The 72,089-nt window shown below is 37.7% G+C and overlaps 4 protein-coding genes and 2 pseudogenes across 4 annotated transcripts; 5 read left to right on the top strand and 1 right to left on the bottom strand.

Moving 5' to 3' along the window:
• The first annotated feature begins 8,828 nt into the window (after positions 1 to 8,828).
• LOC150018324 (olfactory receptor 51B6-like) lies at positions 8,829 to 9,721 on the top strand (annotated as a pseudogene).
• Positions 9,722 to 26,005: 16,284 nt separating this feature from the next.
• Positions 26,006 to 26,959, top strand: LOC150018323 (olfactory receptor 51L1-like). The gene is given in 1 exon segment (XM_090267715.1): positions 26,006 to 26,959. A coding segment is annotated over 1 exon segment (954 nt).
• A 14,639-nt stretch (positions 26,960 to 41,598) lies between these two features.
• Positions 41,599 to 42,549, top strand: LOC150018322 (olfactory receptor 51J1-like). Its single transcript, XM_090267714.1, has one exon. The coding sequence runs from the start codon at positions 41,599 to 41,601 to the stop codon at positions 42,547 to 42,549; it is 951 nt and encodes a 316-aa protein (XP_090123840.1).
• A 9,991-nt stretch (positions 42,550 to 52,540) lies between these two features.
• Positions 52,541 to 53,488, top strand: LOC150018321 (olfactory receptor 51Q1-like). The gene has a single exon (XM_090267713.1). The coding sequence runs from the start codon at positions 52,541 to 52,543 to the stop codon at positions 53,486 to 53,488; it is 948 nt and encodes a 315-aa protein (XP_090123839.1).
• Positions 53,489 to 62,351: 8,863 nt separating this feature from the next.
• Positions 62,352 to 63,302, bottom strand: LOC150018320 (olfactory receptor 51I2-like). The gene has a single exon (XM_090267712.1). It carries the CDS (start codon positions 63,300 to 63,302, stop codon positions 62,352 to 62,354), a length of 951 nt encoding a protein of 316 aa, XP_090123838.1.
• A 4,168-nt stretch (positions 63,303 to 67,470) lies between these two features.
• Positions 67,471 to 68,089, top strand: LOC150018319 (nascent polypeptide-associated complex subunit alpha pseudogene; annotated as a pseudogene).
• Positions 68,090 to 72,089: the final 4,000 nt, after the last annotated feature.

Raw genomic sequence — 72,089 nt, 5'->3', positions numbered from 1 at the left:
CAAGAAGAAGGAATGAAATCATCAAGATCAGAGCAGAACTAAATGACATAGAGACTAAACAAACAATCCAAAAGATCAACGAAACTAGGAGCTGGTTCTTCGAAAAAATCAACAAAATCGACAAGCCTCTAGCCAGTCTAATCAAGAAAAAAAGAGAGAAGACACAAATAATCAAAATCAGAAATGAAAGAGGAGAAATCATGACTGATACCTCAGAAATACAAATGATAGTTATAAATTACTTCAGACAACTGTATGACAAGAAATTTGACAATCTAGAAGAAATGGACAAATTTCTAGAAACATACAACCTTCCAAAACTGAATCAAGAAGAAGTGGAAAGTCTCAACAGACCAATAACAAAGAAGGAAATTGAAACAGTAATCCAAAATCTCCCGGCACACAAAAGCCCTGGACCGGATGGCTTCACAGGCGAATTCTACAAAACATTCAGGGAAGAACTAACTCCTATCCTCCTCAAACTGTTCCAAAAAATCCAAGAAGAAGGGAAAATCCCAAACTCTTTCTATGAAGCCAGTATTATCCTAATCCCCAAACCAGGTCAAGACACAACAAAGAAAGAAAACTACAGGCCAATATCACTGATGAACATCGATGCTAAAATCCTCAATAAAATATTGGCAAACAGGATCCAGCAACACATCAAAAAGATCATACATCATGATCAAGTGGGCTTCATTCCAGGGATGCAAGGATGGTTTAATATTCGCAAATCAATAAATATAATACATCACCTAAACAGAATGAAAGACAAAAATCACATGATCATATCAATAGATGCAGAAAAAGCATTTGATAAAGTTCAACACCCATTTATGATGAAAACACTCAGCAAAATGGGAATAAAGGGAGCATATCTTAACATAATTAAGGCTATATATGAGAAGCCTGAGGCCAACATCATACTCAATGGACAAAAACTGAAAGCATTCCCCCTGAACTCAGGAACGAGACAAGGTTGTCCACTCTCTCCACTCCTTTTCAACATAGTGTTGGAAGTCCTAGCCACAGCAATCAGACAAGAAAAAGAAATAAAAGGAATCCAAATTGGGAAAGAGGAAGTGAAACTTTCATTATATGCAGATGATATGATAGTATACCTAGAAAATCCTATAAACTCCACTAAAAGACTACTCAATATAATAAGTGAATTTGGCAAAATCGCAGGGTACAAAATAAATATACAGAAATCCAAGGCATTTCTGTACACCAACAATAAAATAGCAAAGACAGAGACAAAAAAGAAAATACCATTTACTATAGCAACAAGAAAAATAAAGTACCTAGGAGTAAACTTAACCAAAGAGATAAAAGACCTGTACTCTGAAAATTACAAAACATTGAAGAAAGAAATTAAGGAAGAAACAAATAAATGGAAGCAAATACCATGTTCTTGGATGGGAAGAATCAACATCATCAAAATGGCCATACTACCCAAAGCAATTTACAAATTCAATGCAATCCCTATTAAAATACCAATGACATATTTCACAGACCTAGAACAAATACTCCATAAATTCATATGGAACCAAAAAAGACCCCGAATAGCAAAAGCAATCTTGAGACAGAAGAACACAGCAGGAGGAATCACAACACCAGATATCAAACAATACTACAAAGCCACTGTAATCAAAACAGTATGGTACTGGCATAAGAACAGACATATAGATCAGTGGAACAGAATAGAGAGTCCAGAAATAAACCCAGGCCTCTATGGTCAACTAATCTTTGATAAAGGAGGAAGGAACATAAAATGGAGTGAGAAGAGCCTCTTTAACAAATGGTGCTGGGAGAACTGGATAGGGACCTGCAAAAAAATGAAACTAGACCACCAACTTACACCACACACGAGAATAAACTCAAGATGGATCAAAGACTTAAATGTAAGCCGTGACACCATAAAAGTCCTAGAGGAAAACATAGGCAAGAAAATATCAGATATCTCACGTAACAATCTCTTCACGGATACATCTCCTAAAGCAAGAGAAATAAAGGAAAAAATAAATAAATGGGATTACATCAAACTGAAGAGTTTCTGCTCAGCAAAAGAAAACAACAGCAAATTGAAAAGGAAACCAACCATATGGGAAAACATATTTGCCAATGACATCACAGACAGGGGACTGATTTCCAAAATATATAAAGAGCTGATACGACTCAACATCAAGAAAACAAACAACCCAATTAAAAAATGGGCAAGGGACCTGAACAAACACTTCTCCGAAGAGGACATACAGAAGGTCCATAGACACATGAAAAAATGCTCAACATCATTAGCCATCAGGGAGATGCAAATAAAAACCACAATGAGATACCACCTTACACCAGTCAGAATGGCCATCATCAACAAATCAACAAGCAACAAGTGCTGGCGAGGATGTGGAGAAACGGGAACCCTACTGCACTGTTGGTGGGAATGCAGACTGGTGCAGCCACTATGGAGAACAGTATGGAATTACCTCAAAAGATTAAAAATGGAACTGCCTTTTGAACCAGCGACTCCACTACTAGGATTATACCCGAAGAATCTTGAAACACCAATTCAAAAGAACTTATGCACCCCTATGTTCATAGCAGCACTGTTTACAATAGCTAAGTGCTGGAAACAACCTAAGTGCCCATCTGTAGATGAGTGGATCAAAAAACTGTGGTACATTTACACAATGGAATACTATGTAGCAGAAAGAAAGAAGGAACTCCTACCATTTGCAACAACATGGATGGAACTAGAGAGAATTATGCTTAGTGAAATAAGCCAGGCAAAGAAAGAAAAATACCATATGATATCACCTAATACAGGAAACTAAAGAACAACACAAACAAAGGAACTAAATAGAACAAAGAGCAGAATAGCAGTCAATAGGGGGGAGGGGAGAGGGAGAGAAGGGGGATAAGTAAGGGAAGGGTTTAATTAAAGAGCCTGTATAAAAGACTCATGGACATAGACAACAGGGAGGGATATGATTGCGGGAGAGGGGGTGGGCTGGGTGGGGGAGAGAAATTGGGGGAAAAGGGGACAACTGTAATTGAAAAACCAAAATAAAAAAAAATATATATGTTTTAAAAAAAAAAAAAAAGAAAATAAATGTAAAAATCCTGTAAACTAAAGGCAGAGGAGAAATTCCTTATTCACTCCCTCCCATGTTGAAGTGTAGGCTCTGCAGATTTCGAGAATCTCAAATCCCACACAGATAGGGAGTGATAGCAGACCTAGTGGTGGGGTGGGGCGGGTCACTGATGCTTTGGATAGGACATCCACAATAGGTATTCATGGAAAGTTCAGAAATTTAGTGTATCTGTATAGGTAAGATGATCAGTTCATGTTTTTAAAAAGTATAAACATTACATACTGAGCCTCATAATGAGAATCTGGTGATTAAACCATGTCTACTGAATACCACGTATCAGAATAGATAGCGTTATTTATTAATTACACAGCCAGACAACAGAGATTAGGTTAGAACAGATAAAGAAAAAAATGTACAAGGTAGACAGGGATTGGAGAAACTCAAGGAAAAGAAGACCAAAAAAAAAAAAAAAAAAGGAAATGTAAGTTGGTTAAGTAAATATTAAATTATGGTTCCTCCATGAGAAGACACCTAAGGGAAAAGAGGTCCAGAGTATCTTCTTGATGCCTCCAGATTTCTGAAACAGAATAATTCACTTGGGAAAATAGTTTTTTCTTCAATATGAGATCTCAAGGGCTCCCTAGGGATGGACCCACCTTATGCATTGATGGATATAATTTTTAAGGTCATGAGGCAACAGTCTTAGAATTATGAGTCTTTGTAATGTTAATAACAAAGATTAAAGAAGACAATTTAAGTAACACAAACTTTATTTAATACTTCAAGGAGTGGAAAGTCTCTAATTGGAGAACTAGAAAATGGAGCAGAAAGCAGGAAACTTTTATGAGATAAACAATAAAGAACAAGGAAGAGAAAAATTGAAAATATCTGATTGGCTGAGGTCACATTGTCCATTTTATTTGGGGTGAGAACACCCAGAGTTGGCTTGGTGTTTGGGGCTTGGCTGACTAGATAGACCATGTTTCTGGTCAAGCAGAGCTTTTGCAGGGACACAAAACTTGTCTAAATTTTGGTTTGCTGAAGAGGCTTCTCAGTATCAGTTATTGATATGGGGAAAGTAGAATGTTTATGAGCATTCTATTAAAAAATAGGAAGCATATCCAACATATCCAGGCCATGTTTTGTATATAATAGGAAACAATTATAGTCTTCTAGTTCTGCTGTCCCTCTCCGGCCCCCCTGCCTCAGCATGGCATAAAAAAATAACACAGACTAAAGCTGTGAAAATAGGCAACCCAGACTCATCCTTGTCAAAAAAAAATAAAAGTTTCCTTTTTTGGTTGTTTTATTTTATTATTTTTACATTAGCCTCCTCCTTTTCTGAACTCTGCCAAGGTAAAGTATGCCTAACTTCACCCCCAAAAGTAGCCCAGTGCCTCAGGAATCAATTGGTCTGGTATATACTTAACAAACTGTTACACCTCTTTTTTCATCCCTCCACACCACACACACCAGTAACCTTTCACTAGATCCTAGCTATTCATTTCAGTCATCTTCCTTGAAAGCCTTCTTAAAACACCATTATTCTCTACCTCTTCTCTGAATACTTTGAACAAATTGGAATGACTCAGCATATCTGAGTGTGAATGATACTAGTTTGCCTCTGCCAAACACAGTTAGAATGGTCCTTTATAATAAATGGAAGAACAACAAAAAACAACCTTGCTATGCATAGTATCTAACCACTTACAATCCACTCGCAAGTGATACTGCACTTAGTCCTCACAGGGCAAGGCAAAGCTAACTAATCTCATTTACTTCTATTTTTTTTAATGTATTTTATTGATTATATTGTTACAGTAGTTCCAATTTTCTCCCCTTTACTCCCCTCCACCCAGGATCTCCCTCCCCCAGCAATCCCCTCCCCAAGTCCATACCCCTGGTTCATAAAAAATAACTATCCTCCTTCTCAGATATTAAGACCCTTTATAATCATGTAAAGGACAATGGGCGAAGGTCTCAAGCTCCTCTAGCTGCTCCAAGCTGGACATGGTCATCGTCCTACCTACCCTTGGGTCCAGAAAACCTTAATAAGAGTGGGGGTGTGGAGGGGAGGGTGGCCTTCCCACATGGGGAAAGATCGTGCAGACTCCAGGTCAATTGGCTGTCCCCGGACAACGACGTGATTGGTTTAACAGGCTGGTATCCTTGTTGTGTTCTGGGGGCAACAGATTTGGTGAAAAGGGTTAAAAGACATCATTCAACCCATAACTACTAGATGACAAGAGGCAGGGATTAATTTTTCAATGTTCCATATTAGGAGAAAGAAAAAAAAAAGAAAAAAAGGGCTTCTTTGGAGGAAGGTGTGCTAGGCACATCTCACCTGTCCAAAACCCTTTTGCCCATTATACTTAGTTTGGGCTGAGGGAAATAGTTTAGGTTTCCCCCCTCTCAGACCTCTGGGCCCTTTCTGTCCAAGCCATTAGGATAGAAAAGAGAAACCAGTTTTAAAGTGAAGCCCACAGACCACCCCATTCTTCACCAACCCAGCCATTTAGTTCAGCCAAACCATTGAGTCTCAGGAGGCAGCGCTGCAGAGAGGATTAAGTGAGGCTTATGCGTACAGACAATCACTCAGGTAATGCGATCATGGCTTATGTCCTTTGAAAACAGAAAACACATGTTAATTTATGTAACATAACCCACAAACAAGTCTCTAAATCTGTAAGACTGTCTTATTGGGAAGACATCCAGTTGCAAGGCACTTGACATTCTACTTGTCTGCAACTTGAATATCTTTGATGATATCATAGACATGGTTTAATTTTCAAGTGAAACCATATTTTAAATGAGAAGAAACTTTTAAGATGGTTAGTTGCCCTATTTTATAGTCTACTACTGATCATTGTGATTTTCCTCGACTAATGATTTTTCTCCCTAAGATTACCCTCCTTGTCATTATAGGGACTACATTAAGTCCTTTTTTAATTTATCCTGTTCATTTGCATAAACACAACAAGAGCAGCAAATGGTCACTTATGATCTTTAGTTCTGCTTTGCTAGAACTTACCCAAGGAATATTTAGGGTGACCCTCAGTCTGTTTTTCAGGGCACAGAAGCTGAGCCACATATCTGGCATTCATCCTTGCCTGTACACAACTGTTTTTTCCAAGTCTTTCTGGTTTTTCATTGCGCCTTAAGGTCCCTTCTAGCCATCTTTCAGGAAAACAACCTTCGTTCCTTCCCTGGAAAGATTGCTGTGGACCGCACAACCAACCATGGTAGCAGGCCTTTTATCTCGTGGGCTTTTATTACCTTTGAAAGTCATTCCCCTTCCCTCAGGGCTTTTTGGTAACAACCTGAGCCCAAGTATGTCTCCTTTAGGCTTGACATTCCAGTCAAAGACTTGGTCAAAAAAAAAAAGGGAAAAAAAGGAACCTCTATTGACAACTGGTCTTATTAGTTCTATGCAAAGAAACTTATGTCATTACTTACTTATTTAGAATGCCAAACTCTGGAGGGATCAAATAGGGAGAAAAATATACAACATGAAGGAAAATCTTTGTCCTAATATTCACTGAACTGGCATTTCCATTACAGTTGTCTCACTTTTTCCCCCCTCTTGCTTCCCTGCACCCTGTCCCTCCCCTCTCCCACAGTCAGTCCCCACCCAGTTGTCCATGTCCATGGATCATTTATACGTGTTTTTTGACTTGACCCTTCCTCTTCTTACCCCCTTCTCTCCCTCCCCCCTCCCCCCTTGTTACTGTTAGTCTACTTCTTGTTTACATAGCTCTGGTTCAATTTTGCTCATTTGTTTGTGTTGTTCATTAGTTTCCTGTAATAGGTGACAGCATGAGGTATTTTTCTTTCGTTGCCTGGCTTACTTCGCTAAGCATAATTCTCTCTAGTTCCATCCATGTTGTTGCAAATGGTAGAAGTTCCTTCTTTCTTTCTGCTACATAGAACTCCATTGTGTAAATGTACCACAGTTTTTTGATCCACTCATCTACAGATGGACATTTAGGTTGTTTCCAGCACTTGGCTATTGTAAATAGTGCTGCTATGAACCTTGGAGTGCATAGGTTCTTTTGAATTGGTATTTCAGGATTTTTTGGATATAATCCTAGCAATGGAATTGCTGGTTCAAAAGGCAGTTCCATTTTTAGTTTTTGAGGAAATTCCAAACTGTTTTCCATAGTGGCTGCACCAGTCTGCATTCCCACCAGCAATGCACCAGGGTTCCCGTTTCTCCCCATCCTCTCCAGCACAAGTTGTTTGTTGATTTGTTAATGATGGTCATTCTGACTGGTGTGAGGTCGTATCTCATTGTGGTTTTTATTTGCATTTCTCTGATGGCTAGTGATGTTGAGCATACTTTCATATGACTATGGGCCCTCTGTATGTCTTCTTTGGAGCAGTGTTTGTTCAGGTCCTTTGCCCATTTTTTAATTGGGTTGTCTGTCTTCTTGGTGTTGAGTCGTATGAGTTCTTTATATATTTTGGAGATCAATCCCTTGTCTAAGATGTCATTGGCGAATATATTTTCCCATATGGTTGGTTTCCTTTTCATCTTTCTGATGTTTTCTTTAGCTGAGCAGAAACTTTTTAGTTTGATGTAGTCCCATTTGTTTATTCTTTCCTTTATTTCCCTTGCCTTAGGAGATATATCAGTGAAAAAGTTGCTACGTGGGATATCTGAAATTTTCCTGCCTATTTTTTCCTCTAGGACTTTTATGGTATCATGGCTTACATTTAAGTCTTTGATCCATTTTGAGTTTATTCTGGAGTATGGTGTAAGTTGGTGGTCTAGTTTCATTTTTTTGCATGTCCCTGTCCAATTCTCCTAACACCATTTGTTGATCATTTACTTTTAGATGAGGCTCATAGGCTGAGAAAGTCAAAAGGATTTGCCTAAAATTACGTGGTTAAAAATTGGAGGAGCTGCAACTTCAACTAAAAAGTTGTCTAAAGTGAAAGTCTAGAGGTTCTGGAGGATTTGTAGAATATTCTTCTTAATGTCCGTGGTGATATACTGATATTTCTCCACATCCTAATATCTCCATGTCCTATCCAACACAGATAGAGTTATTTATAAAACATAGATATTTAAATGTTTTTTGCAACTTCCCTGTGGTAAGACAGCTACCATGCTAGTCCTCTTGCATAATTTTTTGAATGACTAGAACTTCTACAAACTAATAATTTGTCACTGTCTTCTAGATTTCTCTAACCACATTGAGCATCAATTATTTCTTCAAACCCATTCTTGCCTTAGGAATTTCTCCTCTCCTCTTCCCTCAAAACAAAAATTTCCCTCCCTTATACTTCCATGATCCCACACATCTGTTAGATACTGCATACTCTGGGAAGTTTTCTTTGGCCATGCCCATATCTTGCCAGATTTAATGAAATCAGTCACTTATATGCTCCCATAGAAGCCTTCAAATCCTGTACCATATTTGTAAATATCAGTGGTATTCCTCTTTCATTCTCTAAATATATTTTACATCTTAAGTTCCAGTAGAACAAGAACCAACTCTACCTTGAACACATACTTCTACATACTGATCATTCAGTACATTGCCTGGCACATATATTAGGCACTGAAATTTAAGTTGTTTATATATTTTCCCAAATCTAAGGTTCTTCTAAGAATAAAAGCTATATTTCTTTGGTATCACTGACATTCAGGGGAGATCTACACTAAGTAAAAAAAGCAGAGCCACTAAAGGAGAATTTCCTTAAGAGAAGCTTTACTCTATTGTCAAGTCCATCATGGAACTCAACACCAGTTCCAGACCCTTTCTTCTGACTGGATTTTTGGGCCTGTAAAAGGCGCACCACCGGTTCTTCATTCCTTTATCTGCAGTCTACGCCTCCATACTTCTAGGCAATGGAATTCTCATATTTCTCATTAGGGGTGACCATAACCTCCATGAGCCCATGTACTATTTCTCAGCTATGCTGGCAACCACAGATCCGGGGATGACTCTAGTTACAATGCCTTCAGTGCTGTGTGTGCTGTGGATGAATCACAGAGAAATCAGCCATGGTGCCTGCTTTCTCCAAGCCTACTTCATTCATAGTCTCTGTCACTGAGTCCAGAATATCTGTAACCCACTGAGATATATACCAACACCCTGGTGATAAATATTGGAATGGGAGTTTTTATGAGGGGATTTGCTCTCATCTTGCCCCCAATATTGTCTCTCTATTGATTCTCTTATTGTAGATCCCATGTACTCTCTCATGCATTCTGCCTCCGTCAATATATTATCAAACTAGCCAGTGCTGACATCACCTTCAATTGCCTGTATTCTGTTGTAGTGATGTTTTCTGTGGTCTTATTGGACTGCCTGATAATCTTTTGCTCCTATATTTTGACTTTTAAGACTTTCATGAGCATTGTTTCTGGAGAAAATAGGTCCAAGCCCCTCAGCATTTGTGTCTCCCATATCTGCTGCATATCAGTCTTTTATGTCACTGTCATTGCTTTGACATTTATCCATTAATTTAGGAGGAATGTTCCCCACCTCGTACACATCACAATGAATTAAAACTATTTTCTTTTCCCTCCTTTTATGTAGCCTGTCATCTACAGCATTAAAACTAAGCAGATTCTCAGTAGTATGCACCAATTATTCTCCTTGCCCCCATCAAAAACATAACATTTACTTTCTCCTATCTGGGAAAGGGCTAAGAGATTATAAACATGATAATTTGACTGGCATAATTTCAAAAAAACGCCTTAAAATAAATGGACAAATGTCAGAAAGAAATGTCTTTGAGATACAACTGTTTCTTGTGTCACTCTCTTTTCGCATGACATTTAATAAGCCACGTAGAACACTAAACACAGTGCAAGGTGCTTAGCATGCACTCAGTTGATATTCCTTGTGTATTCAAATATGCTCCTACTACTAAAAGCATCTGTGGCATGATTCTGAGTTCTGTGGCATGACCCAACAAATTTAAGACAGATTCCATTCCTGGTTACTGGTTACTGGTTTTGTTTTGTTTTGTTTTGTTTTATATTGACTGAACATCCCTGAGGCCAATGACTTTAACTTGTTCTATCCCCTGTGTAAAACTAGTGAAGATTGTCATCAGTGAAGCAGAGAGCATGCTGAGCTAATTCCAAATGATTACTTGTGAGGACAAGGCACATATAAGGTGACTATACATCTAAAATATTAGATGTAAATTAAAATAAGAAAGTAAATTAATTTCTAGTCCAGAGGAAGAAATTTTGATATAAATCATAATGAAAGGATGCTACTCAGAAATTAGGTACAATCAGTACAAATTGGTAGTTATAAAATAATCACAGGGACATAAAATACAATGTAGGGAATATAATCAATAATACTGTAATAACTATGTATGGTCCTAAGTTAGTACTGAAAATATCAGGGGAACACTTTGTAACATATATGATTGTCTAACCACTATGCTGTACACCTCTATTCCCACTTTGCTGAGAGTTTTTATCATAAATGAGTGTTAGATTTTATCAAATGCTTTTTTTTTGCATCTATTGATATGATCATGTAATTTTTACCCTTCATTTTGTTTATGTTGTGTATCATGTTTATTGATTTGTGGATATTGTACCAACCTTGCATCCCTGCAATAGATCCCACTTGATCATGATGTATGATCTGGTTTGTTAATAAAGTAAACTGTGAGCGAATGATGTTCCTGTCAGTTTCTCATATTCGAGCATATATATGAAGAGAGAGAGAGAATTTATCCTTGGGACATTCCTCAAGCTATTTGCTTGCCATTATGTGACAGAAGACTTCTCAAAGTAAATGGCAAAATCCCTGGTATACAGGGTCTGCCCATTCCTGCCTGAGCACATATTCTGAGTATGTAGAAGCCATATTCACATGACATCTTTTTCAGCTTTACTAATTTTCCATTGGTGAATTTTTATGTTAATGTGGTTATATGAAATGTTAATTTTTAGTGAATGATTTCAATCATTGTGGTCTCCATGGTTTTCCAACTGCGGCTGGATACCCAAGAAGGCAAAAAGAGAAAGAGAGAGAGAGAGAGAAAAGATACAGAACAAGAGATGACAAGGGGGTGTCTCAGGCTGTTGCTGCTGTTGCTCTCCTTCCCACAGCAGCCCACTCAATGTGGGGCAAACAAGAGACGCTCAATAAGACCAAGTGTGCCAATATTAACTTTGAATTTAAGTTGTGGTTTAGCATAGCTGCTGAAGAACATTACTTTTTTGTCTAGTGAGGTGTTCTGTTGATATATAGACCAGTAGGGCTATAAACTTGGCCAGATATTTAAATAAGGTCTTTATTGTATCATAAGTTCATGGAAGTATCTAGTGAACCTGAAAGACTGATGGTCACTCAACAAAGGTTCAGTGCCTTGAGAACAGTTTTATGAGAGTCCCATTGGTGTTTGACAGTTAGAAACCACAGGGTTAAGTATAGTGTGATGCCACAGAAAAAGCATGGATCCAGCCTGGCAATATCTAATCAGAGTTACATGGTAAAAAATATTGCGATGAGATATACTTTGATAGAGATAGACTAGCAAACAGCCTTATGTAGTCTGACCAGTCAGGCAGCAACCATCTTCTTTTTTGTGCATAGGACTGAATAGGATTTTAGTACCATAAAGAAGTCCTCCCATAAAGCACATTGATACATTAAAACATTAATGAGATGCACATGTCTCAGGGCTCTGGGTGTGACCCTGCTCCTGGCTTCCTGCCATTCTAGGTACACTGAGGTACTAATGAAACTTAACATTGCAATAAAACACACCTTATTGAACTGAACACAAGCTGATATTTAAATTATACAGTAACTTTTAAAAAATTTAGCTATGACTTTAAAGGACAGTTGTTATGGTCCAGGCATCACCTTCACAGGAATCAACATATTCTGTAACATCATAGATGCTCAATACATGCTGGCTTAATGGCAGGATAAACTATATGTCCCTGACTATACTTTCAGGGCTTCTGCCTGCCTCTCTGGGGCCCTGAGGGCTCTGGTTGTGGCCACAGAGGCATGACTGCTAGCTGAAGAGAAAAGGCCCCGCATCACCATCAGCACTGTGAACCACAGAGTTGAAATACCGCTAGGTGTTATCATAGGGAGACAGAATCAATCAAGTACCTGTGGAGAAGCCAGGTGATCAGTGTGTTTGTGATTCACAGGGTAACAGAAGAGTGCCTAAAAGCTGTGCATTGCTTGTCAAACTTCCTGTTAAAGATTAGGTGACTTAGAGATCAGCCCAAGTGGTCAAAATAAGAAACAGTGAGTGAAGAGCACAGAACAAGCCTTATGTGGAAAGTTAAAGGTCAGTGAAATATAGGGAAGGAAAACGAGTGAAGGAAGTATAGGAGACAAAGGAAGGAGAGCCAAAGAGACAGGAGTGAGGATCAAGAAAAGAGCCCAAGAGAAGCTCTCTCTGTGGGTAACATATTAAAGGAAGAAGAGAAAGCAAGGTGTACCGTTGGGATCCAATGTCTCTGGGATACAATTTTAAGTTCAGGGAAATGATTCTTTATCACTAACTAAGGCATAGGAGTTCCTCTGCATGCAGGGCTGAGAGGGCTATGGGGGGCTGCTATCTTAGCCATGAGACAACAGGCCCAAATTTTCCACCCCTCCCAGGTCCTGATGTCTTATCTTTTGGGCACAGCCTTATGGTCTCCAACCATTTCCCTCCCAGACCTTGCCACCCTCTCTGCAGTGAATGATCCTGGATAAAGCACTTCTGGAACGGGCCAGAGGACAGTCTATCAAGGGTAAACATGGTTCAGATGGAAAAGAAGCTCTGACCCACATGCATGTGACCTTGCAATGTCATTAAACCACTGAGTTTATGTTATTTCATTGTTAACTGAAATAAAAACATTTTTAACATAGGTTTTTGAAGTTAAAATGAAAAAAAATGATGTTTCTGATGTGCTGGTGAATTAGAAGGGAAACACTAACTTGATATATGCATTTAACAGTATGCTTTTAATTATGTGTTCTGCCTAAATCTATCTTTATGGTCCAGTGTCCTACGGCCAAATTGCAACCAAGACTAATCATTTCCTGGACCTTATGCAGCAGTTAGTAAGAAGTCAGAAATTCTTCAAAGTTTTTCTTCTACCAGGGCAGAGCTACCCTTCTTCCAACTGTACCTCACAAGTAAACCAGACTTCACTTGGTTTTTTGCTCCTATGGAGTCCCAGCTTACAAAGAGTTGTTATATCTTCAACCAATACCTTAATGACCCAGCACAGGTAATCCAGCTATGACCTCTCTAGTTTTCTAAAGGCTCATTGTGACAGGCTCTCACTACACAATCTAGTGCAGTAGTTATTTAGAAGGCCAGCTTCCACTCACTAGCTATACTCTTTGGCAAATTGTGTAGTCTTCCTGTATATTTGTTCTGCTCAACTTCAAATGGGGATACTAATGATATCTGCATTATTTAATTCTTTTAATAATTAAATGTTAATACATGAAATATACATAATAGTTCCTGGCCCATGGTAAATATTATAAAATTTTTAGTCATTGGTGTTGTTGTTAGACATGTTGTAAAAATGAGATCATTTGGCATTCAGGATAGAAGGATCTGGCTTGCCAAAGAAAGTGAGGATTCTGTAAAAACTTACAAGCACAATGCTTAATAGTATACAAGATATTATAATGGAAAGACTTGGGTTCTCTTCTCACATGGACTTGGTGAAAAAGCACAAAATTGTGGAGGTTTTAGTTTTACTTTTCAAAGAAGATTTTGAGGTTATCAGAGACAGTGATTTAAGGTTAGCAACTAGAGGAACCAAATACATACAGCTGGTAGTGCCTTTCTTCTGTAGGCCAAAGTGTTGTTGGGAGTAAAAGGTTGAATTCATACAATCTCAGGATTTAGAGTGAGTTTCTTATTAAGGTGTTTGAAGCCTCTACTCAGAAACTTTTCCCTTCCTCAGGACCCTCACAAATATGGCACAGACCGCCAAAAAAGCATAACTTCTGTGTCAGTGCTGTGGGCCAGATGTTTTTGGAATTCTTCTGAAAGTTGACATTAATTCACCAACATTTATTGAGTCTCTTTGAAGCAGAATTTGTACTAGAGTTTTCAGCTATTAAAATACATATGGCCATATGACTAGGACCTAAGGTTAGACATAGGGAGGACAAAATCTTTTAAAGTAGGTATTCATTGATTCACATGTTAGCAAGAGGACAGCATGATAGAAGATGATGTGTATGTGCACGTGTACAGGAAGGCAGACCCAAAATGATGGTCTAACAAATACTAATTGAAATTATTCTTAACAGTTAGTAGAAATCAATTAGTAGTATTTTAACAGCAACTATATGCTAGATACAGCTCTGTTAGAAAATTTAGATCCATTATACCTCAGTGAAACTCTATGAAACAGATTTTTATATCTTTTTACTAACAAAAATAAAATCTGATAATGTGAGAACATTTTCAAGATCATGTAACTAGTAAATAATTAAGTTCAAATTTTTTCCATAAAATATTTTAAATGTTTCTGTGATACAAATTTAAAATATTAAACATATTTTATATTTTAAATATAAAGTGAAAAAACTACTCAGCCTTACCTTCCTATCTTCCTTAGAGATAATCCCTTTTTATAATCTAGTGTGCATACCGTTGCACCTTTTTTTAGACATTTACATACATATATTTGAAAATATTTAAGTATATATTCTTACTGGTTGGTGACAGGGGATGTATGTGGCATTGCTATTTCATGCTACACTAAGAACAGTACTGACTTATGCACATTATTGAGTCAGAGTAAATATGGACTAAGAATCCAAGTAAGCCAATGGTTTTTAAATGATGACCTTGCTGGCTTTACTGTTCACAATAGAGAGAAAAAGAAAGACATTCCTCAGCAACCCACTTGTAAAGGAGGTGGTGATAAGGTCTTGGTTCCTGCCTCCAACCCCTCTTGTATAGCTTCAACAAGTTCTCTCTACAAAGCTTCCTCTGGTGGCCCCAGCTGAGTCAATTGTTCCAGAAACCATTCCTATCTGGTGGCTGGTACTGCATGCATCTACAGGCTCTTCCTAGAGAAAGACAGAGAAAATGATTATAAAAAAAAATGCTAGGGGCTACTAAATAGTGAATTAAAAAGTAATCATGATGACGATGATTATTAATGTACTTATTAGTTATTATTCCTATCATTGAGAGTCTCAGTCCTTTACAGTGGATACTAAAGTTCCAATAGGTGAAAGAGATATCTATCTTATACTGACTGCCCCAGGCTGTAACCACTGTAGTAAAGTGAAACAGAAATTTACAGATATTATCTACATAGACTAAACTAAAGTGGCAATAGTGTCAGGGCAGAGTCATTTATAAAAACAATTAAACTCAACCCCAGAGAGGCACATATCTCTGAGCACTGAGATTTAACCTATTAGATTTACCTATTATACTTTATTTAGTTAGTTATTTAATGATAAATTATAGTTAGTTAATGAGGAGCTCTTATATTTTACTAATTTTTAGGTACCAAGGATATATCAGTGCATAAATTTCCTGCCTCTCTGATGCTTATATTTTAATAAGAAAAATGAATAATAATAAAAATATAATGATAAACAATTACAGCTTTATAGAACTTGTGTGAAAGAAACAAAAAGGTTGATGCAATCAAGGGAGAATAACTAAGAAAGACTCTCTTAAGCTGATGTGGCAAAGGAGGGCTCTCAGAAGAGGTAATAGTTAAAGTGGGACCTGAGAGGTGGGGGGGTGGGAAAAGCTTTGCGGTGCCACCACTGGTCTGGAGCTCCAGTTCAATGAGCACAGAGGGGAAAGAGCCAAAGGCCATATTTCAGAGAAGAGACTACTCAGAGAGATTGCCTTTTCCAGAGGGCACATAGTCTGAGTGATCAGAATAGCGATTGAGCCCTTGCTTCTGTTGGCCCTAGCTGTGGACTACCAACCATGCAGAGTGAAGTAAGGACCTTATTCTGGACTTACTCCCCATATTTCCAGTACATGCAAAAAACATTGGAACATGACTACAGAGTCTATACCACATTCTGATGTCTTTCACATTTAGCTTTTCTTAAAGAAATATCGAACACAAATATTCAAAAGAAAATTAGAAGATATAATGTTCAATCTGTGATCCATAATATTTTAGTAGGGAATTCACCAAACTGTAAAAATGTAAGTTGCAATCTAAAGATATAAAATTCTATCATAAAGAATTATCACAGTGACTAGAGTTAGAGGTACTTCAAGAGAGCATGATAAAAAAAATTCTAACGAGTGCTGACATTATGAATAATAAAGATATTATATCTGATTATATCCAAAGGATGATATTAGTTTTAAGAGTAGAAATATCAGGGTAGGTAATATATAATTAGAGAATCCAAATTTGGTTTGTTTTAAATAAAAGCCTTAAAGTTCATAAATTGGCCAGCTTGTTTAAAAGATACTCTAATTTTCAAGCATCTTCATAAATCATACAGGATTGAGGTCACATTGGCTATACCCTTTAGGTCACTGTGATATTGTGATTTATAATAAGAAATACATTGTTGGTCTTTGTCCCCACTTCTGGCACAGAGCTAAAACCTTTAGAATTTCCTAATTGATGAGAGCATAAAAGTGTCTTGTGATATGTTAATGAAGTGAATTTTGTACCCCCATATAAGAATGAGGAGCTGGTTGCCAGACGAACCATGTGGTTAGAGGGCTGGAACTTTAAGTCCCTGAACTCAAAGGAGGAGAGAGGAGCTGAAGTTTGCATCACTTGCCAATGGCCAATGACTTCATAAAAACACAAAGGAGGGGGCTCAGAAAGCCTCTGTGTCGGTGAACACATAGGTGGAAGTGCTGGGAGAGTGGCGAGCTCACTCAGAAGACCATGGAAGTTCCATGCCCTTTCTCCATATCTTGCCTTATGCATCTGACTACTCCTGAATTATATCCTTTTCTAATGAACCAGGGATGTAGTAGGAAAAATGTTTCTCTCAGTTCTGTGAGCTGCTCTGGCAAATTGATCAAACCCCAGGAGAGAATCATGGGAATCTCTCTGATTATAGCAAATCAGTCAGAGTTACAGGTTAACAGTCTGGACTTTCTATTGGCATCCTGAGATGAAGGAGGTTGTTGGAACTTTCAATCTATAGCCAGTTGTTCAGAGCATAGGTGACAACCAGGGTTTTTGATTGACATCTGAAGTGGGGGACAGTCAAGACTGAGATGTTGCAATTGACTATGTATCTGTCTCTCCCAGGAGCATATTATGATTCCCTAAGGCCACTTCTTAATCATTTTACATTCTCAGTAACTAACATTAAGATACACTGAATGAACTAGGATGAGACAGGCATGAGGCCCTGATGCTCGACATTTGTTTATGGGAAGAGTTACCTCTCCCTAAAGTTTTATAAGAAGTCTTTGTTTCACATACTCTGAGATCCTGTTAAACTACTTATAAATACTTAATCATGGTTCAGCTAGTAATATGCTTTTGATGAGGAAGAAAAAGAGAGAAAAGATGAGAAGGCTTTTGAAGAAGACAGAGAGAAAGTTAGCAAAGATATCAGAATGGAGTACTTCTATCTGGGTCCAAAATACAGATTATTACAAAGGAACTGGTACCAGGAGTTAGGTAAGTGAGAATTTGACAACAAGACCTCAAATATAAAATAAGTATTCAGCCTTAAGAGAACAGGTCCAGACTGCTGTTTTCAAGGAGTATAGGTGTGAATGTGTCAACTCACACCTTAATAGTTTTAAAGTTGTGTATATTATATTCTCTCTTTAAAAACAAATTCTTACTGAAAGTTATGTTTTTATTTATTTTGGAGAGAGGAAAGAGAGAGAGAGAGACATTGATGTGAGAGGAACATTGATTGGTTGCCTCCCTAATGCGATCTGACCAAGAATTGAACCCACAACACTTTGGTGTACAAGATGAAACTCCAACCAACTGAGTAACCGGGCCAGGATTGTAGATTGCATTCTCTTAAAATGTGCCTCAATGGTCTCCTCTCTGTGCCTATATCCCATGATTTTATTCATCTCCTGCTGCAATTATCATTGAGTTTCACAAACATTTTCCAATTCTCTAGCACCCTGGCATAAATGTTTGTTTTTATTACTCTTCATAAAAAATTTTAAATGCTTTCTGATATCAGTATAATTTCCCCAACATGTTGCAAGATGTACTCACTAAGGGCAACATCCAGTTCTTTGCCTTCCTATAACACATAGCACTAGGAATGTACCATGAGATGCAGTATGCTCACTACAGACTCATGGCCACTGATTGAGTAACAAAGACACCATACCAAGGGATAGGGCCTCTTCTTTAATAACATTTATGGAAGAGACAATGGAGTGGCCTAACAAAAATTTTGGGAAGTGTCAGACTTGCTTTGGTGAAACAGGTGTTTGAGGAAGGTGTTTGACTTCTCTGAACTTGATGGACTATGAGTAGAGACAGACAAATAAACACAGACTGACCTTAGCCCAAGTTGGGGTAGGGGCAGGGAGAGGGGAGAGGGATCTTTGGCTTCCCAAAAGAAGTGTCTCTGAAGTTTTCCACAGTAAGGATAAACAGCAGTTCCTCTTCTGAATGACGAGGTTAGGATATAAGGAAAGAGGAGCTTTCTAAAAGGATTGCTATAAGAAGGTGTGGAGCCTTCTAAGAAGCATACAAGGCTCTCTGTGTTCACACAGACGAAGATGTCAAGAAAGGCAGGGTAATGGACAAAAATAACCCCCAACAAAAGCCGTCTAAAGGATGCTGGACCAGGCTAGAGGATCTCTTTGGCAAGCCCAACCTCTTTCCAGCCTGAAGGAGGTTAAACAGAATGTCATTCAACCAGGGACAACGTCATTAAACAGGCCTGGATCTTGGATCAGAGGAAGAGCCTCTAGCAGTTTTCTATGTCAGAGACCCCTAGACTGATCAGTGACTCTGAAGAGCCAGAGAACCCTGACTAAAGATTTCATTTAGGTCTGTGTCTGGTCAAACTGGGGATCTGAAGTTTTGTCAATATGACTAAGACTAAAGACACACAGAGAACTCTGTGTCCTATAAGGTTATTGCCCTTAAAATCTGATGAAGTAGAGGAAAAAAGCATCTCTCTTTGTCAATTTCAGGGTATTATGTGGGTTTGGGTAGGTTTGGATATGTCATTTATATGTATGAATGATACAGAGTTCATCTTCAGAGGAGAAATTAACTTGCTGGCAGTTTCAGAGCTATGTTGCAGTTATAAGAACATGGGAAGATGGAGTCGGAAGAAAAGATCCTCCTTCAAGTGGGGAAATGGGCAGGAGTTGAATTTAAGTCCACTTTTGGGATGAAGGCTCCTTCTGGTGGTAATACTGGAAAACTACAGCATGTATGACCTGGCTTTTTCAAATTATGCAGAAATCTCATTCTCCATCAAGCCTGACTCAGTGGGCTAGGTATCAATTCTGGGTAGAGGCTCTCCTAAATATAACCTGTAATTAACCTCAAATATATCCTTGTCTCTCTCTTCCATAGGCTTTCTAAATATCTGTTACAGAAAAGGCTCAGTTGTTCTCCTTGTGGACAGTGAACTAAGAGTTTCTCACATATACACAGAGCCAAGGACAAAGTCTCTCTCTCTGTGTCTTTCTCTCTGTCTGTCTCTGTCTCTCTCTATCTCTCTCTCACGCACACACACAAAGACATACACATGCAAATAATAATTACATGCACTAAAAACCACTAGCACATATACAAATAAACACACTAAGTAATTGATTCAGATATTTAATAAAAGATTCTAATACATTCAAATTTAAGGCTGAAAGACTCACACCAACATATTGATACCTCACCTCCATGCCATCACATACCCACATCAATTTTATTTCATATCCACAAGATTTCAATATAACCCAAGGGGACAGAGATGGAGCCAAAGACAGTTCCTTCACTGTTCCTTGCCACCAGCCTTATAAACCAATTCTGCCATCCTAGCCTGGGCTAGTCACACTGTTTGGTGAGCGCTGTTTAACAATGTAGTTTCTTTATTAAATGTGAGAGCTTCATAAAGGCAAGTCTATTTCATGTTTACCCATGTATCTGTGAGAACCTGCTCAGGATTTAAAGAACAGTCACTTAATAGATGCACAGTGAATGAAAATTGATGATGATATTTAGTGTAATTTCAGTCTTCTTTTAATGAAAACTATCTTGTAATAGAATAAAAATAAGTCTAAATATCATGCCAAGAAGTAAAAAAGCAAAAAGAGTTAGGAGTGTTTTGCATTGTTTACAAATGAATATTTTGGGGTCACTAGTCCTTCAATTATTATGTAATTCAGAGATACAGAGCACAAAGCTGTTATATAGGTTGTCAGTTTATATATATATATATACACACACACACACACACACACACACACACACATATATATATATATATATATATATATAAACTTATATATATATATATATATATATATATAAACTCAAGTACTGAATTAGTAGGGGCACAGGGGGAGATGCTGGACTGTAGAGGCCTGTCACTCTAACTAGGGGATGTAGACCCATCCAAAGACCACAAAAACTTGAGAAGTTGATTGGGCATTTTGAAACATCATTTGGTCTTTTCTAAGCCCAAAATATATAATTCCAGAAGAACAAAGAAGTTGTCTCTCTCTCCTCCCCCATGACCTGCACCAGCACGGTTCTCCCCATGGCCATGTGGCCCCAGCAGCTGTATGCCCTTGACTGTGCAGACTCCATATGCAGGCATCCAGGAGGAAGCCTGACTAACACAGCACAACAATGGACTCCAGTTGGAAACACATACCAAGCTAGCTGGATGCTGGACTGGACTGTACTTTCATGTGAAGCAGAAACTCTGGGCGGTGACCTTTATTCTGGCCCTACTGAAGGCAAGATTGGCCCTATTCCATGGTGAAACAAAGATGGGACATTGGGAAGTCAGGAGGGGAACCCCCTTAATTTTACATCATCAGTAATGTTTTCCATGGAACCCAATCCTGCTTTGCAGATATCAAGAAATTATTTTCCTTGTGACAGCCCAAGAACTCCACTTCCACCAATAATAATGGTATTTGCCACTACAAGGGTGAAAGAGTCAAAAAGAGAGAAAACATTTGGGGAAGGACTGCACGTTGTAGGGCTTGTTGAAAGAGTGTCCTGCACATTCAAAGTTGAGTGGAGAGCCTTGGAAAAGCCTGAGACACTGGCCTGGACATAGATTTGGGATGGGAGTGTATATGAAAGGTTTTCATGTGTCTGACCTCTAGGCTTAAAGGGGCAATGATTGGCAGGGACAAAGGGCAAATGAATGATATTGTAAAAGGAAATACAGAAATAGGTTTGAGGATGAGAGCAAGCATGAGAGGATCTTGGGACAGTGAGAGCTGTGGTACTTTCAGGAAGATGAGCAGTTTAGAGCCAACATGAAAGTGGCATGGATGGTCTTCTTCACATACCACATTCAGCCTCTCTGGCAAACTATGGCTCCATTCTAATGAACAGAGGAGGCGGGAGCAAATGAGGTGGCAGGTGACTGGGATGGTTTTTTCATAAAGGAGAAAAATTAAGTGAGGTAGTGCCACTCATTTTCCTTTATGAAGTCCTCAGTGCTCCTTGTCATGTCCTTTGAACACTTTGTGGCCCTCTGCCAACCCAAGAGGTACTCAGTCATTATCACTTTCCAATAAGTGGTCAGAGCAGGCCTGGTTGTAATCCTCCTGAAAGCTTTTCCTCATTGTGGGCCTCAAGTTGTCTCTCATTCCTTCTGTCTACGCCAGGAGGTGATACACTTGGCCTGCACAGGCACCACTTTTGACAACCTGTATGAGCCAACACTGGTGGTGTTTGCTGTGATTCTGGACCTGGTGTTCATTACATTGTCCTATGGAGTCATCCTACACACAGTGACAAGACTGGCCTCACAAAAGGAGCAGTGTAGAGCCTTCCAAACATGGACCTCACACCTTTATGCTCTGCTGCTATTCTTTGTGCTCCCATGAAAACTGCATTTTCCAATGTAACATCTGTCACATACATATTAGTATATGACATAACAGTATATATTCATATATATTTTGTGTTTTAGTTTAGTTTTGCTTTTCCCCCTCCAGAATAGATTACTAACTTAAGCCCCTTTGAAATAAGTATGCATGTTGTGTTTATCAATAAGTTTTTAAAGATACAATGCTTGGCAGATAGTAGATGCTCAATAAATAAATACTAAATGAGTTCCTGGGTGCATAAATGCATAAAGTGGGATCCAAAACTAAGGAAGAGAACTTCTTTTCTAAGAAAGCTTTTCTTCTTCACATCCAGAAAGCTAGAGAGACAACTTTCTGGCAGCATCCATCAAGGGGGTATCCCCATCATTTTCTTAATTTTGCTTCATTCAGGTGTTCTGGGTGCTTCCTCCCACATCCCTACCCCCCACTGTTACCGGCTAAAATTACAGTGACCAGGAAGTGCTTCCTGAGAGTTGTTCTTCACAATGTTGGGCCATGGGGGCCCTTGTCTTGAAGCCACCACTCCTTCTGCCTGATTCAAGGCCCAATAGGAACTTGCTGAGTCTGTTTAATCAATAAAAATTTCTGGATCTTGCCATTGACTTTAAAGTTCACAATATTATGGGCCCTGGTAATACAATTATTTTCTCAAAGGCACTATGTTTAGTATTAATATTTACACCTAGATATATGGCCAATAGCTTGTAGTCTCTACATATTTGCTGAATAAATTAGTGTGAATAACTACCTTTTAAGAAGGAGAATTTCAAAGGATCAACCAATAAATTTTCCTGTAACCACAACAGCTAGTGGAAGGAAAAAATGAAACATCATCTGATCTGCTGAAATATCTCATGGTGGTACTTATGGGTTACTAAGTTTCCATGGAAGATAACTGGAGCACCCCAAAACTAAGTTCTGGGAGGATACTGATCCCTCTTTGGTGTTTTCCAAGTCTGCAACCGTCTAAGGAGTTTCCTCAGAGAGCCTAGGACCCCAGGGATAAGGACAAGTAGATTTATATTGTAATTTCCAGTGCTATAGCAGAACCTGAGTCAATCAGAAGAGGAGTGAGAAGTGCTGAAGGAGTCAGGAAAGAAGCTACCAACAACAAGGGACCAGAAAGTTATTGAAGGTCCTTTGGTTTGTGAATAGAGGCAGCCAATCCAACCACCTCTCTGACACCTTTTATCTAGCAGGTCTATAAATAGGGTTATGGGGTAGAGCAGCTTCCAGGACAATGACTGGTCTGTGGTTAGAGGTGCTATTTTGTTATATCTCACCATGATGTTTTTGGTTGGAAAGAGAGACCAGAACTTGTTACTGGTCTGGCTTTTGGGATGGAGTGATATGGGACTGTGTCAGACAAAGAATGGTAATCTCAGTAACTCCACCCTGACTGAAGCAGTTTCAGACAATTCAGAGCACTTCCTTTCACAGTCCCATTAAATCCAATAGTTTCCTTGGAGAGGAAGCAGGAAACATGTGAAATCATCCATCACAGAATAAAGCTAAGATATGGAGGGTTTCAGTCACTTCACCAGAGTCATGTGGCTCACTTGTCCAAAAAAATTCTTAGAGCTCAGAGCTCCAAATTCTGAGTTTCTTATTCTTTGTTGTTGTCAGGCCGCTGGCTGACTTTCTCTTAGAGCTCACTGCAGACATGAAGGGGAGAGTTATAGCTGTTACATAGTAGGTAATTGTTATAGAGAAATTTCATTAAGAAGGTACTCTTGGAACCACAAATAATAGTAATCTATGTCTGTTGAGGGTATGTTTCTAACTGCACCACATTTACAATTCTATATAAATGGCTCTATGACCTACAGAGTAGGTATAACAATTGTCTCAACTTTTCAAGTGAAGAAACTGAGATAAGCAAATAATTTGCACATTGCTAGAGTTCATAAATATTGGAGTTCTGATGCAAATGTAGATTTGATTTCAGAGCTACTTCCTTAACCACCACATTCTACTGTCTAATAAATCTTTACCTGGAGTGTCATAAGACTAGGTAGATCTTCACTGTCCAGTAGCCTCGAGAAGAGAAGACTGAGCAAAGGGCTGTGGGGATTTTTATGGTCTTCTTCTCTAGGGTACAAACCTCAGGTCCTTCGGCCCCTCACCTCCCTCTGTTTTTCACATCTCACTATATCAGTCCCTCGGTGTCTGAGCAGAGCTTCCATTCAACATCCTTTCTGTCATCCAGTCAGCCCTTTCCTGTTGTCTCACGAGAGATTTTCTCTTCTTCATAAAACCCCTTCTTGCTCTTTCACTTGACCTCCCACTCTGCCTCTCCTCATCCTCTCAGAGTCCCTAAGCATCCTACCAATGTATTCATTGGCTTTCCCTTCACTCTTCCTCAGTCTCTTTCCTATGCGTAGTTCTCTTTGTCTTTCTGTTGTCTGCCTCCCTCCTCTCAGTCCTTCAGCCGCCCTCTCTCTGACCTTAACTTCTTCAATCTCCAGCCCATTCATCCTGTCCCTCTCTGCCTCTCCTCTTCCTCATCTTCTGCTCCCAATTTCTTCCTCTCAGTCACAAACCCCTTTCTCTTTAACACTCAGCTTGTCTTTTTCTGTTCTTCAACATTTTTCTCACCAGCTTTCACCATATCCCCATTCTTCTTCCACTTTCTCATGGTCTTGCAGCCTCTTATACGACTTGAACTATGATTCTCCCCCGTGTTGCCGCTCAGCATATTCTTAATTAAGGTTATCATTTCATTGTCTCGTAGCCTTCTCCTATCTGAGCTTCATTATGCCTTCCTCAGTCCCTTAGACTTATCATTCAGTCTGTCCCTCAGCCTTGGTTTCTGTCCCTCCATATATGCTGTGATCTATTTCTCAATACTCACTTTCCTCACTGTCTCCCAATTACTCCTTCAGTCCTTTAGTCTCCCAGTAGATCCCCAACATTTTAAAGGCATATAACACCTTATACTGAGCTTCGAAGCATTCTCATATTAAAGAGGAGATGGAGATTATTTCTGTATAACAGGAGAGGTAAAGAATAAGAATAATAGAGGAAATTATAAGAAAATCGGTTTTCAGTTGGGAGGAATAACAAATATATTTATTGTTCATTATATTCCAGGTTTTGTGCTGTTTTGTACAAATGGTGTGCCAATTAGCTTAGAAGGTATCATTATCATTACTTTAGTGATGAGAATACAAAAGCAATATTATATCAAATTCTGAGATCCAAAATAACAGGATGTCTTCTGTGCCTCTAACCAGTTATCTCTGTTTCTAGTGTTTTGATAATAAATTTGAGCAAGAAACAGTATTTGTCCTTGTTGCTTCTGGTTTATGGTTCACTTACTGACATGTGTTTTTTTGCAATACCTATTTAGGAAACATTGCTCTAACAAGTTTACCTAGTTTATTAGAGTTGTATAAGTTGTGTCAGGTCTTCAGCTTGATATCTGGGGGAAAATATCTTTGAAAATATAAAGACAAAAAATCAATAAAAACAAAAGAAACAAAGGAGCAGGCATGTTATTAAACTCTGAAGTTAGACTTGAAAGAAACTTCAAGAATTATAGTGAAGGTAGCAGCTTTAAATATGTAGACTAATACCCCCACCAAAAAATCTTTAGAGCTCAACAACAAGAGAAAAAACCATTTTCTCTAGTGGTCAAGAACAAGAGAAGAAAAACTTTCACTGAGGCTTAATATCATTGAGGTAAGAAAAGGATTAGATGGGAATGAGAGAAAGGAGTAAAGAAGAGCGGAAAAAAGCTGCTTGTGAAGGTCATTGTTCATTGAGAGGTCACTGAATTCCAGCATGTTCAGAGACCAGACCAGACAGCAGGGGACTGGTGTCTAATGATAACAGGACAGCTCATGCTTACTGGCTAGTCATCTTCAATCATACTGCCACCTTTGTCAGAGTGAACAGGCCTCCTGAGAATGAGGATGTCCACCCTACCAAGTGCCAACGTGAGCTTCTCTACATTCTTGCTGACAGGCTTCCCAGGCCTGGAATGGGCTCACCATTGGATCTCACTGCCTATTTTTGTAGGATACCTCGTGGCCCTCCCGGGTAACACCACCATCTTGCACCTGGTATGAACTGATCCTTCTCTCCATCAGCCCATGTACTACTTTCTGGCCATCCTGGCTGTGACAGACTTGGGCCTATGCATGTCCACATTGCCCTCAGTGCTGGGAGTGCTATGGTTTGATGCCCGGTTGGTGGGCCTGGTGCCCTGTGTCCTACAGCAGCACTTCTTACACTCTTTCTCCTTCATGGAGTCAGCTGTGCTCTTTGCCATGGCTCTGGACTGCCTGGTGGCCATCCGATTCCCACTGCGCTATGCATCTGTGCTCACCGGGCCTCGTGTGGTATTGGCAGGGGCTGTGCTGGGCATACAGAGTGCAGCCATCACTGCTGCACCTTCACTGCACCTATTGAAATTTGACTACTGTCACCCTGGGGCACTGTCCCATGCTTACTGCCTTCACCAGGACATGATCCGCCTGGCCTGCTCTGACACACGTTTCAACAGACTCTATGGGCTGTGCATAATCATGCTGGTCATGGGCTCTGATGTCCTTTTTATCATGCTTTCTTACACTATCATCCTCTACACAGCGCTGGCCATTGCCTTGGCAGGAGAGAGGTTTAAGGCCCTCAACACCTGCGTCTCCCACATTCTGGCTGTGCTTTGCTTCTGTGTGCCTGTGCTAGGCCTGTCCATCGTGCACAGATTCGGGCACCACACCTCACCTCTGGTGCACATCCTCATGGGTGCTGTCTCTGTGCTCTTCCCACCCTTAACGAACCCGGTTATCTACAGCATCAAGACCCAGCAAATCCGCAGGGCCATTCTCAAGGTGTTTTCACTGGGGAAGACACAATGAGACATTGGGGATGGACCATGTTGTTCAAAATAGAAGATATATTAACACTTCTTTTTAAGATCTCTTATAACAAAGCAATTTCTGTTTATTTATTTTTAGTTTGATCAATTGATTGTACATTATGAATTGACTCTAATGTAAAAATCAAATAAAGTTGATGTTTATTACTACTTATGTATATACTTATAAATACATAATCACTATTTTCTTACATTAAAAAGAATGATTACTTTTTACATAAGTGTTTGCATGTTCAACATAATGTTTGTATTTTCTTCTGTACTGATCTGTTGAAACTTTAATTCTATAATAATTTCATTAGAGATCATTTACTGTGATAATATGGAAAGTTGAATTCTCACTTTATATTTCTTGGATTAACTAGTAACTTTACCACCATTCCTCACAATGTCATATTTCACTATATCCATCTAACAAAGATAACTTCATTGTAAATCTAAGGAAAACTTTCCAATGTTGCTTTTTTCTTATATCACTTGTACATATCATAGTGTGGGACAGAAATAAATCCTGAGACCCTGCCATATTTTTTCTCAATTTTTTTAACTGTTCAATTGAACAAATATATTTTATTTCTGTTATCCACATTTATTCCCTTCTATCTTTATTGATCTTAATGTGTCTTTAAAAATATAATTAAAATATAAAGCATCCATCTATAAAACTTAGATGTTAAAAAGAAGAAAAATGTATAGAATGATAGGTGAATAATATGATGGCAATAATTTAATCAGATAAATCTAAGAGTGTTTACATGAAAATAATGAAAAGTAAATGAAGAAGAGGAGATAGAGAAAAGAGTAGAAGAGATTGGTGAGTCAAGAACCACAGAAGAAGCCAGGGTACCAGTCCATATAAAATAGATGGTAGGTAAGTTTTTTGAAAAGACAAATGATGTTATGTCTCCCAGAAAGAAAGTGGCAGTGTAGTAAATCATAGATAAAAGTGTTGGAAGCAGGACAAGAAACTGAAGAAGTTCTCATTTGATAGCCTTAATATTTTCAGTGATAGGCTATGAAATATTTTGATTGCCATTTGTGAGGCAGTAGTGAATCAGATTTTGGAACTCTAATACTTTCCTAGTGACCTTTTATCAGGTTCATCTATGCCCCAAAATACTGGATTTTTACTCTTTGAAACAAAAAAATGCCTCTCTTATCTCTCATACTTGGCTTAAACTGTTTCTTTTTCTTAGTTAGCTCTTTCCTTCGCATGCCTTTCTTTGTATTAATGCTCCTGATTATCTGTTTCAGTCAGAGTTCAGTAGGAAGACAATGCTAAACATTTCAAACAAAAGAGATTTAAAAGAATCAATATTTTTTAAAAATGTGAAGGTGTCAAAAGGGAGAAATGGAACACTGTTGAAAGAGTAAGAAGAAAACAAGGGTATTGTCCAGATATCAAAAGCTGTTTTTACCTTGAGTGTGACCCCATTAACTAGAACCTGCTACTAAACTACTAGAGATGTCACCATTACCAAAAATCCCAAGCTGTAGTACTGTTTGGGAGTCATGATTTCACTGCAATCACAGGTGACTTACAGCCATCAAAATTCCTGACAGCCCAAGTGCCCATCAGTAGATGAGCGGATAAAAAAAGCTATGATGCATTTACACAATGAAACAGTACTCAGCCATAAAATTTTTTAAAAAGAAAGAAAGAAAGGAAAAGAAAAAAGAAAAAAAGAAATCTTACCATTGGTGACAGCATGGATAGACCTGGAGAATATTATACTACATGAAATAAGACAGTGAGAAAAAAACACATACCATATGATTTCACTTATGTGTGAAATCTAATGAACAAAATAAACCAACAAAATAGAAGGAGATTCATAGATACAGAGAACAGATTGACAACTGTCAGAAAGGAGGGGATTGGGGCTGAGTGAAAAAGGTGAAGGGATTAAAAAAAGTAAAAAACTCACAGACACAGACAACAGTATGGTGATTAACAGAGGGAGGTGTGAGGAGGTAGAAGGGGGTAAAGGGAGAATAAATGATCATGGAAGGAGACGTGACTTGAGGTGGTGAACACACAATGCAATATACAGATGATGTATAATAGAATTATATACCTGAAACCCATATAATTTCATTAATCAATGTCACCCCAACAAATTCAATAAAACATTAAAAAATATTTTTGACAGAGCACAAAATAAGAAACTTCTCTCTTCCTCCAACTTTCTGATCTCCACCAATGCTTCCCATGGAAAACACTAAGAAGGTAGCTATCAGAGGATTATAAGAAATGTAGTTTGTACCTTACCTTTGTTCAGCAGTTCTAAGCAAACTATGGAAAAATAGAATGGGCCTGAATGCCAATAAATAAAGAAAAAGCATATCGTCTTCTAGGCCTGGGTAGTGAGCACACAATGCAGTGTGCAGATGATGTTTTATTGAGTTGTACACTTGAAATCATATGGTTTTATTAACTTGTGTCACCCCAATAAGTTCAATTAAAAATTTTAACATTAAAATGGCTTCTCCAAGAAAGTTCTTTATTGATTCCAAAATGATTTTAGATCCCCCTCTTATAGTTCCTTCTGTGTGCCACTACTCTCCTACTAAAATCCTTAGCAAAATGGATCACAATTGCTTGATTTGTGCTTGCTCTGCTCACTAGACCATTAACTCCATATGAACAGGAACCACCATCTTGTTTTCCATTAAGATCTGTTTGTGCTCAGCACAGGATCTAGTCTATAAGATGGCATTGAAACTGAATTTCACTTCTTGACCAGAAGATCTATAGAAAATGAGCCAAAATTTTTGACCACATATGAAGGTGATCCTCAGAACACTCATCTGTCAGAATTTTCACATTTCCCATTGATATGAGTAAACTGAATTATGAAAAAGAATCCAAGGAAATGGTGATTCAATATGGCTTGTTCTTGAGAAGAAAAGTTCTCTGATAAAAACATGAGGATTGTGACAACTTACAGGGAGAACAAAGGAATAGGCCATAGTTGAAATCATTTTCTTCTTTGCAGTAGATTGAATTGTTCATTCATTAATTTCTTCTTTCAACAAATATCCATTAAATGACTTTTACCAGATACTATGCTGTATATGTGGGGCACAATGGTCAAACTGAAAAGGAGACATACTTTGTATTGCCTGGCTAGGGAATCACTTATTTTAGTTGAGATGTAAGATTTGTAAAAAGTTACCCATACTAAGAATGGAAAGGAGAATATAAGAAGAAGTGTTTCTTCGAGAAAACAGATGTAGTACAGTTAGTAAGAATAAGTGTCCAAAGGAACAGTTTCAATGTAAACAGATACCAAGCAAGTTAACTAATGCAAAGAAATTGGATTTTTATGAGTCATGTGACATTAAAAAGGATTATGGCAGAGGGATATGATTGCGGGAGAGGGGGTGGGTTGGGTGGGGGAGAGAAATGGGGGGAAATGAGACAACTGTAATTGAAAAACCAAAAAAATAAAATAAAATAAATCCAATTAAAAAAAAAGGATTATGCCAGTTCTGTGGATAACGATTTGAAGGTAGAGAAAAGATAGGTCAGTAATGAGGTATTCAAGAAGTTCAGATGAAAGTTAGAGGGAGTGTGATGAAAGTGAGGGAGGCATTTTAAAAATAGACCTAGAGAAATATCCCATGATATACACATACCACACCTTCTTTACCCATTCATTTATCAATGGACCATTACATTGCTTGCATGTCTTGGCTATTGTGAATAGTGCTGCAGTGAACATGGGGGTGTATATATCTTTTTTTTTTTAATATGCTTTATTGATTATGTTGTTACAGTTGTCCCAATTTCTTTTCCCTTTGTTCCCCTCCACCCGGTGACATCCCTCCCTCCAGTTGTCTGCCCCCCACTCAGCCCATGCCCATTGGTTGTGCATATAGTTCTTTTCAACATCTTCCTATCTACTCCACTCCCTCCTACTGTGCTTCTTAATTTCTGTACCATCTCCCTCCCTTTTCCCCCTTCCCCCTCCCTAACCTCCCCCCATAATTTTCTCCATACCTATAATTCTTTACACACTCTCATTGCCTACTTAGTTTGCCTTTGTTTCAATTCCCTAGCTTCTGTTGTTGGTTGTTATGATACAGTTTTTATTTTAATGTTCATAGTTTTGATCCTCTTTCTCCTAAACAAGTCCCTTTAACATTTCATATAACAGTGGTTTGGATATGATGAATTCCTTTAGATTTACTTTGTCCTGGAAGTATTTTCTCTGCCCTTCTATTCTGAATGACAGCTTTGCTGAATAGAGTAATCATGGTTGTAGGTTTTTGCTTTTCATTCCTTTGAATATTTCTTGCCAGTCCCTTCTTGTCTGCAGAGTTTCTTTTGAGAAATCAGCTGACAGTCTTATTGGGACTCCTTTGTACATAATTCTCTTTTCTCTTGCTGCTTTTAAGATTCTCTCTTGATCCTTAATTTTTGACATTTTGATTATAATGTGTCTTGGTGTGGTTCTCCCTAGGTCCAGTTTTTCTGGAACTCTCTGTGCTTCCTTCCCCAAGTTAGGGAAGTTCTGCTTCAGTATTTTCTCACATAATTTTTCCATTTCTAGTTCTTCTTCTTCACCTTCTGGCAACCCTATGAATTGGATGTTGGCCCGATTACAGCTGTCTGATAAGTTTTTAAGCCTCTCCTCATTTTCCTCACTTCTTGTTTCCTCTTTCTGCACTGGTTGACTGTTTGTTCCTTCCCTATGTTCCAATTCGTTGATTTGATCCCTGGTTTTCTTGCCCTCACCACTAGTTTCGTATGTGTTTTTGTTCATTACAGCAGGACTAGCCTTCATTCCTTCCCTGTCTTATTTAAGATCTGCTGTTAGGTCTGTAAGCACTTTTATAAGCAAAGCTCAGAACTGTGCCTCAGAAAGATTTTCTGTCTGCTGCTTCGTTAGATTAGAAATTTGCTGTCTGGTCAGCTGCATCACTGGGATCTCTATCATGATCTGTGCCATCCTGAACAGTTTTGTGTTTACCTTTGCTTCCTGGGCAGGGCTGTCACACCTCCTATGCTATAGGGGGCGGAGCCCTGTGCACTCATCACAACCAGGTGTTTTCTGCGGGGGCGGGGGTCCAAGATAGATTCCTGCTGTTCAATCTCTGCTGAGAGACCGGGAGCCTCCTCCTCCATCACCACCCCCACTGGAACCTCACAGTCCAAGGCAATTGGGGTCTGCTTCCCCGGATTTGGAATTGCAAGCTGACAGGTCTGGTCTGCAGCCAGAGGTGCTCCCCAGGTGCTTCTAGTCTCCCCCTAAATACGGGAGTCTGTGCTTATCACTGTCCTGCCACCATCACTGCTGCTGCCGCTGCCAGCACAGCTCGACCTCTCCTCCCCGGCTTCGCCCCTCCTACCTGTCTGGATGAGCACTACTTCTTTATAACTTCATACATTGGACTTCCATTTATTTTCTGGAACTTCTCATTATTGCTGGTTTTGCAGTAGTTGTATTCCTTCTTAGTTGTGGAGGGAGATGGAGTGTGTCAGTCTAGGCCTCCATCTTGGCCAGAAGTCTCTTGTGTTTGTTTGCTTCCATGTCCCAGGGAGAGCTGTGGCTCCTACTATCTTGTAAGGGGCGGAGTCTTAGGGATTCATCAGTAACAGGCGACCTCTTTCACCATGTTGTGGCGCTGTATGTGGGGAGGGGTCTGAGAAGGAACAATGCCACTTGCCCAGCACTGGACCCTTTTCCAGGCACTTTTCCCACTTCTGCACCAGACTGGCACCCCTCTAGCTGTTGTCCTGGCCATCGTTCCCAGGGTGGGTGGGTCTGTGGATGTTCTAGGTCTGTGGGGGCCCTTTAAACAAGCAAACTTTGCTGAGAGACTGGCAGTTTCTGCCTCCATCTCAACCCCCACTGGTTTGCACAGTCAAAAGCAATGAGGCTTGATTTTCCCCAGAGCTGGGACAGTGAGCTGCTCTGGTGAGGAGCTGGGAACACTCCCCAGGTGTCCCTACTGACTTTTTAAAAAGTGTAACTTCACGTTCCACTGTCCTGTTGTTGTTGCTGCTGCTGCTGCCACCACCACACCATATCTTCTCCGCCTGGGCTCTGCCCCTCCTACCTGTCTGGATGAGTATTTCTTCTTTATATCCTTGTTTGCTGGACTCCATGTACTTTGATATTCTGAAACTTCTGGTTGTTTCTAGTTTTAAGGTAGTTGTATTCCTTCTTAGTTGTGGAGGGAGATGCAGTATGTCTGTCTACGCCTCCATCTTGGCCAGAAGTCTATATATCTTTTAAATCAGTGATTTTGTTTTCTTTGGATTGATACCTAGAAGTCAAATTGCTGAGTCATATGGTAGTTTTATTCTTAATTTTTTGAGAAAACTCCTACTGTTTTCCATAATTGTTGTACCTGTTTACAACCCAAACAGCAATTCACAGGGGTTCTTTTTTCTCCCCATCCTCATCAGCACTTATTTGTTGTCCTTTGGCAATAGGTAATATGATATGTGTGAGGTGGTATTGTGGTTTGAATCTGCAATAACCTGATGATTAGTAACACTGAGCACCTTTCTTATGTCTCATTTGGAAAAAATTGTCTACTAAATCCTATGTCTGTTTTTTTATCAGGTTGTTTTGAATTTTATGAGTTCTTTTTATACTTTGAATATGAAATGTTTATCAGATACATCATTTGCAAATATCTTCTGCCATTCATAGGGTAGGCTTTTGGTTTTGTTGATTTTTTTTTTTTTTTTTTGCTATGCAAAAGTGTTTTACTTTGATATAATCCCATTTCATTGTTTTTCTTTGTTGGTCCTTGCCTGAGGAATATATACAAAATAAAGCCATAAAAATGAGTAAAATCTTACCATTTGCAAGATGGATGTAGCTGCCATTAGGCTATGTAAAATAAGTCAAACAGAGAAAGAAAAATATCTTATGATTTCACTTAAGTATGGAATCTAAAAAACACACACACGCACACACAAAAAATAAACACAGAAAGCAAAATAAAAATAGAATCATAGATCTAGAGAACAAACTGATGGTTGCCAGAGAGGAGAGGGGTGGAAGGCTGGGTGAAAAAGATGAAGGGTAATGACAGGTACAAATTTCCACTTATAAAATAAATAGTTCACAGGGATGTAATTTACAAGGTAGGAGATACTTTCAATAGTATTGTGTTATTGATCTTTTGAATATTTTTTCAGTCACTGTGCCATTTATTTCCTCTCTGATCTTGATTATTTTCTTTCCTTTATTTACTCTGGGCATTGTTTGTAGTTATTTTCCTAGTTGTTTTAGGTGTAGTGTTAGCTTGTTGATTTGAGATTTTCCTTGCTTCTTGAGGTTGGCCTGTAGTGTCTCTCGGGATGATTTTACTGTTTCTCATAGATTTTGTGTTGTTTTGTGTTCGTTTTCATTTGTTTTCAGGCAATGTTTTACTTTTTCCTTGATCTCACTTATAATTTATTCATTATTTAACAACATGTTGTTTATCCTTCATGTATTTGAGTGTTTTTGAATTATTTTATTGAAGTTGATTTCTAGTTTCATGCCATTGAGGTCCAAGAAAATGCTTGATATGATTTGATCTTCTTGAATTTGTTAAGACATATTTTGTGTCCTAGCATGTCTCTACTGAGAATGACCCATATGCACTTGAGAGGAATATATATTCTGCTGTTTCAGCATAAAATGTTCTGTAAATATCAATTAAATCCATTTGATCTAGTGTGTCATTTAATGTCACTGTTTCTTTGTTGTCGTTTCTTCTGGAATATCTATCCATTGATGACAGTAGAGTGTTAAAATCCCCTACTGTGACCATATTGCTGTCAATCTCTTCCTTAAAGTCCACCAAGATTATCTTTATATATTTAGGTGCTCTTTTCTTGGATGCATATAATGTTTTTAAGGGTTATATCCTCTTGTTGGATTGATCCCTTTAGTATTATATAGTGACCTTCTCTGTCTCTTGTTATGACCTTTGTTTTGAAGTCTATTTTGTCAGAGGTAACTATTGCTACCCCGGCCTTTTTGTAGTTTCCATTTGCATGAAATATTTTCCTCCATTCCTTCACTTTCAGCCTGCATATATCTTTTGTTCTGAGGTAGGTCTCTTTGACAGAAAATATAAGGGTCATGTTTTCTTATCCACTCAGTTAACCTATGTTATTTGATTGGAGCATTTAATCTATTTACATTTAAGATTATTATAGGTAAGTACTTATTCATTGCCATTGTTTTTCATTGTACTTATGTTATTCTCTCTATTTCTTGTTCTTAACTTATTTGACATTTCTTGCAATGGTGTTTTAAAGGTAATAAATTCCTTTGGCTATTTTTTCTTTCTTTCTTTTTTTTTTTTTTTTTTTTGTGGTCTGGAAAGCTATTTAGCCTTCAATTTTAAATGATAGCCTTGCTGAGTATTGTTGGTAGCATGTCTTTCATTTTTTATCACTTTGATTATTTCATGCCAATCCCTCCTGGCTTGAAGTGTTTTTGTTAATAAATCAGGTGGCAGCCTTATAGGAACTCCCCTATAGATAAATAACTGTCTCTTTATTGCTGCCTTTAAGAGTCTCTCTTTGTCTTTATTCTTTGTTGTTTTAATTATGACATGTCTTGTGTGAGTGTCTTTTGGTTCACTCTGATTGGGACTCTCTGTGCTTCTGAACTTGTGTGACTTTTTCCTTCACCAAGATAGAAAAGTTTTCTGACATTATTTTTTCAAACATGTTCTCTATCCCTTTCTCTCTTTCTTTTCCTTTTGGTACCCTTATGATGCAGATGTTGTCACCTTTCATGTTGTCTGAAATATTCCTTAAATTATCCTCCTGCATTTTAATTCTATGTTCCTTTTGCTGCTCTGATTGGTGTTTTTTTGTACCTTGTCTTCTAATTTGCTGATTTAGTCCCCTGCTTCAACCAACCTACAGATTATTCCTTCCAATGTGTTCATCATTTCACATATTGTACTCTTCATTTCTGACTGATCCTTTTTATGGTTTCCATGTCATGTTCATGCTGTTGAGAAACCTTATAACTATTACTTTGAACTCTATATCTGATAAATTGCTTCTATTTCACTTATTTCTTTTTTTGGAAATTCCTCCAGTCCTTTTATTTGAGTCTAATTCTTTATTTCTCCATTGTGGCTATTACTTTGTTTTTCTTTCAATGAATTTTATAGAACTGCTATAATTCCCAGATGTGGTGGAGTGGGCTTTTATAGCAGATGTCCTGTGGGACCCACTGGTGCAGTCTTCTTGACCATCTGGGCTGGGTGTGTGAGTTATGTGGCCTCTCCTATTGTAAATGGTTCTTGATTTCCATTGTCCCATTTGTGGGATAGCTCCACCCTCAGGCTGCTTGACTGTTATACTCAAACCTGGCCATGTTGTGCAAATTGTTGTACAGCTGCCAGTCCTTGTTTCTTCCAGCCTTCCTCTTCCTCTGTGCTTCTGTTTATAAATTTTCATATCAGCTACACTTCAACAGGTTTTTCAAAATGGATACTCTCCAGCATAGCTGCCAATCCAGGTCTGGGAACAAGTGGATGGAGCTTCCAGCTACTCTGCAGACATCTTGGAACTACTCTTTTTATAAAATTTGTTGCACAGCTAAAAAAGAGTTTGTAGAAAATATTTCTCATGGAACCATTACAAATATTTCCTAGTCCATTAGTTGCAATGACATGAAATGCGTCTTCTGAGAAAGGTGTGACTTGCTCATGATATGGCTTACTTGAAAACAATAGTTGATAAACACAATTACAATAAGTGCAATTATAATAAATATAAATTGCAATGCACACAAATAAATTATAATAAACAGAAACTAATTTTAATACATTAGCATAGAGAGAGGCAATCATTAAATATATAATGAGTGTAAAGAGTGCTAAAAATTTATAAAGGAAAATTTGACAAAAGATATCCCAGAACACAATCCCAGACTATAATGGAAAGTGATTATCTTCTTTATGTGTGTATCACTGACATCTGGGTGAAAATATGGCAACATTCTAATTCAGCTCAATGTCTATAAGTATGATTCATTTGATGGTCTTATATCACAGCTTCTTATCTTTAGTTTTCATGAAGTTTAATTCAATTTTACTTTGCCTATCTCACTCTATGACCATATCTAGGACCTAGTTATGAACCAGGGTGTTTCTCTTCTGTTGTTAATGTCTAGTAAACCATTTTATGATTACAGATATTTATCTCCTAAATTCCATCATTTTCTTATTCACACTAGATTTGTTTGACTTTATTATAACAATGTCTTACCAAATCCTTCCATTTCTCCAAGTCTCTCAGCTACTCCTTACTTTACATATAGGGTGGGGCAAAAGTAGGTTTACAATTGTGAGTACATGAAACACAGAATTTATTTTTGTATTATTATTTATTAATTATTGCATTATCTTCCATATAAACCCTCTTTTTTCCATGTAAACCTACTTTTGTCCTGCCATGTATATCTAGATCTAATCTATCTATATAACCTATCATTTAAAGAATCTCCTCACAGAAGTACAAAAAGTATATTTTTCAGAACAATTTAAAAAGTCCTATAAATATGTCATGGTGAATTTTCAAGCCAAAACTTTTTTTTTTCTTTTGTCAGTCAGAAAATTAGCCAAAAAAAAAAAAAAAAAAAAAACCCACCTACGACTAACTCTCTCAATGTTAAACTCTCTTTAACATTGGGTTTTATATATGTTCACTTTCTGACAACTGTCTCTAGTCACCTTAGCTAGGAAGCCCTATTTGTCACACCTTTCTGAACATTCTCCGCATCACCTGTCCCCAATCCAATATGAAACTTTTACTTACAATTGTTTAACCCTTTGATTCTGTCACATCCTGGTGCTAAACACCCTTTATGTGATTCAGATACCAACAACTTTGTACTCTTCTCATTACTTGTTAAATACATGTTTATAAAAGTGATAAAAGTGAATGATGGTTATAATAGGTTAATATATTATTTCTCCAGTAAATAATAGTTATAGCATTAACTAACACTTATGGTGGACTTTTTATGAATCAAACACTTTTTAAAGCAATTTACATGTCAATTATTTTATTTTCCTAGTAGGTGAATACTATTGTTATATTTATTTCACAGAAGTACTAACTCTATACCCTTGCTTGTTTCTCTTAGGGTCCCTGAACACTGAGAAAGGGTGATGTAGTTACCTGGATAATTATTCCTTAAGGGACCCAAGTGCTTTTCCATTCCTCAACTCTCCACAGCTAATCAACTTGCAAAGAAGAAAGAAGCATTCCAGTCCCAGGACTAGGGAGATGTTAATGTCAATGTGGCAGAGACTTGCTGAAGTGAGCTTCCCTCTTTCTACTTGATACTGAGAAGTCAGCTCTGCATGGGTGAGCATCTAAGGCCATAATCTCCGAGCCCTGACTTCTGAAGCAGCTTTCAGTAGGAGTCCCAACTCTACCCCATAATAAGCCCACCACACTTTTTGTTAGTCAGTAGCCAGCCCCCTAGCTTCTTGAATCAGTGGAATAGAATGAGAAGAAGCTTTTCTTAAACTTGATGGCAGGTGAAGAGCAAAAGGACAACATCAGAGAATGTCATGGATTCCAGAAATAGTTTTGCCATCATAATATCTTGGGTGAGTTAAGCAATGCATATATCATTTTTGTATGCTCATCAGTAAATTATGTCCTAGTTTCCTTCAGAAATGTGGCTTGAGTGTCAGTGAGGCAATGATAAGATCGCCTTAACAGAATTTTTTGGATAATCTGTCTTTGATCTCTTCTGAGAATGCCTAAGAGAAGAGGCATTAAAAATAGGGGTACTAAAATTCGCTGATTGCTAAAAGCTCAAATGAAATAGAGTCACTCTTTGAGGTAGGTGTTAGCATCTCTGTCCTTAAAAATAAAGAAACAAACAAACAAAAAGAGAAACAGAGCTTCACAAAAGCTTAAGTAGGTAAAGTTATACTGTATAGTGCATTCACATCCAATTCATCCAATTCCTTTTATGTCCAGAGATTGTAGTATCCACCTCACCACACTGTCTTCTTTCTGCTTATTTGTTGTGTGTCCTATTACAATGAACTGTAGACTAAATGATTTATTTTAACTTCTCTGAGCCTGAAATACCTGAAATGTTCTTGTTATACAAATATCAAATTCAGGAGGGATGAGTGCCTTCTAAGATCTTTTTGAAGGAGAACTTATCCCTGTTTGGCTGTGAGGACTCTGAAGGCAGAGAAGTGAAATGATGCAATAAAGCAAAAAGAATAGGAAAAGATACCAAAGAACATGTAGAGGCAGAAAAAACAGCTGATAACAGGGGAGGGAAGACCTCAAGTTCAAGCATCCCTCAAGATGTGTCCCTTCTACCTTCAGGTCATTGGGACAGTATAGACAAGAAATTGGGTGCATAGAGTGAAGGGGGCAGTGAAACTACATGCAGAAATAACAGCTGTTCAACTCAAGGCTAACCAATATTTAGCCTATTTAAAGATTTAATAGAGATATGTTGAGCTTTTGAAAGTGAGGAGAGAACATAAAAATAACCATAACACTGGGGGAACAGAAGTGTCCCTTAAATCCTTCATTCATGAGAAGTTCTGATATGTGGTTATTTCTGTAGGTCAAAATTTGCCAATGAATTTTCCTACCCTAAGTCTGAGCACAGCCCACAGCACAATTTTTCCTAAGCTAATATTTGTTAAAATAAGCTGCATCAGACCATGAGAAGTGCAGGCAATGAACTTTATTTTTTTAATTTCTCTCATTTTAATGAAAGCAACAGATATGAAAAAATTAATAATTTTTAAATCCTAATACATCAACCATTTTAATTTTCTCCATGATGTCTTTTAGTCCTCATCACAGTGCAGTCTTATGTTCCCACTGATGTAGTAATTTTTTTCTGTGTCATATTATGCCCAACCTTCCCATTTTGCCTAGAAAAATTCTATTAATTAATTGAATGTTGGCTGAAATATTACTTTCTGAAAAAAGCTTTTGCTGACTTTAAAAGTAAACTAGATTTTCCCCTCTAGGTCCATCTTATCATATTCTGAACTTTTCTTTTGTAGAACTTAACATAATTATAACTAACTTAGAGAGACTTCAGGGTATGGGATGACTGTATTTGAATATTTGTGGGAGATGTGTTATTTGGTCTGTAGTTAAAAGTTGCAGAGAAGATTTTCTGAGTAGGACCAATACTCTGTTGCCAGGATCATGTATAGTGCATAGCACAAAGAATTGCTGATTGATTACAGAAATGCAGAGCAAATAACTTAATTATCAGCATGTAATAGTAAGGCCCCTGTAAGTCCAGCTGCAGCTGAAAGGAGAGTTCACATCAAGGAAGATGCCTACAGGATTTCATCATGTATGGGAAAATGTGTATGTGCAAATATGTGAGCAGATATGTGGGGGGAGGGGGTGAATGAGATGGAAATACCTTCAGAGGTCCGTATTACCCCATGGGTTCAAGATTCTATTGTTATTCCTGTGCTTTCCCAGACAGTACTCAGTTTACAACACACCCAATTTTGGGAGATATTTTTTTCTCCCCTCTGTTGCCTTCTCCTGCCCAGAAGAATCTTTCTTTAAAGTCTATTCCCAGTGTTGTTTCAGTGCATTCAGAGATGTGTCCAAAATGGAAAGAAGTCCCAACAGATGAGGTAGGCTGTCTTTGAGAACTGTGAGTCAAGATATTTGGATATCATCATGACAAAATACTTTCATGAGCCTTAAAGTCTGGGTACAAATCTACCAAACTTGATCCCTGTCTCCTCCTGATTCTGTTCTTTACACATAATATTTCAAGTTGATTCCTAATCATTTCAAAACCCAGAACAGCTGAACCCAGTGTGGATCCAACCTCTATTCTTTTCTACTTTACTTTTCTAATCACTTGCTCCAGGCTCTGGCCACTGCTATTTCTCAGTTTTCATGTGTGTGTGTGTGTGTGTGTGTGTGTGTGTGTGTGTGGTTGCCTCTCACTCGTGCCCACAACTGGGGACCTGACGTGCAACCTAGTAATGTGCCCTGACTGGGAATCGAACCAGCGACGCTTGGCTCACAGGCCGATGCTCAATCCACTGAGCCACACCAGCCAGGTTCTATTTCTCAGTTTTGCTTTATACCTCAAGTATATCTATATTTATTTATCAGGTGTTAAAGTATTTTAGCTGTTTATATATATATATATATATACTGTGCTTTTTGACATATCTATGTATTTACCAGTAACATCTCCATTCAGCTATTCCTGATATTAGTCCATATATCTTATGTTGAGATTGCCTTTACACGACTGTCTCCCCAGCAGCTTTTAGGGTCAGGCATGTTCACACCAAGACAAGACAACTATTTCACCCTGAGCAGATTCAAAGAGAACTACAACTTAAAGGGATAATTTTCTATCAGACCTGAACTTCTCTCTAATGGAGACTGCAATGCACTTAATGGTGGAAATTTTCTGATGGTAATCACCTGTTAGTTTTCAGATATGAGACATTTGGCTACCTATATCCATGAGCTTTATTTTCTTTTTCCCTTTCCTCCATGTCCAGGTGTCTTTCTCCATTATAATGTTATCTCACTAGTTTATTTCTAATTTTCAAGGTGGTGCTGATCCCATGGAATGAGATTTCAACATGAAAAACTCCAATAGCTCTCTGGAGTTTCTACCTACCACATTCGTTCTGGTTGGCATCCCAGGGCTGGAGGCAGAGCACTGGATGTCCATCCTCTTCAGTCTGATGTACATTATTATCTTCCTTGGGAATGGTACCATTCTTCATGTCATCAGAATGAACACTGCTCTGCACCAGCCCATGTACCTCTTTCTTGCCATGTTGGCACTGGCTGAGATTGGTGTCTCTGCATCCACTTTGCCCACAGTTCTAGGCATCTTCCTTTTTGGCACCACTGAGATTAGTTTTGATGAATGTCTTCTCCAGATGTTCTTCATTCATTCTTTCTCCATTGTGGAGTCAGCTGTGCTGCTGGCCATGTCTGTCGACAGATTCGTGGCTATCTATAGCCCACTGCGCTATACAGTCATCCTAACACTGCCCCGCATCTTTGGCACAGGGGCCATCATTGGACTGAAAAGCATTATACTCATGGCCCCATTGCCCATGCTGTTACGGCGCCTGCCCTTCTGTGGCCATAATGTCCTCTCCCATTCCTATTGCCTTCACCCCAACCTCATTCATTTACCTTGTGGTGACATTTCAATCAACAATATCTATGGGCTTTTCATTGTTACCACAACTTTTGGGCTGGATTCCCTGCTCATCGTGGTCTCCTATGGGCTTATACTTCACACTGTACTCAATATTGCCACTGGGGAGGAGCGTAAGAAGGCACTCAATACATGCGGCTCACATGTCTGTGCTGTGCTTGCTTATTATGTGCCTATGATTGGCTTATCGATGGTGCATCGCTTTGGACACCATGTGTCCCCTTTGTTGCATGCTCTGATGGCCAATGCTTACCTATTCTTCCCACCCCTTGTCAACCCCATTGTGTATAGCATTAAGACAAAGGAAATCCGTCGTTGCATTGTTCAAATGCTATCAGACAAGAGATGCAGAGTTTAGACAAAGGGCAAAATAGGAGGGACTTTTTTCTTATAATCATAAGTGGTTCTATATAACACATTATGAAAATGGTGTTATCTTAAACTATGGTATCCAACAGGAGGCTCTCCATAATCTGGCCAGGAACTGGAGTGGGAGTGAAAATGGGATTGGACTATATTTAAGAGAACAGTATGAAGAATTTGTTATTTTAAAACATGTTGTTTGACAAGAGGTTTTTTATTACTTTGCATAGCTGGAGCAGGGATGAAAGAAAGACTGGTTATGAAAATATAGCACTCCACGGAAGGAAAAGATATTCAGGAGCTGGAAGGTGTTCTGGGAAATATATTGATCCCTATGTTAGAGAAGAAAAGGAATCGAAATGGATTACATTCTCTTGAGTTATAGTTATGAGCTAAATAGCAGTGAGACACACTAGCTAGCGTAAAGGAGGCTTCCAATACTGGTTCTGATGTGACATTCACCCATCCTTACCAAGGTTCCCAGCTAAGAGTCCCAAAGATTACAAATCTTGTTCATTATGCAATATTCTGAAAGTCTCTCATCCAGTATACAGAATCTTTTCTAAAAAAAGCAAGCATTCCTTTGTTGACATTAGCATTTTCTGTCTGATTGGATATTTCTTTGAAGAGATTAGAAATAATGTTAAAAATTACATTTGTATTTTCAGGTAAAGGAACTAAGACTTTTGAGATACAAGTGTATACTAGGCACTTTATTTCAACCATTCCCCATAATAACCCTATGAGGTAGGATTAATACAATTATTATTATTTTTCAGATGAAAAGCTGTTGTTTAGATACAGTAATCAACTTGTTCAAATCTATACATTCAAGAACTGGTATTGGAATCTAGTTGGGTAAAACTCCAGAGTCTAAACTGTTAACCTCTAAACTATGCTGTCAGCTGAGCAAGACCTGTAGCTCCCCAGATCCTTTTTACCAATCAGTCAAATAGCATTAATTGGGCATGCTCAGTGCATCAGTACAAATCTAGACCTTAGGGATAAAATGGTGACCAAAGAGACAAGGTCCCTTTCTTTCTTCATGAAGTTTTAAAATATTTTTTCCAGCTCCATTTTTTAAATCTTTATCTCTCTATTTTCCTGAGGTCCAGCCTCAGAGACAACTTCAGAATCTGACAGAATCCTAGAAAACCACACAATTAAGTTTCTGGAAGTCTGGGTATCCATGAAATTCAATAATGAGCAAAATCTAATATGACTCTATGGGAAAATAACGTTTGATTCTATCTTTTTTTCTGCCATTTATTATCCTAACTTTAAAATTAGACATTTTGAAACTACCTTGATCCTTTATTTCCTCAACAGGACAAAATGATAAGTCATTTTATTCAAATAGGAAGCTAAATTATAAATTAGATCATGAGAAAAATTCATGAGATATTACAGGCATTTCCACATGCAAGTGAATATTATTTTGTTTCAGACCAATCCTCCTACCAAGAACAATTAGAAAAGTTAGAGAAGTATTTTGTAAATGACTTCAAAAAGCATCTAATTCAATGAGGATATAAAAGTTCCAAAGATGAGGGAAACATAGAAAAGTGAGCCTGATATTTTGTGCTGTTTTCCCACTTCAGGAATTTGTCAATTTACAAGTGATAGCTGATAAAATGAGAAGAGCTCACAGCAGCCTAAAAGGGACGGAGTGCAGAGAAACAAGAAATAGAACATGAAAACCCTCCTGAAGTAGGGGGACTGGAAAATTCCTAGGCATACCTGGATTCTAGAAAATTTATACCTTGAAGTAAGAGAAAAGTAGAAATATTCTAGCCTAATATAGTTTTTAAAATCAACTCACTACCTAATTTTATGACTCCGTCTGTAAGAATTAAGGTGGCAAACAATCTCAGGGTTTTTTTCCAGGACTTTTCTTATTTTATCTCAGGAATTATCACATCCTGGAAAATTTCTTAGCCACTAACTGAGATGGTTGGTCACTTTAATCAGAAGTGAAATTGAATATTTCCAGCAGAAAGACATTAATCAACATCTTAAATTATCCTTATAATTTTATGACAGTCATTAAAGTAAAACCAGAAATGCAAAATTCAAGAATTGAAAAAAATTCAGGAAGAAAAAGAAAAGGAAAAAGAGGCAGATCCACAGAATATCCAGCTATTAGAGTTAACATACACAAATATTAAAATAATTTTAATTAATATTGTCTAGAGCTTAAATTGCAAAATGTAGATGTTAAACAATGAAGTAAACCTAATTAAAAATAAAATGGAAATTCTAGAACTAAAAACAACTGAAATTAAAAGCTGAATGGATAGATTTAATCATATTAGACACAAATGAAGAAAGATTCATTTGTGTATTGAAAAATAATTTAGAAAATTATCCAGAATATGTAAATGTGAAAAGACAAAGCAAATGAAAAAAAGAAAAAAAAGGTTCTTCAAAGACATGGTATTTTCTGAAAAGGTTAAATCCACATCTAATTGGAGCCCCAGAAGGACAATATCCTGGGGCAAAAGTGATATTTGAATACAATGACATAAATATTTTCCAAAACTGATATAAAGCATAAGCCAAAGATTCAAGAAGCACAAGACACTACATATAGTTTCAATTTTATTGAATTTACATTTTAATGTAAATATGGATAATATTAGACATTCACAGAGTTGAATTTTCCTATTTGGATGCATATATATCAAATGTAAACTTAAGTCACTATTTTAATAATTCTGGTCATTCCCCAAAGTCAACAAATATTTTTTGTTTATTTTATTGTATTTATTTTTAGGAAAGCATTTATACATAAAAAAGAAATTATGTGCATTAATACTTGTCCAAGTGAGAAGTATGCATTGTCTTCTATTTGATTTTAATATATACATATATCATTGAGATAATTCATAGCCAGTACATAAAGAGCATCATCATTTATTTTTACATCTATGTAACATATTATTTGTTTATCCTGGTATATTGTATGTTACCAGAATTTATTTACCAGTTCCCAGTTGATGAAAACCTAATTTGCTTCCATTTTTGGTGCTCTTATAAATTATATTACAATAAATAATCTTATATACACATGCCAATTTTCTCACATGTAAATGCATTTGTAAACTAAGTTTTTAAGGTAGAATTGCAGAGTAAATAATTTTGTGCATTTATGACTTTTATAGCTACAGTATTGTCATTTCCCTTCATATAAGTCATACCTATTAACTGTCCCATCAGCAATTGTGAAAGTGCTTCTTTCATCATATCCTTGTCACCCAGTCTGTTTTTACATTAATTAAAAATTTGGTAAAAAATAAAATAAAATAATAAAAATTTGGTATATTATAAATAAAAGACTATCTTAATTTGAATTCAATTACTTTATGCTTATAAAAAGCATTTCGTAAGATAAGATAATATTTGCATCTCTATTTCTTTGAAATTTGCTTAACTCTTTGCACATTTACTTTTATGTCAGAGTTCAGCAATTTTTTTCTGCAAAGGGCCAGAGAGTAAATATTTTAGGCTTCGTGGGCCATACAGCTTCTTTCAAAACTGCTTGGTTGTGCCACTGTAGTGTGAAGGCAGCCATAGACAATATATCAGTAAATGAACATGATTGTTTCCAATAAAACTTTATATATAGACACTGAATTTTGAATTTAATATAATTATCATGTGACAAAAAACATTGCATTTTGTTCATTTTTCAATCATTTAAAATGTAAAAACAATTTTTAACTTGTAAGCCATACAAAAACATAAGCACTTAATATTCTGTTTCTTTAGAATGTCTCTACTCTCTATTATAAACTAATGAAAACAATGAAGTTAATGGATTTCACAGCCTACCACTACCACTATCTTCTACCTACTACCTTATTTCTATTTATTTATTTTTTTTATATACCACTACCACTATCTTCTACCTACTACCTTATTTCTATTTATTTATTTATTTACTTTTTATAACAGAATTAAAAAATAATAATTTATTTATTTGTTTGTTTATTTATTTATTTTTAGAGAGAGGTGGAAGGAGAAAGAGAGGGAGAGAAGCATCACTGTGTGGTTGCCTCTCACTTGCGCCCGCAACTGGGATCCTGACGTGCAACCTAGTCATGTGCCCTGACCGGGAATCGAACCAGCGATACTTGGCTCACAGGCTGACGCTCAATCCACTGAGCCACAGCAGCCAGGGCCTACTACCTTATTTTTAAAACACTTTATTAGGAAAATTTTCATATATGAATAAAATAGAGAATATTATAAAGAATTTCCATTTATTCTGTTTTCAACCTTAACTTTAAGAATTGCCAATATTTTATTAACTTTGACATTTTACTTTCTACTGGTGAATATAGTGCTTAGTTTAGTGTTTCAGTTTTCAATTTTAAATTATTTCTTTTAAACCTTAACTACTAAACATGGAATAACCATATACTTAATACTACATTCCAAATGTAATATCATACTACATTCCCAACCAGACTGTGCTCTTTACTTAATTTCTACATTTTCAGGGTTTATAACTTCATAACCATAATCTCCCTTTTGAAGCATTGGGAACTATATAGAGGTGGATACTTCTGGGTTCAGACTAGATCCTAAATGCCAAGTAAGCCACATACAGAATGAAAACAAGCCATGTTTGCAGGAACACTGTGCCTTCAGTGGAAGAAACCAAAAGAAATGTCCACAGTGAACACCCAAACAACTGCTGATTCCACGCCTGGAGAGAACTATAATCTAAATAAAGTCCCATATAAACTCGTAGGTTATTTGTCTCTCTTTTTTTAAAGTTTTTTTAATTGCATTTTTCCCTTTACCCTATATACCCTTTATACTCTCCTCCCCCTGCTGCAATCACCACACTGTTGCCCATGTCTGTTTGTCTCTTGAAAGCACTCATGACAGACCCTTCTTGCCTCATAAAGATCCAGCCTTCCTAGGGAAGAAGTGATGGACAATGTACGTCAGTGCTAATAATGTAAGACACCAGAGGAGGAAATCTCATCTTCCTTGTAAGAGGAAATCTCATTTTTCCTTTCTGACTTTTGAATCTATCCAGAGATCTGGGATAGCTTCCCCCAAATCTTCAAGCTGTATCAAATTTGAGTTTGGGCATATTTAAGATGACAGCATCAAAGGGTAACTGTTTCAAGGTAATAGGCTTTCTCAAAACCACATAAGCTACTACGGGAAACAGAAGGAAACTAACAGTCACTGAGAAAAAAAGAAAAAAAAATCTACCAGAATACAGGCTATGTCTTTTCCATGTCATCTAACAAAGTCTTCCCATCCTCACAAGTCAGCTAGCTCAATTATTGGTAATGTTTAACACTCAGAAAATGTTAGAGGTACTATTATTTCCCTTGTTCTGTCCCTTGAGGCCTCAGGTCTCAGAGCACAATCTCAATATACATTTCTATAAAACCCAGAGGTTTCCCCCACCTCCTGCATTCCAGCCTGGGATCTTCAGGACCATATGCAACATTCAGCCACAGAGAAGAGAAGAGAAACCAGAGAGAGCATTGAAAGAACAAAAAAGTGAAACGGTAAGGCTGGACCGCTCCATGGATGATCAGTAATAAGAGAAGGGAACATCTTGGAAATGAAAACAGGAGATACTCCATAGAAACAAGAGAGAATACAGCCAAGCCACATCAGAGATATTTTGATAAAAGGTGGGGTGTGGATGTGACAGGTAGATAACATGAAATGAAGTAGTTCTTTAAGGGGTTTATTATGGCCTCCATCAGAGTTCAAAAAGTAGCCCTGATGCCATTATTCCCCTTTACACCAAACCTGCAGTTATCAAAGCTGAAGTTTCCAGTGTGTGTTGGTAAGCATCAGCAGATCACCTATCAACAAATCCTACCCTGAAAATTGGCTCTCCTTTGGGTGGTATTCCCTCTGTTTCTATTTTTACTTCTCTCTGCCTTGCAAATTGTTCACAAATCTCAGAAAGAGGTAAGTTCAAGGAAAGCATGAAAGTGTTTCATGCAGAAGCCAGCATGAACCAGCCGGGGGCTAATGAATTACACAGCTCTCAGTAAGAACTTCAGAAGTGAGAAGCCAGCGTGAAGGCAAATAAGTCATTTTATCAATATTTGCCAGTTACTGGGTCTAGACCTTAACCTGCAAGGATGAGTCACAGAAACAAAAGCAGGGCTGGAAGAAACCTAAAGATCTCAATAAACTACCATACACCTATTGCAGGAGTCCTCACCATCTGCACCTGGCACAGAGTTTCTAAGAATTTTACCTGCCTGGAGAGTTAGACTTACTTTAGAGACTAAAAATAAGTGCTTTACAAAAGAGAAAAAATATTATTAGGTTTTTACTGATATTAAGACTTGACTTTTTTTCCTAATATATACCATTGGCTTTTGATCTGTTCTAGATCAAAAAATTCAAGTATAAATCCTTAAATTCTGTACTCTTTAATACATTCTGGAATGATCTATCATGTCTCCTCTCATGTTTTCTTTCTTGTACTATTCCTCCACACAAGCATGTGGTAAAAAGCACTCACACACACACACACATACACTCATATATAGCACCTGCCCTCTCGAGAAAGGGTAATTTCCCCCTAATTTTATCTTGTTTAGTGCTGACCCACATCCTGTCTCTCAACTAAAAATGTGATGATGTCACTCCTGGCTTCACACCATGTGATGGCCCCACTATGGTCTCTAAAGCCCTTATTCTGTTCTCACCCTCTTTTCTGCCATAATTCCCACCACCCTTGTAATCAAGCCCACACTCAATGCTTATAGAGGACTATAGCACATCGTTTCTTGTAATGCACTATAACCATTTGCTCTGTTTGAAATACTTATCTCCCATCTTAACCCCTCCCCAATTTTTTGTGAGTTTCTTCTCAAAATACAGTTGACAGACCACTTCCCCCACTGAGACTTCCTTGGATTTCAAGGGGAAAAAAATGCTCCTTTTTCAATACCACATGCCCTTTATTCTTTAAAATAATAGATATTATTTATGTAATTATTGAGTTAAAATAAGTAAATATCTAGGAAAAGTATCTAACACACAGTAATTTCTCTGCAAATGCCACTGCTGCTGTCACTATTGTTATTCCCTACTCTCTCCATCCATTCCAATAAGCATGTCACAAGGATTATCTCAGTTGTATTCAACCACAGCACAAAACACTTCTTCATAAAGAATGTACTGAAGTTTAAAACACTGAAGCTTGAAATAAAGTATTTGGAGATTACAAGGAAAGCCACAGGCCTTGAATCTCAAAAATCCTTACAATATGGCATTATTTTATGCTTAGTAAAACTGTTCATAGAATTCAGGGTCTTAGATTTTGTTAACTCATAAATATAATTCTGTCAAAATCAAATATGTCTATTGATATTCACACTAACTAAACCAAAGGAAACTAAAGGAAAATATAGTAATTCCCCTTTATCCACCATTTCTCTTTTCACAATTTTAGTTACCTGCAGTTTACTGTGGTCTGAAAATTAAATGGAAAATTAAAGAAATAAACAATTTATGAGTTTTAAATTGCATGCCAGTCTGAGTAGCATAATGAAATCTCACTTTGTCCTGCTCCATCCCATCCTGGACCTGAATTATCCCTTTGTCCAGTATATCCACACTAGACATAGATGCCCTACCTGCCCTGTAGTCACTGAGCAACCCTCTCAGTTATCAGATCAGTTACCAGAGAGAGAGGCAACATTCACATAACTTTCATTGCAGTATATTGTTGTAATTGTTCTATTTTATTATTAGTTATTGTTGTTAATCTCTAACTGTGACTAACTGATAAATTAATCTTTATTATATATGTGTATGTATAGGAAAAAAAAAACAGTATAATAGGGTTTGATGTTATCTGTGGTTTCAGGCATCCACTGGGGGTCTTAAAAAATATCCTCCAGAAGTAAAGGGTATCTACTGTACCACATGCATGAAAAAAAAAATTGTGCCTATTATTCAAACAAATAAAAATAATGTAGGAATCCAAATTGTAGTCCAGAATTTCTGGATTAGAGCAAGAATGCAATCAGTGATTAAATGTTAAATAGTACCAAGCCAAATGGCCTCAGGTTGACATCATATATTAGATGCCATTTCCTGGAGACATGAATAAGACCGATCTCTACACAGTGCTTGGATGGGGACCACCACCAACTGTTTCCAGGAGTTTCTTCCTTTTATGCTTCTACAAGTGGCCTAACATCTCTGTGATTAGCATGTTCTTTATTTAAAATATTTTGAGGGTTTTTAATACTTCAGATACCTTAATCAAGTCCATTAGGACTTAGTGCTGAAAAGTTTTAAAAGCCTTTGCTCTGGCCTTTTGTCTTTTGGTTTGTGGTTTAAGTTCTAAAAGACATTCAAATGCCTATTTACTATTTCACTGGTAACCACTCAACAGCCTCTGCAATTTTTCTACAGTTTTTGATGTCCCATTATATTTCATTTCTAAATGTTTGTCTATGTTTCCTTTTCTTTATAAGATTTGCTATAGTTCAAATTACATCGATTCTTTCAGAAATAATTTTTGAATGTTTAAATTTTTTTTATTTTTCTAATTCAAAACATCAATTTTAATTTTATCTTTTTTTTTCCTTAACACTACCTTGCATTTTCCTAAATTCTTGTGTTTAATAATTTTCCAGGAATTCTTAGTTTGGTATTTATGGGCATTTTGGGGCCAATATGCTTAGAGTCGATAAATAGTAACCCATTTATTGCTTTGTGTATTTTTTGACAAGAAACTCCAAGTTTTCATTCACAGAACACTCTAAAAATTCATAACCATTTATTTACAAAAGTTATATTCATTCTTTTATCTAAAGAATAAAAGCCTGCATTTATCCCCTATGGGGGCAATATAGACCCCTCCCTTTAGAATACATGATTTACAGAAATTGTCTCCAATCCTTCAGACCATTTTAATTTAGCTTCTCCTCCAATCATTCTACTGAAATGTCTTTCCAAAAGTCACTACTGACATCCTCATCCCTAATTGAATAGACACTTTTCAGTACTTAGAGTATCTGAGCTAAACTGTGGTGACCACACCCTTTATCTTTTTTGTTTCTGTGAGTCCTATTTTCTTTCTTTCTTGTTTTTTTTACCCACTTTTCTAAGCAATTTCCTTACAGTTTTCTTTGCTTCTTCCACATCTACCAAACTACTAAATTTTACATTTCTTTATAGAGCTTAGTTCAGTGTCTTTCTCTTCTCACCCTAAGTTCTTGCCTAAGTTAGCATCTCAACTCTTAGGTTCTCAGCTATCGTCACTATGCCATGGAACCCTCATCTCTTGAAGGCTTCTTCTCTGTCCTCCAGGATCTCATATCTGTTTGCTTAACTGTCATTTCCTTTGAATAGTTGTTATGAACATCAAATTCAACATGTACAAACTGAACCTGTGATCTTTCCCCCAAATTCTGCTTCTATTCTAATGCTCCAGATAAAAAGAAGTGTTACTGTTTTCCATGTAGTTGCTCGAAGACACCTGGGCATTGCAATGAAACTTCCTGCTTCAATAACATTTCCATTCAATGTAACAGAACAAAGTAATGGTAGAATCTTATTTTTCTGTGTCATGTAAAATATAAACAGTCTCTGAATTTGATTTTTTAAAATATTATTGATATATTGATGAGGAAAAAAAGCAATTAGTAAATGCATACGTGTATGTAAATGTATATATACACAAGGGCTGGATGGAAATGAATTACAAGGTTTTCAAGAAGCATAAAGCTAAATTTTAGTGCATAGTGGTGGGCATAAAAGTTGAAAAGTGAGGTAATATTAAATAGAAATTTATGCCAGAAGATTCCATGGCTTTGTTTGTTAGCACTTTGGTGCTCGGTGGTATTACAAAAGCAATCCCATACATATATCTGGGTCCTGAATTGAATAGATAATGACTCTATGGTAGTATCGCACTGATATAATTCTTATTACAGAACACACAGGTTCTGATTTTGCATTCATTCATCATGTCTGAGGGGACTAATTCCACCAAAGGTCCCTTCTACTTCATCCTCACGGGCATCCCTGGATATGAAGCCTACCACACCTGGATCTCCATCCCCTTCTGTTGTCTCTACACCATCTCCATCATGGGCAACACCATCATTCTCGCTGTCATCCGCACAGAGCCATCCCTCCACCAGCCCATGTACCTATTTCTCTCCATGCTGGCTTTGACTGATCTGGGTCTCACACTCACCACCCTGCCCACTGTAATGGAGCTCCTCTGGTTCAATGTTCGAGCAATCAGCTTTGAAGCTTGTTTTGCACAGGTATTTTTTATTCATACATTCTCTTTTATGGAATCTTCTGTGTTATTGGCCATGTCCTTTGACCGTTATGTTGCCATCTGCCGCCCCCTTCATTACGCCACCATCCTCACCAATGAAGTCATTGGCAGGACTGGGTTAGCCATCATTTGTCGCTGTGCCCTGGCTGTTCTTCCCTCCCTTTTCCTTCTCAAGCATCTGCCCTTCTGCCGCTCCCACATTCTCTCTCACTCCTACTGCCTCCACCAGGACATGATTCGCCTGGTGTGTGGTGACATCCGGTTGAACAGCTGGTATGGATTTGCTCTGGTTTTGCTCATTATTGTGATGGACCCTCTGCTCATTGTGCTCTCCTACTCACTCATCCTGAAAAGTATCTTGGGCACCGCCTCCTGGAATGAGCGGTTGCGGGCCCTCAACAACTGTCTATCTCACATTCTGGCTGTTCTGGTCCTCTATGTTCCCATGGTTGGCTTATCCATGACCCACCGCTTTGCCAAGCATGCCTCTCCACTGGTCCATGTTATTATGGCTAATATCTACCTGTTGGCCCCTCCTGTGATCAACCCCATCATTTACAGTGTAAAGACTAAGCAGATCCACCAGGGAATTACTCGCCTTCTCTCCCAAGGAAACATGCATTAAAGGTAAAAGAATGGTTTTGTTAAATTATTCAGAAGTGAGAGCCATAGGCTTATGAGGAGAGGACAGTAAACTAGGAAATGGAGATCATATAAAAAGCTCCATTGTATTTTTAAGGCAGTATGACATAATCTTGGCTTTCAGCACAGTTTTGGCTTGGAAAAGCTAGCAGTAAATATTCTGTCTGAAAGAGATGCAGATATGAGTTGATTACATTCTAGCACATTTTACCAGCTATGGCAGTGGGATGAGCTTCATCAATTGAGTAAAGTTCTGCTTAAGTTGCTTCTTTCTTTCTGGATATTTTCTCTCCCATGGGGTTGGTTAAACAAGTTAGAAGGAAAACCCTAGTTGTTGCTTTCACCACCTGTTCTCTTAGCTCACTTAGGTGGTCAGTTAGGTTCACTCTAGCTCCATGGCTCACTCCCCTAACTCATGCTTGTGCACTGATTTCTCTTGCAAAAGGGCAAGTCTTTCAGGGAAGATGGATACAGAGCAAGTTTTTCAGCTATTCAGGTTTGCCTAATCAACACCCAGCATGATTTCAGCAGATCTAATGAGCACATGCATAGTCTAACTACTGGGGTAAGGTGTTTAGATCTCTCATAGCTAGAATAAGGTTCCTGCCTTGCTAGAAGTCCTTAATATTTAGAATTGAAATTTTAAGTAAGTCTACAGATTATATTTGTTAGGATAGAAGTTTATCTTTTTAACCAGAACAAACTGTCTTTTTTTTTTTAATCTCCATGTCCTTAATGTGACTTCAATTCCTAGGTACAGGTTCCCTTAGCATCACAGATTTTGTTCTAGAAACAGCTCTGGTAAAGTGATTTGGCCTTAATGACTATAAAGATTGTTTTGTGGAAACCAGGTAGGCTCTCTCAGAAATATCAGTTTGAAAGGCAGCCATAATATTGATCACAGCTCCTCAATACTGAACTCATGGTGCTGGTGGCCAATACTGAAACCACCTTATATTTGAATCAAAATAAGCAAGGCTTCCATGAAAACATAGTGTGAGGGAAGAATAAAAGGTGAAAGGCAGAGAGCAAGTGAAGAAAGGATGTCTTTCTCCTCCAATATCTGTTTCCTCCCTTTTTTCCCACGTCTTCACCAGAGCCCAGAAGTTAGCATATTTCTCTAGAGAACAATAGATTAGCAGGTATAAGACAATAAATTGTAGAATCAGAGGCATATACAATGTCAGAGTAGGGGAAATTAGGACCAAGAAATATGACATTTAAAAAATCAAGCAAATAAGAATATATATCAAAGGAGACTTTTCTTTCAACGGACTGTACAAGCCTGAAAATCTTCCAAAACAGCATCAGAGGGAAAAAATATTGGGATTATGATAGTTTTTTAGGAGGAACACATGGTATCATTAATAACCTCTTGATGAAAGCTATTTATCAATTGAATTTTATCATCACAGATCATGAACAACAATGGCCAAAATTTAAATGGAAATTAAATAAAAATTTAATCCAGAAATCTGTCCTTACTATTTGTGTCTCTATATTTTCTATTTTTTTTTCATAGACAGAACTGTTTATTTTCTTTGCATATATGTGCGTGTTTGTGTGTATGTGTGTGTATTTGTATAGACTTCATGGCTTAAGAAATGTCATGTTATGTTTAGATTTCAAAATATATTTGGTTTTTGTAAACATTTTTGTTGGTAAATGTTTCTGCATAAGTTATTTAGTATCTAGAGTGTACATAACTATATTGGTCACATTTTATTACAGAAATATTTTCTGTTTCATGAAATTTAGAGGGTTGTCTTATTGAGCCTTTGTAAATTACTTCAAATGAGGTGTATAGGAGGACATAGAATTAAATATCAATTTTTTAGAGATGATAAATGTATTTCACTAGTTTAACTGTAATATAGTCCAGGTTGCTGCTATAGGAAGAGGAACACAATTCCATTGAGGTATTTAAGAACCTTTGGGCAAATAATAATCATAAAAAGAAAAGAGAAAGAAAACTTGAAGCAACCAAGATATCCTTCAGTAAGCAAATGGATAAACGAATTGTGGAACATTCATACAATGAAATGCTATTCACAAATTTAAAAGGGATGAGCCATCAAAGATACATAAAGATATGGATGAATCCTAAATGTATATTTGGTAAGTAAAACAAGAAAGAAGCCAACCTTAAAAGTCTAAAAACTGTATGACTCCACTCATGAAATTCTGGAAAAGGCAAAACCATGCAGGCAGTAAACTGATCAGTGGTAACCAAAGATTCTGGGGAGTCAAGTGTTGAATTAGCAAAGCACAGAGCTTTTTACAGGATAGTGAAATCATTCTGTAACACTGTAATGGTGCATACATGACACTATGCATGCCAAAACTCATAGAACTTTACAACTGCGGAGTGAAATTAAATGTATGTGTTTATAAAATCATTCAGGGCATCAGTGGATCCCCAAATGGAATGCAAAATGTGACAAAAGAATATAATTCTAGTACAAGTATATAAAATAATCACATTGAAAGAGATGGGAGGAAATGTTGCTGACCTAAGTAACTTTGGAAATTGGTGGAGTCTGTAAGACTAAAAGAAGTATAAGTGCAGTGTTCCAGTTGATAAAGCAATATTTCATGGGGTGTACGGGTTAACAGCTCTGTAAACACAATGCATGTGTACTAGAATTGAACAATTAAGTAAATAGATGACAGATAGGAGAACTTAGGTGTCTCACTGTTATAGTAAGAAGGTACAGAGCAGTAAGGGCAGAAGGTTTGAATTATTTATGAGCTGAGGTTGGAAACATCAGTATGAAATCATGTTTAGCTTAATGTGGATGCTCACATTGGGTTGGCCAAAAAGTCCATGCAGTTTTTTCCTTAAAATAAAGGACACGTTTTTCATTTTCACCAATAACTTTATTGATTTGGACATTTTGAGTATGTCGGCTATCTCCTGCATGGTAGAACATTGATTGTTTGCAATTAATGTCTTGATTTGATTGCTAGCAACTTCAACTGCTCTATCCAACTGTGGAGCATTGTCCAATGAGACATCTCCAGCACAAAACTTTGCAAACCACTTTTGATACATTTGATCAATCACAGCACCTTTTCCAAACACTGCACAAGTATTTCTTTGCATTTCAGTTGCATTTTTATCTTTCCTGAAGTAGTAAAGCATAATATGCCAAAAATGTCGCTTATTTTCTCCTATCTTCAATCTTAAAATAGATACACAAAAATTCACTAATTCAACAATCTAAGGGAAAAGAGGTCAGTGCCCCTTACTAAATTATCAGGTATTGAATGTTTAAAAAAATTTTGTATCACACTGGTTGAAAATCACTGCCTTAGACCAATGAACTTCATTAAACAGAAAAAGACTGATAGATTATTTTAATTTCATTATCCTATTTCACTATAATTTCCTGTTAGTTTCCACATTTTAACTTCTAACCTAGTGCTGTATAATAATAAAAATATAATACAAGCACAAAGTTAGTTACACTTCTCTAGTAGTAACATTAAAAAGTAAAAAGAAATAGGTAAAAAACATTTTGAAGTGTATGTTGTGTAACACAATATATCTAAAATGTTATTATTTCAACATGTCATTACAATACATGTCAATTCAAACTAGCCACATTTCAAGGGCTCAATAGCCATGTGTAGCTGATGGCCACCATATTAGATAGTGTTGCTTTAAACTTAATCTTAAAGGGCTGCAAGCAACTGTACTTCTGTTATTTGGAAATTGTTACTCAAAGTCACAGTCTTCGAGAGTGTCAGAAGATAGCTAAAATGATTAACTGGATAATGTTATAATCTATTTTTTATAATCATGCAACTATCATTTTTGATTTTTCTAAGTCTTGAGTTCTGAAACAACTGTGAAATAAATCTATTATAAGTGATCTGGACTCTGAGTATTGCTGCTAGGCAACCATGTCTCCAGAACAAGTGACTATAAAAGTAATCCTATTAAACGTGTATAAATGACTCATGTACATGAACAACGGGGAGGGATATGATTGTGGGAGAAGGGGTCGGCTGGATGGGGGAGAGAAATGGGGAAAAAATGGGACAACTGTAATTGAAAAAAAAAGATTTGATTATGTATTCAAAGTTTATTATTCATACATGTTCATGCTTTTGACTTGGGATTACATAGTATATTCATCTGCTGATGGCATTTAACACCAAGAAGGGAATATTAGGTCAGGCCCAAAAAATTACAGCAATATAAATTGTTAAGTTTTTAGATTCACTTTCCATGTTGCATTTAAAAATAAAGTATTATTATATATCTACACTTTAGTTATAATAGGTGCTCAAAAATACTAATTGAATAAATGAAGAAAGTAATTATCCACTATTCAGTAAAAGGCATCCATATTTAGATTCCACTCCAGAAGAAATTGGTTTTCCTGATATTTGACAATGAGTTTTGGTCAGAATTTTTCCAGAACAGTCATCCTAGTTTTATAGAAGTTGTCACTGGTAGCCATCTAATCTAGTGGTTTTCAAACTAATTATATGCTCCCCTGGAACAATGCAGTGCCTGAGCACAAATAGTTTTTTTTTTTTTTAAGATATTATTTATTTTTTTTTTAGAGAAAGGGGAAGGGAGGGAGAAAGAGAGGGAGAAAAACATCAATCAGCTGCCTCTCTCATGCAACCAACCGGGGACCTGGCCTACAACCCAGGCACATGATTTGACTAGGAATAGAACTGGCAACCTTTCAGTTTGCAGGTTGATGCCCAACCCACTGAGCCACACCAGTCAGGGTTAAGGAAATAAAATTTAACATTTTTTTAATGTTTTTTATTGATTATATTGTTACAACAGTTCCAATTTTCTCCCCCTTGCTCCCCTCCACCCAGCACCCCCCTCCCCCAGCAATCCCCCCCAAGTCCATACCCCTGGTTCGTAAAAATTAACTATCCCCCCCCTCTCAAATATTAGGACCCTTTGTAATCTTGTAAAGGACAATGGGCGAAGGTCTCAAGCTCCTCTAGCTGCTTCAAGCTGGACATGGTCGTCGTCCTACCTAACCTTGGGTCCAGAAAACCCTAATAAGAGTGGGGGTGTGGAGGGGAGGGTGGCCTTCCCACATGGGGAAGGATCGTGCAGACTCCAGGTCAGTTGGCTGACTCCGGTCAACGGCATGCTTGGTTTAACAGGCTGGTGTCCTTGTTGTGTTCTGGGGGCAACAGATTTGGCGAAAAGGGTTAAAAGACATCATTCAATCCATAACTACTAGATGACAAAAGGCAGGGATTAATTTTTCAATGTTCCATATTAGGGAAAAAAAAAAAAAAGGGCTTCTTTGTAAGAAGGTGTGCTAGGCACATCTCACCTGTACAAAACCCTTTTTCCCATTATACTTAGTTTGGGCTGAGGTAAATAGTTTAGGTTTTCCCCCTCTCAGACCTCTGGGCCTTTTCTGTCCAAGCCATTAGGATAGAAAAGAGAAACCCGTTTTAAAGTGAAGCCCACAGACCACCCCATTCTTCCCCAACCCAGCCATTTAGTTCAGCCAAACCGTTGAATCTCAGGAGGCAGCGCTGCAGAGAGGATTAAGTGAGGCTTATGCGTACAGACAATCACTCAGGTAATGTGATCATAGGCTTATGTCCTTTGAAAACAGAAAACACGTGTTAATTTATGTAACATAACCCACAAACAAGTCTCTAAATCTGTAAGACTGTCTTATTGGGAAGACATCCAGTTGCAAGGCACTTGAAATTCTATTTGCCTGCAACTTGAATATCTTTGATGATATCACAGACATGGTTTAATTTTCAAGTGAAACCATATTTTAAATGAGAAGAAACTTTTAAGATGGTTAGTTGCCCTATTTTATACTCTACTACTGATCATTGTGATTTTCCTTGAATAATAATTTTTCTCCCTAAGGTTACCCTCCTTGTCTTTAAAGGGACTACATTAAGTCCATTTTTAATTTATCCTGTTCATTTGCATAAACATAACAAGAGCAGCAAATGATCACTTATGATCTTTAGTTCTGCTTTGCTGGAACTTACCCAAGGAATATTTGGGGTGACCCTCAGTCTGTTCTTCAGGGCACAGAAGCTGAGCCACATATCTGGCATTCATCCTTGCCTGTACACACCTGTTTTTTCCAAGTCTTTCTGGTTTTTCATTGCGCCTTAAGGTCCCTTCTAGCCATCTTTCAGGAAAACAACCTTCGTTCCTTCCCTGGAAAGATTGCTGTGGACCGCACAACCAACCATGGTATTAGGCCTTTTATCTCATGGGCTTTTATTACCTTTGAAAGTCATTCCCAGTTCCTCAGGGCTTTTTGGTAACAATCTGAGCCCAAGTATGTTTCCTTTAGGCTTGACATTCCAGTCAAAGACTTGGTCAAAAAAAAAAAAAAAGGAACCTCTATTGACAACTGGTCTTATTAGTTCTATGCAAAGAAACCTATGTCATTACTTACTTGTTTAGAATGCCAAAAATTTAACATTTTAAATTACCATAAAGTTTCTCTGCTTAAGTAGCTTTTTCAAGTGAGTACCTTATTTTACTGTCTCTGTTATACCATTTTTTTTCTGTTACACAATCTTATTCATTTACTTTACCAAAAAAAATTAAATTTTTATTTTAAAAAATAGGGAAAAAAGACTCGCTATCGCTTTAAAAGATGTTGGAATCTTTCCATGATATATCACAATGTGTAAAACTTTCTGAGAAAACAAAGGAACTTCTAAAAATATTGGCATAGATTTTGATAAAGTGAATGACAACTATGACTGGGTAATGTATTCTAGTGAAAGAAAAATGGTATCAATTTCATTGCTTTCAACAAAAGTAAGGAAGGATCCAATGGAGTTATTATTTATTAGGTAATTAAAATAATATTTGATAATAGATCATTATATAGTTCTTGTCATTCCAAAAGTATTTTAAAATGGCACTGGGCTATGATGAAATGGTTCCAATAACATCTTATTCATGTTATCAAGTTTATCAGTATTAAAATTTACATAAAGGATAGAAAATAAATAGAAATAGAATAATTGCTGAATTGTTTCTCATTAATTTAATAAATAATATTCATTTTTAGATTAAAAACAGCTCAGGCATACCATTAAGAGATTGATTTCTAATTAAATATTACTTTTAATATATCAAAAGTTATATTATGCTTTATTGTATTTGTTATATACTAATCAGTATTGGGAAATTAACTCAGTACAGAATATATATTTTAAATAATACTTTGTGGGCTACCAATTTTTAAACATCAAAGATAAATATATATGTTGCTTTTGCAAATAATTATAATAAAGAAATTATTAAAATAGTTTCAACATAAAAATACATTATATGGTCAAAATTCTAGTAGAAGTAAAACAAAAATTTAAATTCAAGGAGTAAAGGTACAACTATAAAATATATGAATGTTAAAGAATGTGCTTGTGTATTTTAAAATTTATGTGAGTTATCAAAACATAATGTATTTAGATTTCATTGGATATTTTAAAATGTGATATATCAGTTTAAACTGACTGTATTTACAATATATCTTAAAATGCATGCTCAACCACTATGTAAATTTATAATGAAAATGTTAGATGTCACCTGAAAATGCAAGAGAAGATACAGAGTTATTTTTCCAGTAATTATTTTGATATTACATACAGACTGAGTACTTCAAAAAAGAGCCACTGTGAAAGGTGACCCTAATGAGTTGGATAAGGTTAGAAAAATATAATATGGTGAGAAAAATATTCACATTGTCACTGAAGGACCTGAAGTGAGAGAGGCTGAAAATCTGAGCCCAGTTACTGACTTAATAGCACAATCTTATCAATCCACTCTACATAGACCTATGTTGTTTAGGAGGTGTGAAGGTCTTTCCCATTTGACCAAATGTTTTCAGAAAACCATAAACAGCTGAAAGCATAAATAAGCAGTGTCAACCACACCTTTGCTGACAGAGCTAGAGGAGAGGTGGAGTAAAAGAACAGATAAAAATGGAGAGAATTACTGAAGTCTGAAAGGATGGGGAAAAGAGGAACAGGAATAACCAGACACAGTGGCATCAGACCTATTTGGCCCTAAAAATAGGGCCTGAGATTCTATTTAAGTACAATTTGGTGCTCTAGCTGAGATTCTTAGGATTTGAAACCTGGGCCTGTGAGGTTGGCTATATTTTACTTTGTGCCTAAGTTAGCCACTTGTTCCTCATTCTCAGAGTTTCCTGGTACATAAATTCTGGGGGTAGAGACCATTGTATGGTAAGTCATAGGGATGGTCTGGTTCCTTTCATAAAAGGAATGAGTTTGCCTTGTAGGTAAGTTTCTCATATACTTTATTGTTTAAACAAGGGAAATTTGAAAGAGAGGGGGAGTGCTGTTAATAATGATGCTGAAGAAAATAAGTGTAAACCATGACTGTCTAGGGCAAACCAGAAAATATGCTCATCTTAATCAAAGGCATGTCCTTAAGGTGATTTTTTATTAGGGAAGATGCGTAATCCCTGCCTAACCCACCAGAACAGAAATTTGTTATATATTTCATTTCATTAAGTTCCAGGCCTTTACTGTTAACTATTTGCTAAGTGTTTATTCTAGGAATCTTAAGAAGAAAAAGAATGGGAAATGTATGATCTCTTCTTTCAAGGTGATCACCTCTGTTAGAAATGACATGCACATGTGCACTGACATTGATAAGATGTGAGATGGGAAGGGCTAAAATTTTCTCTTGTGGTTCAGATTTAAGCCTGTATCAACACTTTGAATACCTTGTTTCTATTCTTCCTCACAATGTGTGTGTAGGGACTTGTCTACAGCAGAAACACCATCAGAGTTTATGGACTGATTCAAAATCCCTGCCCCCTTGGAGTGATTCAGAGCAATTCTCTCTTGCAGGAAAACAAGGTAGCAATTCCCTGTCGGATTGGCTTGGTCTTGACACTATAGATAATGGGATTGAGCACAGGAGGCACAAAGAGGTAGATGTTAGACATGAGTGTGTGGACCAGAGGTGAGGCATGCTTGGTAGCACGGTGCATCACAGACACACCAATCATAGGCACATAGTATATAAGCACTGCACAGATGTGTGACACACATGTGTTGAGAGCCTTCCACCGTCCCTCTCCAGAAGTAATGCCCATCACTGTGTAAATAATCAGTATATAAGAGACCACAATAAGCAGTGAGTCCAGCCCAAAAGTGGCCAGGACAATGGCCAGGCCCAGGATGCTATTGAACTTAGTGTTAGCACAAGGCAGCTGGATCAGGTCTGAGTGGAGGCAGTAGGAGTGGGAGAGGATATTAGTGTGACAGTAGGGCAGTTGCCTCAGAAGGACTGGAAGGGAGGCCATGAGTGTCACACTCTTCAGTGTAATGCCCAGACCCATGTAGATGATGCGGGGCAGGGTCAGTATGGCTGTATAGCGTAGTGGGTTGTAGATGGCTACAAAGCGGTCATAACTCATGGCCAAGAGGACCCCCGATTCCATGCAAGAGAAAGTGTGAATGAAGAACATCTGAGAGAGGCAGCCATCAAAGTCAACCTGGCGGGCATCAAACCAAAAAATGCCCATGACAGTGGGCAGTGTGGACACAGAGACCCCCACCTCAGTCACAGCCAACATGAAGAGAAACAGGTACATGGGCTCATGTAGGGCAGGGTTTGCCTGCACTGCTGCCATGATTAGGCTGTTGCCCACAATGGCCACAAGGTACATGGTGAAGAAGGGGATGGAAAACCAGCCATGTTGGGCCTCCAGTCCCGGGATTCCAGTCAGAAAGACAGATAAGGGATCAAGACTTTCATTGTTCTTGGCTCCCATATCACCAACAGCAGAGATCAGTCTTCACCTGACATTTGAAAAACAAAACAAAATTAGCACCAACTTATAGAGTCTTCTGACTCAGCAGCCCACCTCAAAAGCTGAAGGAAGGAGATGCAAGGAGGTAGGAAAAGTTAGAGTCATCTACATTATTCTGAGTAAAAATATAACAGGCATTGTCTTATCACTTCCTCTTCCCCTGACAGAAAAAAACCCTAAAATTTTACATGAAATGAAGATATTTGAGGCTCTATAATCTTATGATAACATAACTTAAAAATTACGTGCAGAAACACAGGAATAAATTAGAACCGGATCAAAATCCATACTCAGCCAGTTACTAAATATACCACATGGACAACTTATTAATATTCTAATCCAAAGTTTGTTTTTTAACTAGTAAAATGGAGATCATAATATAATTATTCTCTTATTTGGATGTAAGAAGCAAATGAAAAAATTAACATCCTATAATCAATGTTTTAGAACTTCACAATGGATTCTGGCAGACATTAGTTTGAATACCAATTTAGAATTTACTCTTCACGTGATCTTGAACAGCTAACTTAACCTTCCCAAGCCTCAGTGTGTCCATTTGTAAACCAAGGATAAAAATACTGCCTCGTGTGATTGTTGTAAAGGTAAACAAGATATTGTGTGGCACACTGAATAAATATAAATTATTTAATTCTCAGAGAGATACTAAGACCAAGAGAAGAAGAGTGAGTAATGTACTAAAAACCTAAAAATCAATTTCTGCCAAGCCTAGGTTATAGTTTATACCCACAAACTCTTCCTATAGTGATGTTTCCGTTTCGCAATGGAGATGGGAGTAAAACCAAGGCTGATCTACAGAAGTCATAAGAAACAATTAAGTTGTAGCTCTGCCAATGTGGATCTGAGAAAACAAGACCCCTATAAAAATTATAATCTCCATTTGTTCCCCTACACTCCAGTGTGTGTGGTTTTTTTTTAAAGTGAATGTGAGACACTGGTTTTAGAAAGTTGAAAATAGAAACATATGAATAAGGGTGGTAAAAGATATGGATATTCTATGAAAATTATATTAATATACAAGTGACCTCTAAGTTTTCAAAGAGAGTTCATGTCAAAGACACAGAGATAAGGGACTTTATTAGTGGCCAAGAGATCAAAGTAAAATAGTTAAACCCCAACCAGAATGTGAAAAGAATGGAAATGCTCTCCTAGAAGGGATAAACAGTTAAGAGAATATGCAGCTAAGAAAATACAAAGAGCTATGACCATGGAGACACACGCATACAACATAATAGTGATGATGACCCCAGAACCTGCATTCTCTTTTACTCTTCACTTTCAAGCCATCTCTTCAATTTCCCTACAAAAATTCCATGCATTCTACCTCTGCTTCTCTCAAGATTACCAACTTTCTGACTGGTAAAATATGCTTGCTTGTGCCTTTTATCCATTAATGTCCCTTACTCTTCCCTTGTAAATCAGTGGTTCTGAACCCTGGCTACACACAGTAACCATCTGCTGAATTAAAATCCCCCTGTTCAGGTAACACTCCACACAAATTAAATTTGAATATTTGGATGTGGTATCTAATTACCAATATTTTTTAAAGCTCCAAAGGTGAACCCAAGTTGAGAACCACTCCAAGTCCATTTGGTGACACTTCAGTCACTTAATAGTGACAGTGCCATAGGTTAAGCAAATTGCAAGTACTCCCCCAGTCTTCCTTTTTTCTTGTTTTTCAGATGGCCTACCTATTCCTCTCCTGACTTGCAGCTTAAACATTCCTGTGTTTCACCAACTGCGAGATTTCTCAGCATCCTGGAGTTCTTTTAAGTAAACTTTGGTTTGCTCATAATACCCCCAAGGTGGTGCCCACAGAGGCTTGGGGCTGGTGCTGCATGTCACTTCCTTGGAGATGCACCCAAAGTCAGAACAGGGCTCTGTAGAAGCACTTTGAGGCTTAGGTAATTACCTAATCAAACTGCAGTCTGGGATTGCCTCACCTGAGACTTCCTGCCATTGGTAAAAACTCATCTTGGGCAGAGAGGAACAATGAAAGCTTGGAAACACTAGCCATGATCTATGCCATGGTGAGAAACATGCAAGATGGGTAATGGGAAGGGCAGAAGAACATAACTACAGGAAATTAACTCTCTTTGGTAGAAATGATAACCAGACAGGCAATTGCCTCACCACCAAGCTCCCTGATATCAATCCCATACTAACTGTGTTAAGCAACTTGCTTTAAACCATAAGTGGCTAAGCTAGGACTAGAATCTAGTTCTTCCAACTGTAGGTCCTGTGGTCTTTTCTATGAAGCCCAGCAGCCAGCTATCTGAAGTTAATGTGACCTCAGTAGAAAGAATAAGCACATACTGGAGAAGTTGGTCATCTTTATTTTCATAGGCAGAGAAAAGGAAAAAATAACAGATTTTTTTTCCTGCCTTATATTCCAACTGGGGGCCAGGTGGAAGAGACTGGGAGTTAAGTGACCTAAAGTGACCACCTCTCGAAAGTCCACTAATCCAGTTGTCAACTTGTCAGGCTTTCTAGGACCTGAAATGAGAGTCCAATCTTATACCCACTGAGAGAACAATCTCTGCAGCATCCTTATCAACTGTCACCCACACTCAGCATGAACACTCCAATGTTGGGGAGTTCATTGCACCTAAAACCATTATCCTAGATGATAGCACTGCCTTATAAAGTTCTTTCGTACACTGGACTTGAACCTTCTTCTTCTACATTATGCGTAATGTTATAGACCCCTAAGTATTATTCTTCATGGTATCCGTTATTTTCTTGTAAAACACATCTTAATTTGTAAACATGTATGTACTTGTGTAGTTATTTGTCTAATGACTGTATTTCCTAACAGATTGTAAACTCCATCAAAGAAAGATTGGTATTGACTGCTTTATATTAATTTTTTATCACTAGATATTCAATACTAGCACAGGGCCAAGCACATAGCAGATGTTCAATAAACATTTAATTGGATTAATAAATAATTGAATAGATAAATAATATCTGAAAGTTTCAACCATAATATCCTTCTTCAGATTATCTATTCTAAATTCCTTTAGCTACTCAAAGTATCTGGTCATTAGTTTCCTCACCACAAGTTCTCCTGTCAGAACATCTCATGGACAGTAAATCTAATATGAGTCAACAATGTGATACACAGCTTACAAAAAACTAACGAGTTTTAGGCTTTGTTAATAGGGGTATTTTATTCAGAAAAGAGTTTGTCCTAAAAATGTACATTTACAATTGTAGGCTTTTTTGTTTCTTGCTTACATTGTCTTTCACTTTCTTGTTAGTTTTTTAACTCTTACTATTATTCATACTCAAATTTTTATTTTTATTTTTTAATTTTATTTTTATTGTTTTTCTATTACAACTGTCCCACTTTTTCCCTCATTGCTACCCCGTACCCAGCCCACCCCTTCTCCCACAGTCCATCCCAACCCTGTAGTCCATGTTCATGGGTTATTTATATTAGTTCTTTTGCTAAACCTTTACCCTACTTACCCCCTTTCTCCCTCCCCTCTTTCCCCTCTCCCCTGATAACTTTTACTCTGTTCCTTGTTCAGTTTTGTTCATTTGTTTGTGTTGTTAATGGATTGACCTCCAAAATATATAAAGAACTTACATATTTCAACACAAAGTAGACAGCCCAATTCAAAAATGGGCAAAGGACCTGAACAAACACTTCTTCAAGGGTGATATACAGAGGGTCCATAGGCATATGAAAGAATGCTCAACATCACTAGCTGTCAGAGAGATGCAAATAAAAATCAGATTTTTATTTTATCTCTAGTTTTTGAACAGAAATAATGTTTCTCACCTATGACTTCATATTATTTTATACAGACTTTTCCTATTTTGTTAGAATTATATTTATACCTCTGTTCTCTCTTTCATAGTTTGGGCTCAATTACAATTAAACTATACCTAGTTCATCCTTGTCTCCCTAGCACTTCATGATTCTAACACAAAGACATGATCAAGAGATCAAGAATTAATAAAAGGATGGACATACTGCTCAGAATCATAACAGAAAGATATTCAGTTCTGGGTTCCAGATCAGAGTTAAACCAACTGAGACACACTCAAAGTCAAAGGGGATCAAGTCACTTAAAGAACACTTAAGGTTCTTTCTGCCATCATGCCATCTTGGTTCCGTGTTACTACACAAAATGCCAGAGAAGCCACAGAAACCATTCTGCTGCTGAGTAGGCGTTGCCACAGCCCAGGCTTAGACAGAGTCTGCAACAGAATCTGATAGTGATGAATCAGTACCAGAGCTTGAAGAACAACATTCCACACAGGCAACCACGCAATGAGCAGCGGCTGAAATCAATGAGAAACCAGTCAGTAAAGCAAAACAGGGCCAGAGAGGAAAAAAAGCATAGAAGGCTATGTCCAAAGTGGATCTTCAACAGCTTACAGGAGTTACTAGGTCACTATCAGAAAATCTAATATCCTTTTTGTCATCATGAAACCAAAGTCCACAAAAGCCCAGCTTCAGATACCCACGCAGTTTTTGGTAAAGTCAAGATTGAGTACCTCAGCAAGCCCAGCTAGTAGCTGCCAAGAAATTCAAAGTTCAAGGTGAAGCTACCTGTCTCAAACATTTTAAAAAATCCACAGACCCAACTGTACAAGAGGAGAGTGAAGAGGCAGAGGTTGACGAAACAGGTGTGGTAGTTAAGAACATAGAGTTAGTCATGTCACAAAGCAAATCTGTTGAGAGCAAAGGCAGTCTGAGCACTTTAGAACAATGATAATAATATTGTAAATGCTATTATGGAATTAACAATACAACCATCTAAAATAGGGGAACTTTTCTGATGCTTCAAAAGAGTAACTGCAGCTTGGTTTGAAATTTGTACTGTTTCTATCATGAATAAATGTGGGATTAAAAAAGGAACCAATGATGCTTTGTTTTGAGAAAAGGAGACTGTAGAGGATATGGGGAGTGGGCAGTGTAAGAGATAGTGTTAGGTGAAGATCACAGGGAGATAGTCTGGAAATCATGTAAGGAAAGTTTCTCTAAGAGTCAAAGCTACACAGGGTGATAGTATGTTTCTGGTCAGTGAAGATGTTCAAAGACTGAACAAACGCTTGACGACAATGCTGAGGGAAAATACCAGTGTCTGTTTAATTGGGATTAAAGGCCATTTCAACACTTCTGCCTTCAGGCCTTATATTCCAAGATGTTAAATTCTCTCCTGTTCTGTGACACTGAGAATATCAGGGCTGTGGGTCTGTGTGGCCAAAACAGAAACAAGTTTTCAGTTCCTGTCATGAGATCAGCATGTGTCTTTCACTGCTGAAGTAGCCCCTGGAAGCCCTACCCAAAAGCATTTTGGGAGGATACATGGGTATTGAAATGAATAGCATATTTTTGTAGAAAACCTACATGAAAATAAAATTTGGGGACTTCTCTCTCTTCAACCTCTCTATCATAGACAAAACAAATTATGGCTAATACACAAACACATGTATACATTTACAGAAACTCACCCAAAGATAGAGACATGAGAGGGACTGAAAAAACACAGAGGCACAAAAAAATTGTAGACAGAAATACACTTTTCGTGCATACACCTAGAAGACACAAGCAGAATCAAACTCACCTGAGAAAGCTTTGAAAAGTTACAGTTGGATTGAAAGACAAGAGGCAAGAGCTCACAATGGCTTCAGAGTGGGCCTCAGGCAAGCACTAGCCAAAAGAGGAGGCAAACTTTATGTTTCTGAATGAGAGCTCCCAGAGGATAGGGTCTCTGGGGTCTTGTTTTGCCTGAGTGTGAATCTGTGATGGTGACAACAAAAGAAGGAGGATTGGATCCCATCTTGGGAACAGAAGGAACAGAAAAAGCATGTCCCTGGAGATATTGCCCTCTCTCCACAGAGAAAATAGAATTTCAACTTCTTCCTTGTAATGAAAAGTAGGATGGAGGCTACTTCCTCAAAGCTTCATAGCAACACCCGCCCCCCTCCAAACCAAAGTATCTAGTCACAAAACTGGAACTCTGAGCACAGAATCCAGAGTTTAGTTTTCTGAATTATTTTCTTTAAACCCATTTCCCAAGAAGAACCTAAAGCTTAGAGCCTGATGGGCAAATTTCAGGACAGAGTTTAAAGCCCATAACCAGGCCCAGGATTTAACCAATGGAGGAAATAGCCATGGCTGCCTTTACCCACTTATCAATACTGTTTCCCACTCGATTCCCTATCAGCCCTCCACCAAATAGCACAAGATTGAGTTGTCCTCTAGGAGAGACATCCCATAGGCTTCCAAGTCATACACACATAGATTTTATTTCCAGGTTTGCCTTCTACCAGCTTTATGATTACAAATCAACATTTCTTCAACTTTAAGCCTGATCTATTAAGAAGCTAGTACTTATGTACAGAGGGTAGAGATTCAAATGAAACAAGAAGGAAGTGATATTATTAATGTGATTTTACCATACATAAATTCTCCTGAAGGCCCCAATTTCAGGTCACCCAAATAACTTATTTCCTGAGTACCTAGTCTTCCTATTGTGAGAAATAAAGCTTACAATGAAAACACTGGGTCATAGGACTTAAGCAGTAAACGAGGCATTTGATTATTCACGGATTTGCAAGTCTGGATGCAGCCTAATAAAGGGTGAGCTCCGAAGCTCAGAGCAGGCCACTTTTATCCTAACATGATTAAACCCCCCTTTCCTCCCCCTCCCCTTCCTCTCCGTTTTTCCCCCACTGGATACTCCAGAATCACAATTTAACGTGATTGACTAAATTAACAAAGGGTCCTTATCTCACTGACCATGCATAGTTCCCAGGTGATAAATACTCCATGATGGGTGTCCCTCACACTCGGTTAACTCTGACTGTTTATGTCTCCAGCCTCATTTCCTCCTGAAAGTTTTCTCAACCTGCTGATCACATTTTCCCAGGTTATAAATATTATGCCCTTTACACTCTGGGTTAACTCTGACTGTTTCTCAGGTAATAAATATTCCATAACTCTGACTATCTGTGTCTCTACCGTCTCTTGAAAGTTTTTCTTAACCTGCTTATCACACTTCTCTTTTGCTGCTAATCATTTCTTACCAGTTTAAGTGTCACTTTTATCTGTCCCTCACACTATTAAGTACAGTATTTCATTTTACTTCTTCTTTATTTTAGTTTCAAATAGAGTGCAGGTGTGTTAGATAGATAGCAAACCAAAGCATGGAGGTGGGAGGGATACGTGTCCCACCCACTGACTCAGCAGCCCTTGAAATTCTATGTGTCTTTTTCATTATCTGAGAAAAAAAGCCTTTGAAACTGTGCTTTCATCCCAAGGCCTGAAAGGCCAGAAAGGGCCCATAGTGCCTGAAGGAAGGAGCCTGTTAACACCTGTGGGTAGCCACTCCTTTGTTCTGGAAAGCTAGCACCACTTTTACCTGTCAATCAATATGTAACTTCTTCACCCCCATCCTGCCAACTATATACATCCTCAGAACAAAGGACTATCTCTCTCTCTCTCTCTCTCTCTCTCTCTCTCTCTCTCTCTCTCTCTCTCTCTCTCTCTCTTTCTCTCTCTCTCTCTCTCTCGGCTCTCTCTGGCCACTTGGCATCTGGTCACTCAGCCTCAGGCCACCCTGGTGCGCACTTGCCATCCAAGCCTTTGGCTGCCCTTACTTTCATTGCTATTACCCTGCTTTGCCTATGCCTTTCACCCCCAACTTAGTTTGGCCTGTTCTCTTCCATGAGAATGGATCACCAATAAACTCTGCTTCCATGTTAATAGATTCATTGGATCTGTAATTCTTTATTGCAATGGCAAGAAGAACAGAGTTTCTGGGAGTTTCTGCCATCAGAGGTGTATTGAAGGGAAGAATGGCAGGAGAGCTCTCTCACTTTTGTATCAGGTGGTGGGATGTGTCTACAAGGAAGCAAACAGAAGATGGACAGGGAGAAAATTTTTTCGTCTTCTTATGAAACTTTAAAGTATCTCAAAGAGGTAGTTCAAGAACCCTTTCTACTTTCCGTTATTGTAGAGTGACTGTGGAGTGGCTGGAGATTCTTTGTTGAATCTTCTGTGTTAGCTACGTACTTCTGCACTATATCTGCACCAACTCATAGAGATAATAAGCTATGAATTTGCATTTTACTTCACCACCAACACTATACACCTAGTTGTCAGTTTCTCCCCGCTTTAAAAACCACTCACGATCTGACTTTGGGAACATCTCAAGGTCTCATTTCCCAAGATCCCCTCTGTCTACACAAAGCTGCTTGCAATTGTCCTAAATATTCTAGACCAAAATTGTAGATTAAAGGTTCTCAATCTTTAACATACATCAGCGGTTCTCAACCTGTGGGTTGCAACCCCTTTGGCAGCTGAACGACCCTTTCACAGGGGTCGCCTAAGACCATCAGAAAACACATATATAATTACATATTGTCTATGTGATTAATCACTATGCTTTAATTATGTTCAATTTGTAACAATGAAAATACATACTGCATATCAGATATTTACATTACGATTCATAACAGTAACAAAATTACATTTATGAAGTAGCAACGAAAATAAGTTTATGGTTGGGAGTCACCACAACATGAGGAACTGTATTAAAGAATAGCTGCGTTAGGAAGGTTGAGAACCACTGACATATATCAAAGTTACTTGGAGAACTGACTAAAACACAGATGGCTTGACTTTACTCCCTAGAATTTCTAGTTTAGGATATCTGAAGAGGGGCCTGAGAATTTGCATACCTAACAATTTCCCAAGTGATGCAG

This window comes from Furipterus horrens, unplaced genomic scaffold (genome assembly GCF_987537825.1).
Source record: "Furipterus horrens unplaced genomic scaffold, mFurHor1.1.pri manual_scaffold_2, whole genome shotgun sequence".
NCBI lineage: Eukaryota > Metazoa > Chordata > Mammalia > Chiroptera > Furipteridae > Furipterus > Furipterus horrens.
This window is presented reverse-complemented; position numbering and strand designations above follow the sequence as displayed.

Excerpts from the sequence above, each read along its gene's own strand:
- LOC150018321 (XM_090267713.1), top strand. The coding sequence starts at position 52,541 with ATGTCTGAGGGGACTAATTCCACCAAAGGTCCCTTCTACTTCATCCTC.
- LOC150018320 (XM_090267712.1), bottom strand. The coding sequence starts at position 63,302 with ATGGGAGCCAAGAACAATGAAAGTCTTGATCCCTTATCTGTCTTTCTG.
- LOC150018322 (XM_090267714.1), top strand. The coding sequence starts at position 41,599 with ATGAAAAACTCCAATAGCTCTCTGGAGTTTCTACCTACCACATTCGTT.